Source organism: Physella acuta, unplaced genomic scaffold (genome assembly GCF_028476545.2).
Source record: "Physella acuta isolate Inbredline_101_S28 unplaced genomic scaffold, ASM2847654v3 ptg000763l, whole genome shotgun sequence".
NCBI lineage: Eukaryota > Metazoa > Mollusca > Gastropoda > Physidae > Physella > Physella acuta.
Window position 1 is genome coordinate 1 of NW_026732281.1, and position 69,914 is coordinate 69,914.

Here is a 69,914-nt window from a genome sequence, read left to right on the forward strand (position 1 = left end):
AATTTTCTAACACTTAAATTCATCCAAGACCAACGACAAACATATGCATTACATACAGAACTGAGCTTTATATATTAGACCAGGGGTCGGCAACCTTTTGAAGCGGAAGAGCCAAAAGTTACAATTTTCAAAATTTCCCTGGTTTTAAAGAGCCACTAACATTTTTTTTCTTTTCAAATATTTAATTTTTTTTATTAAGATTATTAGTATTTGTTCAAGGAGCTGGAGAGCCGCATCTTGGTATCAAAAGAGCCGCATGCGGCTCGCGAGCCGCAGGTTGCCGACCCCTGTATTAGACAGATACGATACAGGTGTCTTTCTTTCTTAAAACGTAATATCCAGGCTTTACAGTTATTGTTTCTAATGAAATACAATTGGCAAACTGTATGTTTTAGCTCAGATGTTTACTTAATAAATGCTCACAGCAAACGTTTTCTAGCCGGGGAGTGGGGGGGGGGGGGGGACGACTGATAACGGGGTTATTCATCCGGGTATGGTGAACGGGATGGGGTGGGGTGGGGGGGGTAGACTAGGGGTAATGTCCTCGACCAATAGTAGCCTAGCGGAGTGCGGTGACAAACCTGACCCTGACCCCTGCGTTACGAGCTGTATGCCTATTCCTCTAAGAATTTTTTCTCCGGATATGGGGAGTGGGGGCGGATTTGAATCCCCCCACTCCCAGAAGCACATCCTCCCTCGATCAAAAAAAAAGAATTAATATAGAAAATGTGTTTTTACCAGTGTCGATTCCCCAGGAAATTTAACTCCACCCCCACCTCCAAAAGTTTTAATCCCCCACCCCTGGAGAAAAATAAAATGTTTGATAGAAACATTGCCTTCTCCAGAAAAGACGACTTATGCTGGGGTTTGAGTTTATCGACGAGTAGGCCTTATCTGCAGTGGCGTAGCTAGGATTTTTGGGCCCCTATGCAAAAAGTGTTAGTGGGCCCCTCAGAGGCGTAGCAACCCTTCACGACCACCGGGGACAAACTTTCGATTTGCACACCCCCTCAGACTTTCGATGTGCACCCCCCTCCTTCAGACTTTCGATTTGCACCCCCCCCCTCAAATTTTCGAAAAAGGGCCCCTATTTGCTTTGCTTACGCTAGCTTTACGGTAGCTACGCCACTGCTTATCTGGTTATAGCAAAATTTCCATCAACAACCACTATAATTGGCAGCGTTCGGTCAATGTTAACAGCTGTATGATTCCGTCCGTGTCTTGTCTATGATTGTCTTTGTTTTACAATTTCATTCCCATCTGCTTCCCCAGGTATGGGTGGGGAAGAATTAAATGACTACAGATAATCAAAGCCATAACCTATGGCTTTAGTTCGTACATCTCAAAGCATCGCCTACTATAAATATATTAAAATTCATAATCGATTAGATTCATTTACGCTTGCTAATGAATCAGTGTAATCAGAGTTTCTTCCAGGCATCTCTTCGGGGGGGGGGGGGGGGCAAAGCCCCTCCCCCCCCCCAAAAAAAATTGTTACCCCCCCCCGAACGAAATGAAATTTATATAATTTATATAGAAAATATATACTTTTAACAGTGTCCGCCCCCCCCCCCCCCCCCCGAAGAAAGTCTACCGCCCCCCCCCCCCCCCCCCCGAAAATTTCAAGTGCTCCCCAGGAGAAAAATTCTGGAAGAAACACTGAGTGTAATGCTTGAAACAGTGAAATAAACATACGTAGAGCAGGCTTTTTAAATGACTATGTAATGTATGTTCAGGTGATGCATTTAGGTTATTACTTTTTAAATTATTTTTTTATTTGCTGGAGCTAACGATGTTCAAAATGTATTCATGCTAGTTAATACCTAAACCATTTTATTTGCGCATTCTAATGCCTTTAAAAAAAAAAAAAACTCCAACAGTTGAGCTAAATAAAATATTTTTCTCTCAAGACGAGTTGTGGTGGGATGGGGGGTGTGGGTGAATGGGGTGTGGGTGAAAATCATGATTGGCTACAAAATTCTGAACAATTCTACATTAGTGGCTTATGTCATTTTGGCCTATACAGTTTTGAATTATACATTGATAAAATAGCCCCCAGAGAAAAAAGTTTTTTTTTATCGAGAGTAGCCTATGCATGCGAGGAATCGTTTTACACGGGCGTGGTTAGCGTTCGTTATCAAATGTGTCTCTCTAACTGATGTGACATGACTTTGTTCTGTATCCATCAGCTGTGTGGAGAGAGGGGTTTGATGCGATGGGCAACATCTGGCGCCCTTCTCGTTTTACAGCCCACGTTTTGTGCTTTGATTCCCAAAGCGCTAATACCCAATGGTCCTATTAAAATATGTATAAATATAAAATATGTAGCCTGTGTTATGACTAAAAGCACGAAGCACTTCGCGAACTGGCCGGCTAATACAATTTGACATCGGACCCAAATTTTTCTTGATTTTGGTTATTGGTCAGAGACCGGCCGGTCACCGGCCAATGTCCGATGAAAGTCAGTCATCAAAAGAGTGCAAGATGTTCGTAAGCTTAAACCGGTGTGATAATGAAATGAAATAATGATAATGAAATTAAGCCGTTATCTATTATTAATTAAAGTAAATTACAAAATCAGTCAAACTATTTTATTGTAATGAATTATTAATCTCTACTTTCACACGTTACACCAAAATGAAATTTGTATTTGAATTACACAGTAGTTTTATTTTTTTATTTTTTACCCTTTGCTGCCTATTCTGTGTCATTTATCCTATAGAAAGCCTAGATCCAGTACGATTTATTTTTTACTGTCAGCACACGTCAATCATTCTATTGAACGCCTTCAAGAGAGGGGGGGGGTAATTACATGGGACAATGGGACTAAGTGGAAATGTCACACCAGTGTTTCTTCCAGACTTTTTACTCCGGGGGAGGGGCGGTCTACATTTTCTGGGGGGGGGGGGGGGGGGGGCGGACACTAGTAAAAGTATTCCATCCCGTTCGGGGGGGGGGGGGTTGACTTTTTTCGGGGGGCTCTGCCCCCCCCCCCCCCCCCCCCCCCCCCCCGAAGAGATGCCTGGAAGAAATTCTTTTGTCAAAAACCAGTTTGAAATTTTCGGGGGTGGGGCGGACAAAAATATATATATTTTCTAAAATTCCATTTCGTTCGGGGGGCGGTAGACTTTTTTGGGGGGAGGGCTCAGCTCCACCCACCCCCCCTCTCTGGAAGAGATGCCTGGAAGAAACTCTGTCACACACTTCTTAAAATCAGGGTTTCTGGGGAGGCAGATTTATAAAATGTTAAATAATGTTTATGGGGTAGGGAAAGAGGGGGGGGGGTGTCTTTTTGTAATATCTTAGTCATTTACAGTATCTTAAATTTCTAAAAACGTAAGGCATCCGTTAATCATAACAGGAGATTTGGATGCTAAAACTAATTTTATTTCAGACAGTATGATAGTGGCAGGGGGGCGTAGCGAGGGGGGAGGGGGCGGGGGGTGCGGACCGCACCGGGTGACACCATTTAGGAGGGTGACACCAAGGCAAAAAATAGCAAAATATATAGAGAAAAAATTGAGGGGAGGGGTGCAAATCGAAAGTTTGAGGGGGGGGGGTGCAATCGAAAGTTTGAGGGGGGGGGGGGTGCAAATCGAAAATTTGAAAGTTTGTCCCCGGGAAGGGTCGCTACGCCTCTGGGGGGGGGGGGGGTGACACCATTTAAGTGCCGCACCGGGTGATACCGGACCTCCGCTACGCCACTGGCTAGTGGACACACACACGCACACACATATATGTCCTACATGTATAGTAAAGTACACATCACTTGATTTGTTTTCTGTTTTTCAGCCAGATAGATTGTTTCTATTTTGCCTTGGTACAAGGGTTGCGGTGCTATATATAGCAAAGGGTATATCCAAATTGGGAATAACCTATTTACTACATAGGCTACATCTAACACATGTCAGTCTGTTGTTCAAAGTTGTGCAATTGCATTGACGATGAAGCATATAGCCGACGAAGAAGAGGTAATAAAATGTGTTTATGTTTATATATATATATATATATATATATATATATATATATATATATATATATATATATATATATATATATATATATATATATATATATATATATATATATATATATATATATATATATATATATATGTATATATATGTGTGTGTGTGTGTGTGTGTATGTGTGTGTTTGTATGTAATAATATTGTTCTTGTGCTTGCAGTGCAATATTATATTAGTATGTCATGAAAGCTGTAGGTCTACAGCGGGGTAAGAGTGTGCCGCGAGAGCCCATATTAATACTTTAGTACCGACTGTACCGATAGACAATGCTAGACAAGAGCCTAATGTTCTGAAGCATACAAGAAATTGAATGTAAGCATGGAGCCGTTTTGGCTAACACATGTACCTACATGCTCATATACGCTACATAGACTAGCGGGCCTTTAGCATCGGACTGGGTAATCGTGACCTGTGTAGGATGACCACGAATCATTGAATGGGTTGGGCTATCCCCCACCTGAACGGGACAGGCCGTGTTTATCGTAATTCGATACGACGACCATTAGTGTCACACCCGGGGGAGGGGGGGGGGGGGAGAGGGGGGGGGGGGGGGGGGAAGCGAGGACGTAGACCGAGGTTATGTAGTCAGGGTGAAACAGGGGACAGTGTAAGGCTAAGACAGCGGGGCCTATTTTTAGTTTCGGGCGTCGCTCGCGTGATGCTTTAATAGTATAAGGGTCTAATTCGTAGAACTCGTTATTATGTACAGAATACATAGATAGTTATTTCATTCAGTGGTGTGCCGTCCATTTACACGGGGGGGGGGGGTGGCTACGCTAAGGACAAGTCTCAAGTAATAAGTTTTTGACGATATTTTAACTAAAAGTATTAACAGAAAGAATTAGGGGTCGTCTATAAATGACGTCACACTCGTAGGGGGTAGGGGGGGGGGTCCGTAATTTTGTGACGGCGTGTGATGAGGGGGTTCAGATAGTGGGACGTCATATTTTTGCATGAACAAAAAGTAATGTTGGAAAATGAATTTTAGCCGTTATTTCGCGTTTTAGAAAACTGTTTTAATAAATTGTAATAGGAATTGATTAAAATACTCTTTGTTGAGAGAGTTCAGACAAGATTTTGGAAAAATATCGTTGTTTTAAGAAAAATTCAATTGCAATTTTGAGGGGGGGGGGGTCTGGCTTTTTGTGACGATGTGTGACGGAATGGAGGGGGGAGGTAAAAATCGTCCAAAAAAGCGTGACGTCATTTATGGACGACCCCCTTATCGAAAAGTGCCGGTGAAAAATATGTCCTGTCTCTCTTCACTAAGGAACTAGGTGAGAGTCACCATCTCCAACTTAAGTAGGCCTACCTAGTGCATTTTTGGGTCCACTGTGCGCACTAAACTGAGGACTGACATAAAAATATAGACATTTTTGGTCTTGATTGAGAAATCTGTTCCATTCAGGAGTCCACGATATCGACTTTAAAAAATAATCGATATTGATTGTATATCGTGTGTATAACTAATTGGTTACTGTATGTTAGGTGGTATAACTTTGTGGTAAAATTAACATTAGAGAAATAGTGATGAATCGTGTGTGCTAATTCTCCTATATTATATGCCTATTTGTTTACGGCCTCCTAGTTCTAAAGCACCATGGTATGAGATGGGTGCCTAACAATATAGGCATACATATGTATATTATATATATATATATATATATATATATATATATATATATATATATATATATATATATAGTTTAATAACTTTGCCCCACTCCCAACACAAAAAGTAAGGTCTTGATCCACCCATCACGATACACAACTAGACTTTTATTAGGGTGCAATGACACGACGACAATCAATGGCTATGGTTGAAAGGGCGACGTCTAAGCTTGAAGTGAAGTAAAATGCATTTAAAAAATTAAATAAAACCGAGCTCAGATCAATATGCATGTATAAAGAGTTTCACGAATTTGCATGAACTTTTCTCGTGAAGCACTGCCTTCCCGAAGAAACTTTATGAAGCTGAAAAAAAAAATCAACGAATAGAAATAGTGTGTTAGTAGCAGCATGATTTTAAAATGTAGATATATTCATATCTTCATCTATATAAAGTGGGGTTCTCTTTTCCAACTTGATGGTCCGTGGGGCAAGTGAAGTATGTTCCTTGAAAGGATGGTGTAGTCAGCGCTATGTCCAGCCGAACGGGGTGAACTCTGACTTGAAACCTGGTTGGAGCACGAGACCATTGGGATAGCAGTCGAATGCTCTAACTCTAGGCCAGGCCCTCCGCCATCTCTATGGCTTGTAAATAATAGCGCATGCGATGGGTCCTGGATGCCAAAACTCTAAAAAGAAATTCGATTCTCCAGGTTGGAAGTAGATTTATTACATTGTCAGACCCGACAGTGGTCACACAAAAGCCAAGGTCGTGGCTATAGTTAGGGCGTCAACCCCCTTAACTACCAGTTCTACCTTATTTATACGTCTTGCAGCGTCTCAATCGCCCACGGTTTCTCTCAGAAATTTGTTTCTCTAAAGTCTAAAAAGGGAGGGGACACATGAAACTTCATGGGATGGGGTGTATAATGGTTAAAGTATATAATACTCCCCCGAGAGATACATGAAAGAAACCATGTTCCTAAATGTCAGACTGTAAGGCGTTTGTTGAAGTGCAGTGAAATAGGGATATCTGGCATTTAAATTTTATAGGCCTATCGCTCAACGACTGGGTTTAAAGTAAAACAGCTTTAGAGAAGCTTATTCTCTCTTCTAAAAAAAAAACCCACCAGGAAAACTGTGTTAATAAAAATAAACATTTAAATATCACCTGCACCCATTCCTACACCGTTGCCCCTAAAATGTAAAGAAATCAATATAGACACACTAATAATTACTCTTTTAATTGATACCTCTACAATTTAGTAAATTCCGAACATGGCATACTACCAACTACCCTATCTCCAGGCTATGCGGGACGGGTGGGTGGGGGGGTGTAGATGGGGGGGGGAATGACGAGGTAGGCCCACACCCGATCATAAACAAATTAAAATATAAATTAACCTCAATTTTAATTTTCGTGCATCTTTTCCCTTGATAGTAGAGTAATACAGCTGTGATTTGATTATCTTTATTCAACCGTCACTAAACCACAGCTGTTGCGGAAATATATGCAAAACTACCACACGAACTAGAGTGTAAAGGATTGGCAAACATTCAAATGATTTCCGTGACTTATTGCTCTCCCTTTAATAGCCGAATCGGGGCCCCATATTACGTCCATACATTGGCATAACAACACTGGGGCCGGATTGCAAAAGTGCGAAAGGGAGAGAGGGGCCGAATATATTAAGAAGGGGGGGGGGGGTCCGCAATTACTTGACAGTTACATTTGTCGTAAATATTGTGCTTGATTGTTATTGCTTATACTTACAAAGTTGCTTGAATCTTCCTCCATAGTCCCTTATAATACATAAACTGTTGTCCGTTAAATATTTTAGAAAAACATACAAAGACTAGCTGGGCCTAGACTGGATACAGTGGGGCCCCTGAGCCCAACTAGCTCTGCTGGCCTTAGGCTGGATACGGTGGGGGCCTCTGGGCCTAACTAGCTCTGCTGGGTCTAGGCTGGATAAGGTGGGGACCCTGAGCCCAACTAGCTCTGCTGGGCCCAGGTTGGATACGGGGTGGGGGTCTCTGAGCCCAATTAGCTCTGATGTGCCTAGGCTTAAGTAGCCAATTATTTGAGGGGGTCATTTTGATGAAAGGATTTATTTTATCAGCATTCCAACTGACCGGAGATACGTCACAGAGCCATATGACAAATAGCTTTTTTATGGATATCATAAGACCTTCCGATTAGGTCGATTTGTTTTGGTTTGATTAGAAGCGACATTTCTTTTTTTGCCTTCAACTTCAATATCTGACATTTTTACAGCCATGTCCTTGGGTAATATAATACGTTGTCTAAGTGGCCATCCAGAAAAAAATTGCACAATCGATATTAAATTACAATTAAGGCTAAGTAGATTCAATTCTTTTTAGCCGAAAATTAAACAATTTGGGATATTGTAAAAAGTTGCTTTTTTTTTTGTTCCACTGCAAAATGAAAACAAACAATAGGGCTATAATAAATTAGCGCTTTCTTTTTATTTGCACAAAACCATATATTAAAAAACTATTTTCCTCACTTTTCTAAACAGTAAATAAATTAACAATTCAAGCCGTCTCCGATTCTATTCTTTGGATTTTTAATAACGTTTTAACGCTAGATCTATATTGTTTACTTCATACGTTATGGGCCTTTTGAAAATCTGCAAATTTAATTTTTTAAACCTATTTTTAAAATCGGAGACGGTCTATTATAATTGTTATTAGCGATACGATACTGTTAAACGGAATCGAATATAGATCTAACAGCCAACTCCTCCGCTTGGTTACTTCGCTTCAAGAGTGTAGTGGCCCTAGCTTGCCCAATAATTTATTAAGTAATCGTTGCCTTATTTGGTACCCTCCTCCCAATTCGACGGCAGTGTGACATGTGTCCGTCCACACAGCGTCGTTACAGACTCATCAACGGGCACGTGTAGTTTAACACGCCACTTAGCAAATAAAGCCTACTAGATTCAACAAATAGATCTATTCTAGAACTAGATCTAGATTATAAATTAAACTAGATCTAGACTCTTTGATGAAATATGCATTAAAATAGACATAGCCTAGTCTAAATGCTTTTTAAAGGCTTCGTCAGCCAACCTCAGGTGTAAATTATCGTCACGTGTGAGCCAAGGGATAGCACTTTTCGCGCCTTTCCAACCGGAGATCCCATAGGCCTACTTCTGCGGGGAACAGCAGGCCTTACAGATTATCTAGTCAGTGTAGATCTAGAGTCTAGTATAGATCTAGCATCAATATCTAGATCTCTAGATTTAGTTAAGTTGCAATTTTACTTTATATTTAGCCTTGCACCAGTAGATCGGGCCTTATCATTATACTACCTTGGGACTCCCGCTTTTAGATCTACAGTACAGAGTACAGACCATCATGGATGATGACTGGGATGATGAGTCTGAAAATGTAAGTTTCTAGATCTAGATTCTCTAGATCTAGAATCTATCTTGAAAATTTAAAATATGGCGTAAAACAGATTTCAGTCACATCAGTGATGTAGTCTAGCTTTAAGAATCTCTAGTCTAGGTTTTAGATCTAGAGAGATCTAGATCTAGAATCTAGCAGTCAATTCATTAGGGTGTTGCCTAAGATTTTAAACTTTGTTATTTTAAGACTAAGTCAAGATGACTTAAACAGTTAAAAACTACATTTAGGGCCTATTTACCTTTAATTAGATACCAATTTGCAATTTTATTTATCAAATTTAATCTGTAGCCTAGAAAATGAATTGTGGAAAAACGCTATGGTTTTTAAATGGCTACAATGATATGACTGATTTTCAGTGATACTAGAGATCTATCATTCTATGGGTTAGTTTTTTAATGAGTGTTGTCTTGACGCTATTGACTGCTCACTGCCGTTCAGCAATGTGTTGTCAGCTAGATTATCAGCGATTAGACCAAAAAAATGTACGAATGACCATGAAACATTGTTAAAAAATGGTATCACGGTATTGTCGTTTTCCGCAGCCATCATTACCATGATGTCGGTAAAAAAAGAGATCAATCGACAGGCTAAATTCATTCTGACTTTTAAAATTGCTACTGGTGTCTGGTCAATTTTTGGCTTAAATTGAATATCTAGGAATAAAAATAAATACCAAGCTACCACTCAGTTGCTTTTAATATTCATGCAGAGTAACTGCCTGTATAGAAGTGTACAGGCTACGTTCTTTGTTATCATCATCATTTAATAGTTGTGCTATTATCTCGATTTTTTTAATACATAAACTTAGCATTTGCGGTAGAATTTAGATCTAGATTTGAATATGTCCATCCACAAGTCCATTAATGACAAAATAAAGTAAGTTCCATTTAATAATTTTGATTGCATTGGGGGAGCAATTTAATTAGTTTAATTTCAACAGCAATGCAACACGTAGGTGGCCATTTTTATGTCGTGGGGATGAGCACAACCTAATCCAGATTAAGCGTCTTTTTTAAAAATGTTTTATTATATTGCGGCCGAATAGCCATGGCTGCATTAGATTTAGTATTTGCTAACCCAATAATTATATAATACTTATAAAGTGTATTCAGTTTGCTGTGACTTATTCTTATAATACCTGATATCAATAGAACAGTAGTCAGATCTATGGTACAAACTTTCTCTGCTGCATGTACATTTTCTTGATTAATTAGAATCTAGATCTAAATATTTTTTTGTCCCAGTCATAAAAATAAATGCACATAGGCCTATAGTTAGGATATTAATGCAATGTAGATCTAGTTTTTTTTCTTGTACAATACGCCTAATTTAAACATAATTTAATTTTCAATCAGAAATTTATAAAATATAAATATATTAAAGAAATGTAGGCTACAATTCCTGAGTCTGGTTTCTTGAATACTAAGTGTGGTGGTAGGCTATAATAAATGCTTTTGTGAACTCACACCTTTTTCATTTTGCTTGGGGAAAAACAAAAGGGACATCAGCAATCTCAAATAGCAATTGTTCATGCTATGACAGATAGACCTGCTACTGTGAACTCAGTTGCCCCTTGATTGTGTCAGAATTTTTCTCCCTCTGACAAGAAAATGTGGTTGGGCAATAATAGAAGTGACGCTTAAAATTGACAAAGATTTTGATCTTGTTTCTTTAATATAAAAAAAAAGATTTGTTGAAAAAGTATACTAGGTTAAACTGACCAAATGTCTTTATACAAGCTCCTCAGTTTAAAATTTTTAATTGTTCTCATGCACATACTACACTATTAAGCCCCAAGAATTTTTTAATCAATTAAAAACAATGTACATCCAAGACAGTTAAATAAATTTTGGATCCACCTAATTTTCTACATCTGTCAATGGCTCTTCTTTGTTCTTGTTTATTACCATCTAATACACTATTACTATAAATAATAAATTAAAATGTCAAATTTTAAAATTTCAGGTTGTTATATCAAGCAGTTCAGGGCTGGGGTAAGTTTTCCTGCATTTTAAAATAATGGATTTTCTTTGTAGCAAATATTTTAAATTAGCTTAGAATTTTAAAATGTGTACCTTGTAAGGTTTTTATTTTCAGAAGAGGAACTGTTGCTCAGGTTTTTGGTGACAAGATGAGAGGAATGGGGCGGGGAAATGCTGCTGGTTTTGGAAATTCTGAACAATCCAATGGTTTCGGGGATAGAAGTGGATTTGGATCAAGAGGGGGGAGCACTGGCTTTGGAAATAGAAAAGGCTCTGATGACGATGATGACGCTCCTAGAAGTAGAAATAGTGGTTTTGGGAGTAGACGTTTTGAGAATGAAGAGAACAAAATGTCCTCAGGTAAGCGCATAGCAATGCTAAATATATATTTATGAATGTTGAAATCTCAGTTTATGTATACAGTGTTGCTAATAACCCTATTCATTTAGGTGGTGGCCGTGGTAAAAGAGAAGGAGACTGGAAGTGCCCCAATTCGTATGTTTGTTTGAATAGATTTCGTGCAATTAATAAAAATTGATTTAGAATTAGATTCAAGTATTTCTCTTTTAATTAATGTTTTGTGTTTTCTTTCTATTATTATAAATCCATGTTTACAAATTAATAGTTTCTTAAATGTACATATTACAGTGATTGTGGTAACAACAATTTTGCCTTTAGAAAACAATGTCAGAAATGTGACACAGATAAGCCTGAAGATGGGTAAGTTTTAAAATATTAATTTTTAATTTTCAAACTTCAAATAAATTGGAATGACAGGGTTACACATTTCCAACGCTAGTCCTGAACAATTGACATCTTGAGATGCAGACCTTGTACGTGCAATGATATTTGTTGTGCTCAATTTATGCATTAGCACTTTTCACTGCTTGGGTTGTTCCATTTTATAATCTTTTTTGTGTAAATAATATATTTAAATGATTTTTCCAACAAATATAAAAAAAAAACCCCAAATTTATTAGATATGTAGTGTCTGCGTGGTCGAGTCAGTAAATCTCATGGTTGCTAAACCGAAAAGTCTCACCCTCGGGCAGATGAGGCTCGTTAGCTGGGGACAGCCACTCTTCTAGGAGAGACAACTCCAAAATCAAACAACTGCTGCCTTGTAGTTTGTTCTTGGTTGGACAAAGGCTATGGAAGCAAATCCAAAAAGAAAAGCAAATCCAAAAAGAAAAGCAGGCTGAAATCGGAGTCAATGGCCTCAATGGCGCATAACCAGTTGACACGTAATTGTGATGGAAGCATGGTAGAGTCTGCAAAGCTCATGGTTGATAAATTCGAAAAAAGTCTCGAGTTTAACCCCCTGGCAGATAAGGCTCGATTCCTTCCAACACTAAAAATTAAGAACGAAAAAGAAGAGATATGTGGTACTGAGCTAATAGAGCAAAAAGTAGGTGAGGACTGTAAGGTTTAAAAAGCAGCATACTTACTGTACCTGGAAAGATAAAATGAAGTATGTGCAGATGTGTTTCAGATGTTGCTATTTTGTTACCAAATTAACATAAATCTGTAAATATGACCTTGCCAACCACAATTTAAGCTATTGAGTAAATTACTAGCCACATCTAGAAACCGCTTTCCTAAAATATTTTAAATTATTGGAGTTATGTTGAGAAGATCAGAATTGGTTAAATAATCTTACCAATTTGTGTTAGTTATTGCTGATCAATTAGGTTAACTAATAATTCTACTTTTCAGAAGTGGTGGTGGTGGAGGAGGAGGATTTGGTAGAAGTGGTGGAGGTGGTGGTGGATTTGGTGGAGGCGGTGGTGGATTTGGTGGAGGCGGTAGAGCAGGGAACAGAACAGGTAAAAAAATTAACATTAATAATTATAAAATATAATTAAGTTTCTTTTCTCACATCAAAAGCTCCTTTGTAAGAACTAGAATAGCAAACATGTTAAAAATTAAATTGTACTAAGTTCTTCACCCCTTTTTTAATGTTCAAAATGTGAAAACTACACTTAAACCACTATATAAAGATCCATCATTAATTTTGAGTTTCATCATTTCTAACTTGTATTGCAGATGATGATCAAGGTATTATTTAAATTCAGTTTTTTTTTTTACTGTTGGAATACATTTTTTTTCTGAACTTATTTTAAATAACATGAGCTGATTCTAAAACAATTTATATTATATAAAATTATATCACATTTACTTACACCTTGAAAATAGCTTGTTTTATCGATGTTTCCATAAAACAAATGAGCATTGTTAACTTTATTTGAATACATTATTTTAACTCGATAATGTGCTAACTTTATTCAGCAATTACAAATTTTAAAGAAAATTTTTTTCAATTTGTATTTGGCACATTAAGTTAACTAATTCTTTTTGTTAAGCTAAATTTACCATTAGATATCTTTCACATAAATTTTAATGTATATATGATAACAAAAGCCCTATTTTAAATGCAACTTTAGATTGCAGTGTTCAGCAAAATATACATTTTCATTGTTGTCTGAAATGTAAATTTTTTTTTAATGATTTTAATTTATATAAACTTATAAATTATAGGTCAATCATTTGGAGGTGATGGAATGAGAAATGGTGGGTTTCGGGGTGGTGGTGGTAGTGGTCCAGCAGGTGATGCTGACAAGGATAAAAAAGGGGAGTGGATTTGCCCTGATTCGTAAGTTTATTCAAGCTTAATATTAGGAGAGTTTTAAGAGCTTTATAAATCAATACTCTTTTTCAGTCCTTAATAAATCAGTATAGCAAACATTTGAGAAATCTATTCTCAGTTGCCAGCACAATTTTAGGATTTTAATTCAAACTTTGAAATGTTTTGTTTTAAAAATTTCCTGTTTTGTTTGAATTGTGGCCATGATACATTACCAAGTTGATTTTTTAATAGGAGCTGTGGTAACAATAACTTTGCCTTCAGAAAGACATGTAAGAAATGTGACACACCCAAGCCAGGACTAGACAGGTAACAATAGACTAGATTGATTTAAAATTTTTATTTTTTTTATTTTTGTATCTTTTGAATGCCCTTGTATAATAAAAGGAAAAGTGTACAATTACATAAAAATCATTAACTCCTTGCATCTGCGTTTATCTTTACTCAAGTAAATTTTGTTTATTTTTTCAGTGAAGCAAGTGGTGGTAAGTTCCATACATTTTTTTGTTAAACCTATTGTACAATTTTGTTTGTTGCTAAATCAAAATGCATTTTTTGGACACCTTATTTGAATATGTTACTAAAAATACCCAACTATGTATTAATGATTACTTTCATCTATTTAGCAGAAAAACCAAGAGAAGCTCCATATATCCCCCCAACACCCTCAGAGAAAGAGGAGGATATTTTTGGTGGAACTGTGCAAAAAGGAATCAACTTTGACAAATATGATGACATACCAGTAGAAGTCAGTGGGCGTGATCAGTGTGGTTTTATAAGTTCTTTTGATGAAGGTGGATTACACCCAACATTTTTAAGGAATGTGCAAAAAGCAAATTACGAACGCCCCACTCCAATTCAAAAATACTCTATACCAATAATTACAGCAGGACGAGATCTGATGGCATGTGCACAGACAGGCTCAGGAAAAACTGTGAGTTAACTCTTTTTGCCAAGTATTTGTATATTAATATGATTGCATTGTTGTATGCTTAATAATTTTAGAATGTATCATTGTTAATGTACCTGCTAGTGTTACCGAACTTACGCTAAAACAAAAATTCCCCACTCATTATGTCTACAGGCAGCATTTTTATTACCTGTCTTGACAAGCATGATCAACAAAGGTTTAACTACTGATAGATATCAAGAAGTTCAGCTGCCTCAAGCCATTTGTGTTGCACCTACAAGAGAATTGGCTCTTCAGATTTATAATGACTGTCGTAAATTTGCATATCAGACTGATATTCGAGCTGTTGTTATATATGGTGGTACATCTGTTGGATACCAACTAAAGCAAGTAGAGCAGGGTGCTAATTTTGTAATAGGAACTCCAGGACGGCTACTTGACTTTATAGCACGTGGAAAGGTATATATTCATTATTTTATTTTTTATACTAAATGTTTCTAAAATATTACCTCTATAATTAATAAATTTATCATTCTTTTTCCCAGATCAGTTTATCTCAAGTTTCATTTTTAATATTGGATGAAGCAGATAGAATGCTTGATATGGGTTTTGAACCTGAAATTAGAAAATTGGTGGAGACAATGGGAATGCCCCCGAAGACAGAGAGACAAACTCTAATGTTTTCTGCCACATTCCCTGAGGAAATACAGAAGCTGGCTGCTGACTTTCTAAATGACTACTTATTTGTAACAGTGGGCAGAGTAGGTGGAGCTAACACAGATGTTTCTCAAAATTTCTTTGAGGTTGATAGATTGCAGAAAAGAGAGTCCTTGTGTGATATCTTAAATGCTGGAGGTACGGTCAATTTTCCATATTAATGATTTATTAAATTTATTTCTTAGACATGTTTCCTTTATATATTTTTAAATGATTTTTTATTTAAACCAACATGACCATTTTTCAGGTAATGAAAGAACATTGGTGTTTGTTGAGATGAAAAGGAATGCAGACTTCTTAGCATCATATTTGTGTCAGTCAGGCTTTCCAACAACAAGTATCCACGGGTAAGTGCTTATTCTATTCATAAAAATATAATTGATTTGTTAATTTGGTTTATGCTTATTTGTAGCAAATCCTAATCACAATTTTCTTTTTCAGTGATCGTCTTCAGAGAGAGCGGGAAGAAGCATTGCACGATTTTAAAAATGGGAAATCTTATGTGTTGGTCGCAACATCAGTTGCTGCTCGTGGCCTTGATATACCTGGAGTTATGCATGTGGTTAACTATGATCTGCCAAGCTCTATAGATGAATATGTTCACAGAATTGGTCGAACAGGTCGCTGTGGAAATCTTGGTAAAGCAACAAGCTTTTTCAATGCTGACACTGATCAACCAATGGCTGGACATCTTGTCAGAATTCTAAAAGAGGTACATTTATATTAAATACAGTGTTCTTAAAACAGAAAATAGGAGTAAAAGTTTGAACTAAAATTTCCCCCTGGTCAGGATTAGATTTGAAAAATAATAAATTTGGAGCAAAAGTTACTTTTTTAACTTTTCATTTTGCTGTTTTCACCCACATGATTGTATAATAAATTGTGGCATCTTTGGATAATGTTAATAAAACTTTACTGTTGTATATCTGGCAAATATTTACCCAACCTCCCTTTTGTTAGGATAAAGATGAAAATAAACAAGGTTCCCACCTCCAAAAATTTTAAGGTGTCCTGAAATCACTGAAAATATTTTTTAAATTTTTTTAATGTTACTGAGGCAGACTTGGATCAGCTACTTAGTTTAGTATCTGGGGAAGGCTTTTGGAATAGTCTTTTTACAAACAAATGAGATGAGCTCCATTATCCAAAAAGATTTATTGACTGGTCACTTTAGTCACAACTCAACAGTGTTATTTATGAGATTTACTAACAATAATTTTAAATAACTTCGCAGCGCTTTTAAAATAAAAAATTGGCATGATTATTAATCATTGATGATGTAAGACTAGTGCAACATTATTTGGCATGGATCTTTTATAAGTCATTGGTGTGAAGGGGGAAAGCAGGAACTGGGAGGGAATTCTTTAAAAAAAAATAAAGGCTTATGATTTTAAAAAATATAAAAAAAAAACATTTCTTCAAATCTCTATAATACAGATTAAATATTGTATTTCTTGATTTCTTCTAGGCTAAGCAACCTGTCCCTGATTGGCTTGCTGCACATGCAAGTGGTATGGGATCTGGGGATGCCGGCTGCTTTGGAGGAAAGTTTGGTGGAAAGGACATCAGACATGGAAAGGTACAAATATAGATCTTAATTTCCTTAGTTTCCTTAATACCTATGCTAAAAATATTTTCACATGATTTCTTATACATAAAATTCTCTTTATTGAAAAAAGTTTCTGTTTTTAAATGTTTTTCAGTTTGAAGGAGGTGGAGGATCAAATACTGAAAATAATTGGGCTTCTGGAAAAGGTGCTGATGTTGATGATGATGATGAAGAATGGGGCTAATGTTTTTTAAAATGTTAAAAATTCTTGAAACTAGTTTTATAAATTTTAATAATTACTGTTCAAAAAGTTCAGTTGTATTTCAAAACAAATTTTGACAATTAGTTGTTTGGTTTTTTTTTTAATTAAAAAAAATGCATTCCATTTTTAATCTCTAATTCAAAAGCCAAGTTTTTGAAATAGATTTCTCAACTGTCATTTTCAGTTTGTTAGACTTCAAGATTCTGAGATTAGAGCCTTGCATTTTTCATATGTAAATATTTTTGCAAAAGTTAAATTTTAAATGCTATGATTGTTGGGCCTGTGATAGTTCTAAGGACGACTGTTTTTGTTTAACATTTTGCTTGTATATAAATGTTCATTAAAGTTATGATACACTTTTCCCTGGTGTTTTTTGTATTTTGCAATATTGACATGCTGTTTTTGACAAAGAATGTAGACAAGTAGAGAATATTATTCGTATTTTTCCAAAACTATTTTAGCAATCTCCACTTTTAATAAGTATACCAGCACCTGAGACTGCTCACCAACATCACTTCATTCTTAATTTTAGTCCGTAAAATATTTGTGTATGCATACATTATAAGCATTGAAATGACATCAAAGCACCGCCAAAACAAATGTTACAGGTCTGGGTTGTTAGTGCTGAGCCCAACCATCTGGCGTTCACTTTCACAGCCTTTGGGATCACTCTACTATCTGCAGAGTAGCAAATTCTAATTTTGGTCCACCTCAGTACCTACAATATCTGCCACTATCTGCTGTATGTTAGAGTACAACAAAGATAATTAAATACAGACCTTTATAAACAGCTGTGGACTGGTCAAATCCAGTTTCAGGTCTGTAGTACAATTTGTCCCCCCCCCCCCCAGACCACAGCTCTGATGGGTACCTACGTCAGGGAAAGTAAGGCGGTTGAGCAAAGTGCTGACCACAATATCGTTCCATAAGCTGAGGTCACAAAAACGGGTGACTATTATTTCACCTGCCCCATGCACTGTCAGGTTCAAAAGGGTATTTAACTTACTACTACTAAATAAACACTTGCTTTAGAAGTTTGAAGAATAATGGCCTCCCAACAGCATCAAAGCTTAGGGAGACAAACTGCTGCTGATGAGGAAATCCATAAAAGGATAGCTTTGAATAGGTTACATCCTACTCTTACAACCAGTTTTAAAGAAAAACGGAAAAGAAACACCTGCTGACATGTCCTTGAGCCAAATTGAAAAAAACACTACACAGGATCAATTTAAGATTGACTTGACCCATACTTGGCAGAAGTGACAAGCCATGATAAAGACTTCCAATGATAGAGATGTTACTAGCTACCAAGCCTTTGGAAGTACCAAAGGTAATGATCCTGAAATTTTTTGAATTATGAACTTTTATCGCAAACATGTATTTATCATTAATTAATCAGGTTACAAATACTTAACATGCTTATCCATAAAAATTAACATACAAGGCTTGGTATTTTCAGTTATTGGCATATATGCCTGGGGTTGGGAGGTTCTGAGTTGTGAATTTTACTGAGTTGTCAGCCCACCACCTGTGGCCTCTGGTTAAACATTGGGATTCAATACACCATTCATTTTATCACATAAGACATTTTAGTTAGCTGATAACATTTAGATCTAGTAACATTTATTTTATGCTAACCCTCAATCAAATATGTTGAGATATTCGAGGCAATTTTTTTTAGATGATTAGAACATTTAAAAAAAACAAATCAAGTACAGAAAAGGAAAGTACCAATGTAACATTTTAATATTTTATTTCATAGTTTCAAAGAACAACACAAAAGATGGCCCATACATTATAAAGTACAGTAGCAAACTGTAAAACAGGATATCTTGATGATAAAGGTAAAATGAATGTTAAAAATTATTGAACCGAAAAAAAAAATGCATTAGCAAACAACAATTCTGTAGTTTTTAAATATAAAAGAATGTCATTTCTGTAAATCCTAAGTGAATAAAGTTACCACAGAAAATGGTGACAAATGGAATTTTTAAACCCAACAGAAGCTGCTCAGAACTTTGTAAAAATACACAGTTTGCTACCACCTTTCTGTACCAAATGGATGAACATGTTACATTGCAGTAACAATTATCAAACACTAGCTGTCATAAAAATAGGTTACTATGGACAACATGGCAGATGATAAATTAACTCTTTGCAAGTTAGAATAAACAAATTTAAAAAAAAAAAAAAACTTTCTTAGATCTATTCAGGGAAACTATACTAATTTAGTGTAATAAAATATTTGTTCTAATCACATTGAATATGCTAGTGTATTTAAGTGTCAGTTTTTTTTGCATCTGTTTGTGAAATAAAAAGTATTAGAACAAAAAAATAATTAACTGCATAATGTAACAACACAATTAAACACTGAATCTTGCTGCAAGATTAGAAGTTAGGTAAACTGCAGCTGGTAGAAAACAAATAACTGAGTTTTAACTATAAAGATCTTCATCACCGTCATCCCCTCCAGTATTTCCACCTTGACCTGCCCCACCAGACCCACTCTGACCTTGACCTGAAGCTCCAGGGAATCTGCATTAGGAAAATAAATGAAACGTAAATGCTCTTCTTTCAAATGATGAATATTAGAATTCAAGCTTCAACAAAAAAGAACAAACTAACCTGAATCCACCAAAACCTCTACTTTGCTGTAAGGTCTGGGCAAACATCTCATATTTGCGGATATCATTCTCACTAACAGAACGTCTTGCAAATTTCATGGCTTCTTCAAAATGAGCTCTTGTTAATTCTGGTACTGGGTCATATTCTTCCACCTCCTTTAAAACAGTGTATTAAAAATTCAGACTGTTGACTGATATAGGTTTTATTTTGCTTATATATATATATATATATATATATATATATATATATATATATATATATAGAATACAATATTTATTAAAAATAAATGTATGTATTTTTAAAATGTCATCCGTGAGAAAAGGCATATCTTACCATGTCACCATCAGGATTTTGTGCACGCTCTCTTTCTGTACGGATTTCTGCTTCAATTGACTGTCTTATGGCAAGTTTACAGGCCCTTTGACAAATTTCAGTCAGATCAGCACCACTGAATCCCTTGGTTACTTTAGCAAGATACTCCAAGTCCACATCCTAAATTAGGGAAATTCATTTTTGATAAGCTAATAATGTAAATTAAATTGATAATTTATTTGGTTCCCAGAAAAATGCACAGACAGAAAACAACACAAACAGAAAATTGTGCTATTACAAACATATTATACTATTACACTTTGATTTTATCATACTTTGTGGAAGTGTTTTATTATGATATAATGCACATGTGGCCATTCTTTGTTAATGTTTATAAATGCTTGATTTTAGCGCATTTTTCTGGTCACCAAGTTATTTCATATCAAAATGGGGTGGATAAATCTTTCATAAATCTTTTTTTTACCTTGGACATTGGTGACTTCCGCAAGTTAGCTTTTAAAATTTGAATACGTGATTTGTCATCAGGAAGGGGAATGTAAATGAGTTGATCAAGACGGCCAGGGCGAAGGATTGCTGAATCAATAATGTCTGGTCTGTTTGTTGCTCCAATGATAAACACATTTTTCTTGGCAGACATGCCATCCATCTCAGTCAGTAGCTGATTAATTACTCTGTCTGCAGCACCACCTGTAATATAATTTTGTATTTATGAAACTATTCCCAAAAGTAGTACAAGATGAGTGCATGCTATTCTAAAAAGGGTTTTTATGTTCTTAAGTGTTCCTGCAGTCAAACTAAAATTCAACTAACACAGCTGTTGCTTTAAGCTTGAATAAGAAATAAGAGAAATAGCATAAAATATCTTACCTCCATCACCAACATTGCCTCCTCTGGATTTAGCTATAGAATCTAACTCATCAAAGAACAGCACACATGGAGCAGCTGACCTAGCCTATTAAGAAAACAAAATGCTAAATAAATCCATTTAAACTAAGATAATGATATACAACCAAGCTATTGAAGATGTGATAAAGAATTATTATTACCTATAAACATTTTTGGGAATTTCTTAGAATAAACAAGCTCTATAGATAAACAATAAGTTGTAAACAAAATAATTTATATTAACCTTGTCAAATATGTCTCTGACGTTAGCTTCAGACTCTCCAAACCACATTGTGAGAAGTTCAGGGCCCTTGATGGAGATAAAATTGGCTTGACATTCATTGGCAATAGCCTTGGCAAGCAATGTCTTACCACAACCAGGTGGACCATAGAATAGAACACCTTTTGATGGCGTCATGCCAAACTTCAGGAACTTCTCAGGGTGCTCAACTGGATACTGTGTAAAATAAATATTACAATATTATAAAAGAAATTAAAAATGCAGTGTTAAGCATGTGATAATGCAGTTTCCAGAGCTGATAAAATTTTATTTTAGCCAACCTGAACCAACTCCTGGAGTTCTTTTTTGACATTTTCCAAACCTCCAACATCTTCCCAAGAAACATTGGGCACTTCCACTGATGTCTCTCGCAAGGCACTAGGATTGCTCTTGCTCAAAGCCCACTGTAATAAATTAAAAAAAATATAAACCTAGCTATTTACAAATGTATGTAATGTTTTCTTTTAATATTTTTAAAGCCAAAACAAAACATAAAACACTATATTAAAAACAAAATTTACTTACTCTGAAATTTTCCATGGTAACTGCCAACGAGTCCAGTACTTCAGCATCAATAGTTTCATCTTCCAGGTCAATAAGATCCATTTTCTCTCTTATCTGTTGCAGGGCAGCCTCCGAACACAAAGCAGCTAAATCTGCACCAACATGACCGTGTGTCTCTGAGGCAACCTTGAAGATTTATAAAATAGACTTCATATATACATAGAACTATAGATATACATACATATATATATATTAGTTTGATATAACAAGCATAACAAACTAGTAAGAAGCCATTGTTCCATTCTGTCAGAGTTCAGGGATAAGAACTTTCCGAGCAACATACCTGTTCCAAATCCACATCATCTCCAAGTTTCATATTTTTGGTATGAATTCTTAAAATTTCAAGCCTGCCAGTGGCATCTGGAATTCCTATGTCAACTTCTCTGTCAAAACGTCCTAGCAACATAAAGTAGTATTTAAAACAGCTTTAAAAAAAATGATCTTTGAATATCAATTTTTACAAATTTGATTTTTTAAGTGTTTAGAAACAAATTTTATGCAATCATTAACAAAACAACAGTGAGTACTGACCAAATCTCCTGAGCGCTGCATCAATACTATTTGGTCTGTTGGTTGCAGCCATAACAATGACATGAGACCTCTGCTTAAGCCCATCCATTAAAGTTAAAAGTTGTGAAACTATACGTCTCTCTACCTCTCCATGTGTCTGATAAGATTATACATTTTTTTTAAAAACAAGTACTACATATATAAAGGTTACAAATTTAAAAGAGAAAATGTCTGTACATATTTTAAGAATTCAAAGCTTCGAGTCAAGTGTTTTTTCATTTTTGAAAATATTTCTTGAATCATTCTTTTTATATTAGTAAATCAGCTTATCATTAATTAAAACTAGTTTTTTTTTTAGAAAGATAATTTTACCTTTTCACGCTTTGGAGCAATAGCATCAAGTTCATCAATAAAAATAATAGCTGGTGAATTTTTTTCAGCTTCTTCAAAAGCTTTGCGAAGATTGCTCTCTGATTCTCCAGCCAACTTACTCATAATTTCAGGCCCTGAAAAAATTCAACAGTCAAGTTTCATTTTTGCAAAACCATAGTAAAAGCAAATTGTACATTTAACATGATGGTCACACTTACCGTTAATAAGGAAAAAAAATGCCCCTGTTTCATTAGCAACTGCCCTAGCAATCAATGTTTTTCCTGTGCCAGGAGGTCCATATAAAAGTATACCTCTTGGTGGCTAAAATAAAACAAATTTATATATTCAGTGTTTATTTTTGTGAGACTGCCTTAAAAATGTTTTTGTTTGAAAAAAAAAAGCCTCTCTTCCTTTACCTTCACTCCAATAGCTTTAAAGAGTTGCGGATGTCTAAGTGGGAGCTCCACCATTTCTTTAATCTGTGCAAGTTGTTTACGACATCCTCCAATGTCATCATAACCAACTTCATTAAGCTGCTCCTCCTCTTCCTGAAGAATTGTTACATTTTAATTAGAAGACAATGTTACAAATTTGAGACTTGAAATTTTTACTTAAAAACTTCACAAAGCAAGAGGTCTTAGATTCTTAAGGAGACATCACTAACCCTCAATATAAAGCTCACTAAAAATTTAACCTAAAATTCTGCAGTTAATTTTTAAAAGATTATTAAAATAGTCAAATCATTTGTAGCTATTTTGTTTTATCTATAAGCAGATTTATAAAAATACTTACATATCTAGCTAGTCTAGTAAAATTCTTAATATTACTAGTTGATATTTTAAATATTTTGAATGGTCAAAATGTAAACCAAACCTCTCTTTTTACTGGCTCGCCTTCACAATGAATAACAGTATCTGGTGCTACAATACAATAAGGTTGAGGATCAGTTTCAATAACTTTGAATTCAACAGCCCTCATTCCACCACGAACGAGAAATATGTCACCCTTTTTAATTGGCCTGTATGCTTCTAGGAAATACGGCTTGAGGAAAACTTCAAACAGGTTCCTTCAAAAATAAATAATTACAAATCATCATTTAAAAAGATTAAAACAATTAAAATTAGTACAAGTTGAGTTTAATAATTAGTATATTAAAAGAGCCATCTAGAACAGCAACATTTAATATAGATCTAGGCAAGGCAAACTTAGTTTATTTAATGTTTGAAAAAAGCACTACCACATTTAAGGTTAATTTAAAGATAGTTCAAAATCATGAACTATCTGCAAAGAGGAGCAACTCATAATATTTCAGTGTTTATAAATAAGAAATGTGTATTTAATCATAAATAAATGGCAAAATGATAAAAACTGAGATTTCTAACCTTATCTTGGAATAAAAAACAAAATAACTCACCCTGCAAGACCTTCCACTGTGTCATCTATGGGTAGGACATGAATTCTTTTGCCATATTTTACATCAGGACAAGGCTGAATGCTGATAACATTTAAAAATATTTTAAAAACTAATTTATTAAATGATCATTCAGAAACAGGAGAAGCTTACAAAGCATTTGATTTTCTTATTTTAAAATAAGGTTATTGTCACCTAATTATTTAACTTTCATTACCTAACAACATCTCCAAGCCTGACCCGCAAGTTGTTTCGCACACATCTATTGATACGTATTTTGTCATCTGGTACTGTTTCGTCAGATAATACAATGCATACAGTTTCTTTCCGTCTTTTTCCTTTTAATAATACAGTGTCTCCACGAAATAATTGGAGTTCATCCATTTTTTTCTATTAGAAATGAAAAAGCAATCATGAGTAATCCATAGAAATTTTTAAAATATGCTTAGTAGTTGTGTTAGGCTACTAAAATTATTTATGTGTGTTTAAAAAGTACCTGTGATAATGAAACAACTGAATTATCTTCATTGATTGCCTCTTCCACAAGGAGTCTGTTGGGACGCTCCTTGCGTCTGAGTATAGCTGTTGCCAAATCTTCCTCACTGAGGGATTAAAATAGTCTTCATTAATTTATATATGTTTTTCCACTTAGAACAGAAGAAGGAAAGTGTGAATTAATATTTCTAACTAACATGAACAGTACTCACCTGGACATAATGAACAACAGAATGGGCAAACACTTGTGACAAATTATCCAGATAGTGAATTTAAAATTGTTAATGTTACTTATGAGTAATCCAACAGGTTAAAGCGAATTGTTTATTTGTTCTAGAAACAATGATAATCAAAAGGTAATTTTCGTTTTTGAGGCCCTATCCTCCAAAATGAGTAAAGAGGACGAGATCTAAGTCAAGTCAATTTATGTTTAAACAAAGTATTGACGATGAGAAATTTCAAACTAAATAATCTCAACAGCTGACAATGATTTCTACATTAACATAACCTTACTATTGATACAAATGGCAACATATCTAATATTTGAACTCACTTAAAAATATATAGATCTATCTCAAACTGACAAAGATTCATGAGCTGTAGATTTAGCATCAGACATAGAATTAAGAAGTATGTAGATATAGGGCATAGGTCTAGATTTTGAATAGGGCCTAATTGTTAGTAATTAATATTAGGCTAGGTGTTTTATTTTCAACTTTCAATGCTAACTTTACTAAGTATTGTAATTAAGAATTTAGAATAATGCTTCTTTTCAAATTCAAGTGGGTCACTGATTTAGCCACTGATTACAGGTGGTTACTACCATAGTCCATACATCTAGCTTGATTTATTCTCATTTAATCTAGATTAGTAATTCTAGATTTACTGAGAACTCAATACACTGAAGTAAGTGAAGTTTATCTAGTCACTCAGTCTAGGACTCTAGACTTTGACAAGAGTCCAGATCTAGATTTATGAGATCTTTATAAAAGTTTAAAAGGTTATGCTATTTTGTTGGACTTTCTAGACTGAATTAGATATCTCTATACATGTAGACTAAATATAAACTTAGATCTGGATTCTAGAATTTACTTTAGGATGACGATGAGAAATCACAAAGAAACTGAAGAGTCACTGTAAAAACGACACGTTATTTCTGTTTCACTATGACGTCACTTACAAAAATAGTTATCTTCTTAGCCTACTTAGTTTTTTATTACATTCATCCTACTTCAATTTTAAAAATAAACCAGTTAATTGAATAAAACATTTATTCTAGATTTCCGATCCCAAAAAACTTTTAGCCCTTGTACAGCACTGACTTTCAGAATTGAAATTGGAAAAAAATCTATTTTTAGCATTGGCGTACGTAGTTATAATATGACAATACAAAATTGAAGTTTTCACGCAGTTCTTGCTATAACTTGCCGGTTTCTAGATTAGAAATATTACATTAATTTCTCAACATTAGTATCAGAAGAAACGCATTTATGACTAAGACATAAATTAGAATCAAAATAACTTACGCTTTAGCCTCTGCGGTAGCCATGTTTGATGTAACTTAAATAAATAGCAAAATTACTGGTTCGAGGTTGATGGCTGTTACTTTACAAATTGTTCCGTTCAAAATGGTTGCTGTTCGGAGCTGTCCGTGAAAAGTCGTAATAAGTCACAAAAAACACGGATTGAAAAGCGTCTACGAAATAACTTTTAAGATTAAAAAAAAACCCAATTTTAAAAGTGTTTTTGTTTTGTTTTTCTTTGAATAGGAAGTATAGAGGAAGTATTGTAATCATGCAAAAAAAAATCGAAATTCGAGATCTTGACATTTTACACATGATTTTGAAATTATTTTTTAAAAATACTTAGATCTACATTCTAAAATTAGAATAGAACCGAGTAAAAAAAAAAAGAATTGCGCACCTATTGAACGCAATCACCGTGTGTAAATATAGTCGAAAATTAGTACTTTATAAAGGACACATTGCTTATCTTTTTTGAGAAATAGGAAATAGCGTAAATTATTACTTCCGGTCACCGGAAATCATTTAAAATATGACATAATCAAGATAATAAGCTCTTAGACCTATGTATAAAAATTGGTCTCTATAACTAAAACGGCAATTCAATTATAGGTATTATAGAAACCAGAAATATAGTAAAATACTACTTCCGTTTATCGGAGGTCACTCAAAAATAAAAAAAAAGTGATCCAGTTATAAAGTCTTATTTATATATGAAATTAGCACTAAAGGTAGCGCGCTCCCACAAAAATAGTGTAAAAACCACACTGATCACCCTCCGCAAGGGTGAGATAGAACACCCCTCATTAATCGCCCCAGTGTCATTCGTGTCCCGGGGTGCTACTGAGAGCCTCAAGCTCAGGGGCTTCGGGCGCCGCCCTGCTTCGGTTTAATCATCAATTCTACTTAGCCCACAAACGTAGGCGCAGTGTTTCTTCCAGACTTTTTTCTCTGGGGGGGGGGGGGGGCACTTGAAATTTTCGGGGGGGGGGGGGGGTGGGGCGGTAGACTTTCTTCGGGGGGGGGGGGGAACACTGTTAAAAGTATATATTTTCTATATAAATTATATAAATTTCATTTCGTTCGGGGGGGGGGGGGGGTGGGGGGGGGGGGAGCGGTAAAAAGTTTTCGAGATGCCTGGAAGAAACCCTGCGTAGGCGTCATAGTGCCAGGGCGCTTCGGTTCATAAAAACGACCCAGTTGCAGTTTGACCGCAAATTCATGTACTACCCCTGACTTCCTGTGAAGGACGCTCAATCTGCCCATCCCACGTTCTTTGGAAGTGACTTCGAAAATAAGTGCGCCCACTTTACACTACCGCCGGAGCGCCGCCAGTACATGGAAACAAAATCTTTACTTAACAGTCAAAGGACAATAACTCAATTAATACTTTCGCTAAGTCACCTAAGCTTGGTTACATCCCTTAAATGCCTTTCAATATCGAAAGATATTGGGCTTTATAAAAATATAAGGGCCAGCGAGTTTCTTCCAGGCCCAGGCATCTCTCTACCCCGCCCATCACGAAGAAAGTCTACCACCCAACCCCCCCCGAACGAAATGGAATTTAGTCCACCCCCCACAAATTGTTACCAGTGTGAGGAAGGGGGTGGGGGGGATTTTGGGGCTGATATTAAATTTATTTTAAAGCAGAAGCTAGAGTGTACTCAACAACCTTACAGAGTTTAATGGGACTCGGAAGTATGGTGTACTAATGCACAACAGATAGAAACAGACATACATACTTTCATTTTTTAAATATAGGCTATAATATTATTACATTGATCAGTTTTAAGCCTCTGACTCTGATATAATAAAACAAGTATAAAAATATTTATAATAATGATCTTTGAAATGCTATGAAAATAAGAAAATAAAACAAACTTGCTTTCTTTAATAAAAGCTTTGGTCGCTCATGATATCTTCATATTTTAGCAGCCAGTACCTTTATTAAAGAAAGCAAGTTTGTTTTATTTTCTTGTTTACTTAGATCATAATTAATAATATATTTAACTTAGACTAAGGCATAAATTGCAGCAAGGGTTCCTTCAGATATTTTTTCTAAACTGTAAAAAGGAATTTAAAAAATACATATAAATAACTTTCATTATTGCCGAAAGCAAATATAATGGCGTTTGCAAAATGAACCACCAATTGTATATCTTCATTACAATTTTTAAAGAAATAGATATTTTAATTATTTTAAAGTCCAAAATAACAGTTAGCGAAAAATTTCCATTAAGTTCGATAACTTTCTAGGATTGTGTCTACAATAAAAAAGAGTTGTTATCCTTTGTTGACAAAATGGCTGGCATCAGAGGTATGTAAAATTGGGTATATACTAGATCTATAATAACAATTAAGTTTAATCCTATAGCTTTATCTGATTTTATTAGCCACTCTAAAATGTTAAACTAGTCCATTCAAAGTATTCTAGGACCAATGAAATAGAGATTAATCTGGATAGATCTAGTCTCAAGTCGCACTAAAATGCGACTAATCAGGGTGACTGCGGTGACTGTGCACTACCGGGTGCAGTAGTAGTAGTACTCACTCAACTCACTGACTGACTAGTGAACTAGATCTAGATCTGGAATCTAGATCTAGATCAGTAGTACGCTAGATACGTCTAGATTATTGATCTAGATCTAGATCTACTACTGTTAGTCTACTGACTGTAACTGAGGGTAGTTTCTGGATTCTGGATGAGCGCCATTGGTTGGTCATTGGTCATTGACTCATTGAGTAATGAGTATTGACTACTCAATTTTACTCATTGACCATTCTAATTTGCTGGATTCTAATCTAGATCTAGATCTAATCTAGAGATCTAGATTCCTGATCTTGAATCTAGATAAGTGGTTCTAATCTTAACCTTTTTTGAGCGGACTGAACAAATGACATTTTAAGTTAAATTTTAAGTAGGGCCTAGAGCCAGCCTAGAGGCCTAGATGATTCTTAATTGAAATTATGATTTGTCTAAACTTGATAACCTTTTTACTATTTTTTAGTTTTATATAAAATGTTTACCTCCTTTTTTTCATGCTCTTTTTGATGTGATGCTGCAAACTTTGTCACAAAGCGTAAGTGCTATTCCTAAAAATATTATTTTTTAGTTTGGTTCCTATAACGCATATAAGCATTTACTATTTTTCATTATTTTCTAATGGGGATGATATTTAGAATCGACCCTTTGAAAATGATTTTTTTCCCCACACCCTAAATACAGTTACTTTTTTAAACAGGTTTTTAACTGAGCCCTGACAACATAATATTGGTCAATTTTTATTAAATTTTTAGTAAGAAAACCTTTAAAAAAGCAAAATAGTTGCAGAAATTCAACTTTGAAAATTGCTTTTTAAATCCAACCCCCATCTTCACAAATCATCACAAAAATCTGAGTGTGACTTCATTCATAAATGATGCTCAAGACATATTAACAAATATTTTTTCAGCATAAATCATTTTGTTATAGATATCCCATTAAAAACACACCTCTTGAAAAACTATTTCTTCCCATATATTAATATATTTTATTGTATTTTTTCCTTAGGTTAATTGGCCTTGCTTTCGCTTGTGCACTTGGCGTTACATTTCTAGTCTTAGGATGTGCTTTGTATGAGTAAGTGTTCTTTAAAAAAATTCTTCATATTATATCTTCTGAAAAATATGATAAACGTAAGTTAATTGTTATTTCATTTAATCATGATTCACATTTTTTTTCCAGATCATGGTGGCCCATGTTTGTGTTGGTTTTCTACTTCTTGTCTCCATTACCAACATTAGTAGCTCGCAGGTTGTCCAGCGGCTATGATTCATCAAGCAGTGCATGCATTGAGTTGTCAATATTTTTTACCACAGGCATTGTTGTGTCAGCCATTGGTCTTCCTGTCATCTTGGCTCGTGCTGAAGTGGTAAGTTCACATTTCATATATCCTTTTAAAACTTTGATTACTTGGGATGCCTGCATTACTTGTATTTAAAGTAAAAAGATATTCTTTTGGACTTGGTGAACCATAGGGCAGATGAAGTAGAGTTTGTCGGTTTCTGTGACCTTGGCATATGAAGTGATAATGTGGTAAGCACTATGCCTAACTGCCTTCATGTTCCCTGTACCCATCAGAACTGGGTGGACTCAAGGACAGCTGATATTATTGAGCCTGGGATCCAAACTTTTGGGTTAACAGTGGAGCACTCTACCCTCTGACTCTGCCTTCCCATACTATATTTGTATAGTTTATATATTCCCAGACCTTAATCAAAATTTAAATTAGTTATAATTTTAATCAATTGAATATGATCTACATATTTTCAATACAAGAAATATGCCTAAAACACAACTAAACACAAGCTATCAACATTTTCTGTACATATTTGATTTGCTTTATTATTATTTTTATATGTTATTTATTTTCTTATCCATTATATTTTCTTCCAGATTAAACTGGGAGCCTGTGCTTTAGTGGTGTCTGGAAATGTTGTTGTATTCCTAACAATCTTTGCATACTTCAAAATTTTTGGCAATGAAGATATTGAGTACAGCATGTGGTGATAAAAACTAGAGTAATCTGAGTGCTGTATATCTTTTGATGGACAATTTTGTTGTAAAAAATGTTATTGAATTATAATAGAAAAAAACTCGTGCATTGAGGTTCAGGTTGTCTTGATTATGTTGAAGCATTGAACAAAAGTTTAAGAAATTTAACACAACAAATAGTTTCATGTAAGACCTAATGACAAAAAATTATTTGTTTTGTTAAAAAAAATTTTAAGCTATTTGAAATAAATAAACTAATCTGGTTTTTAATTGTATTGGATGTTTCATAAATGTTTGTAAAGATGTCTGTATTTTTCTTAACAGAGGTCTACTTTTAATTTGAATCTTGGTTTATAAAAAAAAAATGGCTTTAGGCAGGATTAGCTTGTGCAGCAGTGTTTACTAAAATAAAATTGCAGCAATTTCATTATACTCTAAATTGAACAATCTCTTTATGTAAATTAAGAAAGCATAAACCATAATTACAAAATTTTTTAAAGATATTTGTATATAGTTTAATTACAAATGTAAACATTTAAAGAAGCACTGGCTTTGTTCATTTACTATATATGCGTGCTAACATTGTTGATATTTAAGTGTATAAAAGTTGTAATTATTTATTGAAAAAGATACCCTAGGACATTTTGTATCTAGAAATTGTATCATATATTATAAGTGTATTGTGTTCTTAACTTTTATTAATTTGTTTTTCAACTGTTTGTAATTATACTAACTTTTATCCTATTGTTGTATAGTGCTAGATCATAGTTTTCATTTATTTGTTAATAAAAAAAACTACTAGAGTAACAATAACAGTATATGTTATGTGTTCCTAAACATTATTATTTTGGTAATAGTAATATATAGAAAATACCAACTATTATACAACAAAAAGTTAGTTTAAAAACAATTCTTGAATTTTTTTTTATCATTACATAACTTAGGCTTCAAAACTGACATTTTTAAAAACATGCTTGTTTTGACAATTTTGTGTTTATCTTTCAGAGATCACGAGTTTTAAATTTTAGGAAACATTGTTCTTTAATTATTTTTTATTTCTGTACTCTATAAAAGAAAAAAATAAACAGCTTAGTAAAATGTTATATTTTAATGATAAAAAAACAGTTTTATAATTGTTTATTTTATTTTAATGCACCAAATATGCACCCTTATCTAGCTTTATTCTGGAATTATGATTGTTAAATATTGAGGATTAAAATTCTGCCTTTTATCTTAAAAGCTAATGTGCATTATATGACATATACACATACATTTTTTGTTCAGTTAATGATTTAAAATACTTCACAACTGATATATATATATATATATATATATATATATATATATATATATATATATATATATATATATATATATATATATATAAAATACATATATATGTGTGTGCACGTATATTTTAAATGATTAACAACAAAATTGATATATTACTCCAATAACAATTTGAAAATTGATTATGCTCATCTTAGTAATTTAAAAACTTTTCCTCATTATGATTAGGCATTGATTTTTGCCATACACAACCATTTAAATTTGTATCTGTAATTAGTGTATTTTAGTTCCTAATGTCAAACAACAATCAAGTAATTAAACTAAATTTTAACTGTAGAAATTTACACAATAAATTTAAACATTTAAATTATGTGTTCATGAAATGATATATGTTAGATCTGACTTTTTAAAACATACTGCAAATATTCTCAAATATAAGTTTTATTCCTTCAATTATTATTTGACAGTTGACTTACATTATGTTAAAGCTATTTCCTCTTATGTGTCATATTTTTTTTTACCTGTTTTTAAACTGAATAAAATGTTAAATGGAGATCAATATTATTAATTATTAGTAGTAAATATAACAATTATTATTTAAAAATAATTTTTTTTCTTTTGTGTCAGATATTAGCAATTGTTCTGAAATATTTTTACAGCATGCTTTAATATACTATATTTTTTTATGGTGTGTCTGGTAATAACATTATTAAAAATAAAATTGAAGATGCTTTTATTTTCACTTATCAACAAATCCTAAGATAGAAAGAACTGGTCACAAATATACAATCATTTTATATTGTTTTGTCTCTGTGGGTGTATTTTTTATTGTTCAATCAATAAATGTTTATAGTTTATTCCTTAAATTGTTTAGTGTCAATATCTGTTTTGTGATAACATAACAAAAAAATTATTCAAAATTAAAATAAATATATCTGCTAAAATCCAATTATAAGTTTTACTTGGCATATTTTTCAAAGTGCAACCAATAAGATTTAAATTTAAAAAAAAAAGATAAACTTATTAATTAAATAATATAACAAAACACAAAATTAGTAGCAATTATTTATAATAGTTTATTATTATTTTACATTATCACTTAAGTAGGAAATATGAATACGGTTCAATTTGATCCTCCAAAATATGAATAAAATGAAACAAAACTGGTTAATCACAACTTAAACAAGGCATTTTAAATGGTCACTATTTCATAAAAATAACCTTTTGAACAGAAATAAGGAAATACATTTTTATTTAATTATAAATAGCCAGTAAAATAGTGAAAGACGAGCAGTAGGCCTACATGATCAGTGGTCACTGCATTCTTTCAGCGTCTAAACAAAATGCAGATACACCATTTGTCCACAAACTTCTAAACTACAGGCGATTAATAAAATAAAATCTCTTTACACCTTATTCAAACTTTTATTTTAGTCACATATGAATAGTTGAAATAGCATTAACTTTGCTGATAGATAGAATACTCAAAATATATTGCACAACTACCTTTTCAAGCACCTTGCTGTAACAATAACATGTTAGAAATGACTTAAGCTTAGAATAGAAAAAGAAACCTTAAAATGATATTGATCAATGAAGTTTTTAACTTATGAAGTTTAAGATAGAACCTAATGATTGTAATAAAAAAAAAACTGTTTCAATAAAACCACTGGCCTTTATCTTCTATACCATGAGTATGATGCTAATATTTTTTCCCCTTCATATGTAGATTAAAATATAAAATAATACTTTTATATCTTATCCTCTACTAAAGCATGTGGTGTTGGTATTTGAATAGCAGAAACAGGTAATCCAATCTTGTACATGGCATCAAGCTGTCGTGGCCTTTGTAATGGGTGAGCCAATAGTTTGGCGCCGCTGTTTAAAATAGGTGTATACTTGGATTGCTCAAAGATGTATGATAGGCCACGGTGGTCAAGTTCACATAATTTGTGGAAGATTTCCTGCAATCAAAAGATTAAAATGTTAAAAAATTCACAATAAAAAATTAGACTAGATCAGATAAACAAAAAAAAAACTTCAAATAAAATCATTCTCTTGTTACAAATTATAAAAAAGCTTTAAATCTGATTTTTTTTCTTTGTGTTTTTTTTAAAAAAGAATACTTGTTCCCCCACCTCCATGAATTGATAGCAGCTTATGAATTCTATGAATTTTAAGCCAAACTCTAAAAAGGTAATGATTTAAAACATCTTTAGCACAAAGAAGTTGGGACAGGTTTATGAGATAATCCTCAAAAAAAAAAAGATAATGAAAATAAAACAAACATAAGTTAACCTACTTCACATTTGTTTTCTTCTGTAGGAGGCTCATGTATATACAGCACATCAGTAAAGAAATATGGTGAAGATTCTAATTCTTTTTGAGCCTGGATAAAAAAAACAACATAAAATGGGGATAAAAAGTTTCTTTTAGACATTTTTCTCCTGAGGAAGAAGGGTTGGATATGCTTAGGTAGGGGAGAATTCCCTCTCCCTGTGAAAGATTCCTGAAATAGACTGGATAAAAGGCTCCTGCTTGTCTTGAGTTTTGAGCATACATGGCATCTAAGTAAGGAACCTGAGTTGATGTAAAACATTCTTATGCCCTACCAAAGATGTTATTTGTGACTTTCAAAATTAGTTTTGGTGGCTAAGACAGTGTCTATCCACATACATTTCAGACTTAAAGGCAACTCAGCTGAACACAATACATTCCTGAAAAACAATGAATTAAATGCATATTTTATTCTAGTGTTAAACATGCCTGCTTTCAAAATTTTGTTAACATTTAATAAAAAAAACAAAACAAGAAATAATAATATTGTTTGGAATATTGGTAATATTCAGCTGAAATGCTCATCACTGAAACAAATGAAAAGAGAAATAATATTACCTCAGTGGAAGAGACTACAGGAACAGTGTGAGATCTTCCAAAAACAAGTAAGACCCGGACAGTGAATGGTGGGGTTATTGCTTGAGGATCTCCTTCAACCACTGGTAGTGTTACATTTTCCTTACTGAAAATTTAAAATCAAGATTCTAATTTATTATGCTCGCAATATTTTCTCCATAAGGCTTTATCTAAAATCAATTTTAATTACCAATTTATTACATTAAAAAGAATGTTTGGTATTAATAATAATAATTATAAAATATTTACATTGTCGAAAATAACTGTGACAGATCCAAGGGTCCAGATTTCTGTGTTTCTATGACGCTCTCATCCAAAGTATTGAGGATATCTTCCGCTCTGGGTGTAAATGACTGTATCTAAACATTATAATTGAATAAAAAAAAAACTACAAAATTTTAAAATGATTTGAAAATTCTATTAATACAAATTTTAAGATATTAATAATTAAAATTTTAGATTATTGGAAATCTAAATAATGTAGGCTAATATGTTTTATATTGGTTAAGATTATGCATATTTGAAACATTTATTAACATGCATTCTAAAGTTACAAATGATTTTAAATGTACCATAGTTGAGTCTTGATGAAATATTAGAAACGCAAACTCATGCTTTGGATTCATCTGTGTCTTGTGCATAACAAACATCTTGATGGCACGTTTAGCAAGCTCAAGCCCTGTGTATTTATCCCTAAGGATAATGTCAATTCTAAGTTATGTCACTTCTGAATATATTTTAAATAAAGATAATATCATTACATGTAATGTTTTTGATAAAATTTATGATACAGCAAATTAATTTATTTAAAAATAGAGTCTATAGACCTATATTCTGACTTTTAAAAAGCAAATTAAAACAAAATATTTCTTAAAATATGAATTAAAAAATGAAAAATTACCCTGCTCTTGACCTAAATGTTGTTGTGTTCATTTCTTCATTCAAGTCAAGACAAATTACCTAAAAATGAAGATTGTTTTTAAAAAAAATAAAAAAAGCCTAACTTGCTTTGGGAAAAACTACCACATTAATAAATTATTAACCCTTAAAAAACCAAAACAAATTGGCCATTTTGATTGGTTCATGTCTTAAGTATCTTCCAGACATTTTTCAGATGTGTTACTAATTGGCCTTTTGTGAAGAAGTATGATGTTGGATGGCACTGAACTCATACAGATATAAAAGTCGAGCCTTAATGTTAATACCTTTTAATATCAGCATTAAGAAGATGTATTAACAACTTGACTTACAATGTATGCAGGTTATGGATACACTTATGTATGAAGGACTTGACCTACTTATATACATTTTGGGTTTATGGGGCATCTGAGTCGCTTGGCACAAAACCACACCTCTCTTAGTGCTCTGGACTGAATGTTTTTTTTCGCTCCAGTGTGAAAACATTTGTCATGATCTAAATTTTCAGATGAGTGCAGATGCGTGGTAACAGTAAGCACGGCATATCATGCCGCTGATTGTTGGTTAGTGTTCTATAGTTTCTGTGTGTGTGTGTGTGTGGGGGGGGGGGGGCCTAGTGACAGGAGAGTAAGTCCTAAAGCAGTGCTATTGTATATAGCATAATTTGAAACTCAATTGCTGACTCTAAAAAATCCTGAAACTTTGCATGTGTTAAAGGTATACAGGATTTGAGTTCTTCTAGCTAGTTAAGTATTTCAAACAACTTCTAAGTGAAAATGTGTCATTATTAATTAGTGGTTACGCATTCAGAACCAGGGTGTCCATGGGGTAGATGTAGAGTTCACCTGTTTCTGTGAAGGTGTGCACTATGCCCTGTTGCCTTTATATTCTCTAATATGAACAAAGTACCCAATACTAATAAACTAATAATTAATTGGCCTAATAGATAAATAATACAAAATATAACTCAGTTCATACAATTTTTTCTGGGCAGTTGACTCTTGGTGGATTTATGCAATTTTCTGAACTAATTTCACTTGAGCTTGAATAAGTGTTTGTTTGAAGCAGGATTTTCGGGTCTTGAAAGAGCCTATGCTTTTGTTCAGAATCAGACGGGAAATTTCCTTTGCCCTTGTTACTATTAGTATTAGTATTAAGGCTACTATGCGTATTGTTCTGGATTGCACCATCCATTTCTAAATTCACAAGAAGAGAAATATCATTACTTTCTAAAAGTTGAGCACAATCTGCAGTTCTAGATCTAGATGTGGAACAAGATCTATTCAAATTTGTAGTTGAGGTGAGACCAGTACTCACAGTACTGCCATTATTATTAATGCTGATTACATTGGGTATTGTGACTGCGGGCATCGCTGCTAGAGGTGTTTGCACTAATGTCATAGTAGAAGTTTGTGGTAAATCTAGATCTAGTAAGTTTACTCTCTCCCGAACATCCTTTTGGCACAATTCTAACAATTCAAATTCGTTTGGTGAAGAAATGCTGACATGTTTTGGATTTGAGGCAGCATGTGAATGCACTGAGTTCTTTTCATTTTCCAAATTAGAATGTTTATGTGAATTATCCATTGCGAAAATTCAGTACTAATTAACTAGATCTAATCAAGACCTAGAATCTAGAAGTTTATATCATTTATTAAATTATTAAGATCTAACGAGCCAAAGTATCACAAGCTTAAATAATTTTGTTCTAAATCGGAAATAAACAATTTATCTTTCTTTCATAGTAGCCGCCCCTGATAATCCATAGTTGACCATCTTTCCCCTCCCCTACATCGCTGTGTTAATATTGACTTCCATTTAGAAATTAACCGATGATATTATCACAAATGCTTTAGTCATTGCGAAATTAAGAGATTTCAAAAAAGAAACATGCAATGCGAACGTTAATTTCGTATCGCGAATTTAATTATTTCAATAAGATTTTGGGTTTGAGTATATTTCCAAGGATTCCAAGATGTCGGCAGATTGAAATTGTTACGTAGAGACCACTTTGTAAATTTCGTTTGTCCCAAACAAAACCTTTGTTGCGAGTGTTTATAACATCTGTACTGCGCGTCGAGGTAAGTTTTGAAACCATCAAAATCGGATAACTCTTTCACGTAACATAGCAATCTAGATCTAGATCTATCTAGATCTAATTCTAGATCTAACTATCATATCTCTTTTACTTTTAGATTAGAAGTAGAAAGTAGTGAAAGTGTTAGTTAGTAATACTGATGTATTGTAATATATCTATTGTTTTAACTACTAGTGAACCTAACACCCCTTTTTAAAAGATTTTATTATTCTGCCATGATCTGACACAGGTATATAACAAACACCAGCAGTTTTTTTTAATTTTCTTACTACTACTACTACTTACTACTTACTACTGTCATACTACTAATTACTAAATACTTATTAAGATACATTAAGGCCTACTCAACTAGAATTAGACATTGAAACTTTTGTCACCAAACTTTTTTTTATGACTAAGCTTCCTTTCATGTATAAACTTGACATGTATTTATGTTTATCTCACACAGGCTGATGCCATAAGTAAACTGACCATGAACAATAATCCAGGTAACAACAATGGAGGTTTAGGTGGCGCCAGAACTCGCAACAACAATCCTGGAGGTAGAGGTGGGGAGAATAATCCATTTTTCCACTTCCAGAACCGCCTATTTCATGCTTTATTTTATCGCATCTCTATCACATATGCCCGTGCTTTTCCAAGGCCTATTCGCAGAGTGTTGGAATTTGCATTGCTTCTGAAGGTGAGATTTAAAGTTTTTAAAATTTTATTAAACAACTTATAGATCTAGTAACTTAAGTAACATTAACTTTGTATTTATTTATTTGAGAATTAGGAGTTTACTTAATTCCATTTAAACATTTAAAAAATTATTAAATGAAGAAAATAAGCTCCTTTTCTAGTCCATCATTTTTATATTTTGTAATTATTATCATTATCATAAATTGCTAACAATTCTAATTATTCCTTAAAATGTGATTACTACTCCACATTGAAATTGAATAAAATGCTAACAGATATTATTTTTTTCAGGCATTATTTGTCTTGGGCATTTTAGTATACATCCATGCAGTATTTGCAAAAGCCCCCATGAACTGTTTGGAGCATGTCCAGGACATTTGGCCCAGGGATGGAATTCTTAGAGTTGAGATTGTTCGTAATGCTCCTGAAAACTATACTATTATTCACTCATACAAAAAAGAATATTCTGATATCCAGTTATTTTTACAGTCTTCTTTTGCTGAAGAGCTAGGCTTGGAAGACTCAAATTCGGAGGGAGAATATGATGATGATGTTGATGATAATAGTAAGAATACTTCAGATGCAAGAAGTTTTGAGCCAGCAGAGTTGTTGAATAATTCAGGAATTCACAATACCACAGAAATCCATGAAAGTACAGCCATAACTGATAAGGACAGTAATTATGAAACACTTTACAAAGTGATAGATGAATCTGTTGATAATCCTGAAATCAAAACTGATGTCAAAGAATCAAATGAAGTTATGAAACAGGATGTTTTAGAAGCAGAAAATGGAGAAAAACCCTTATCTGTTGTTGTTGATATAAGTAACAGTGATGAAACAGAGAGCCATTCTAGTGAAACTAATGACCCAACAGAAGAAGTTGTAGTTGAAGAAATAAAGCCAATTTCTTGGAGTAGTTTATTTAGGTAGGTTATTTAACTCTTTTTTAAACCATAAACCTTCCATCTTGTTTTTTTTTAAAGCTTGTCTATACAGCCCTGTTGAGTACTGTAAAATTGACCTCCCATGTGAAAAAAATAACGACACCAATTTTTCTACAGCCTAAAATTTTGGTCTCTTGATGATGATGAAATTCCAGGGGATAGCGAGAACCCAGACCAGCTGAATAAAACACAAAAAAACCTGAGCATGGTTAACATTCTTCCCATAGAATTAGAAGCACAGATAGCTGAGGGCTTGACTGAATTTGAAATGCTGGCAAGAGCTGGTAATGTTGTTCATTTGTTTTATGAATAAAAATCAGACCTGACTCTCAAAATAGAATCATCAATCTAATTCATACTAAAAACTCTAGCATCCATTTTTGAAGAGCATTTTTATTACATTTTATTGGCTAAGGCTTTTGAAATTCACAACATTAGATTAGCCAAAAATTGTTTTAAAAGTTATGTATCCTCAGATTTTTACAATGTTTTTTTCAGTCACTTGTACAAGTGCAAAAGGTGTTCTCACTTTACATTGACTTAATTAAATCTTGCATTTGCAGTGTGGCCAGAAGAGAAATATATTGTTGAATACTCCTTGGAGTATGGTTTACTGAGGCTTTTGCCAAAGACACGAAAAAAACTGAACATTACAGTAATGTTGGTCACTTTAGGTAGGTAAAATATATCTTTAAAACACTATATAATTATCTGTTGTTTATCAAATGTTATAAAAGCAATCTAAAATGACTGCAGTCTCAGTTTTAGTTATCATGTTAAAAACAAGGAAGTTGTACAATTATCTTAAATTTTCTCTTAACCCAACAAAATTAATGTTTGCAGATCCTGAAAAGGAGACATGCTTTGGTGATGGCTTCAGTCGGTTTTTGCTTGATGAATTTCTTGGATATGATGATATTCTTATGTCTAGCATAAAGAAACTGGCTGAAAAGGAAAATAACAAAGGTACTTTAAAAAGGTTTTTATTCAAATAAAGCCCCACTTTAAAAAGGTTTTTATTCAAATTACTAACAAATTTAAAAATTCATAATTTGCACCCAAAAAAAGTATTAGAACTGTATATTTTTATATATATATTTAGCTACAAGGGATTTTCCATAAATGCTGTCACACTTTAAGGGAAGGGTACAGACTTCAGTGATGATTTCTGAATAATTTGTGGGGTGGGATGGAGGAAGAGGGTGTGTTCAGAAAGTAATGTCATGTAATTGTATTTTAAAAGCTTATTTTTTAAAGTAAAGAATAAAGATATTTAGCATGTTTTGATCATTTGGAAATAAACTAAAAATAGATCAATATACCAGGTCAGTTAATATATCAATTAAAAAAAAACCAAAAATGCAATTTGGGGATAGGGATAGACCTGATTGTGATACCATTTTAAGGCAGTCTTGATTTTTGTGATGGTGTGTATAAAAATCTACAAAAATTAGATGTCATTTATTTAGGGCAACATTAATTGTAAACAATTAAGCCTTTTTAAAAAAAAATAAAAAATTAGGGTGCCATTCAGTAAAATAGGAAATAAAAACAGTGTATGCCCCTTCTTTTAAACTATTTAAATTTATATTTTGCTTTATTTACTAGGCTATCTCCGGAATGTTGTAACGGGAGAGCATTTTCGGTTCATAAGTATGTGGATGGCTCGGACATCATATCTGGCTGCTGCTTTCATCATGCTTATTTTTGTTAGTACACTTACTCTTTAGCAGACAAAAAATTAAATTTTAGTTTAATTTATAATTTAGAAAATTAATAAATCAGATGCATCTTTCCATTACTAATATTTGTTTGGTTTACAGTCCTAAAAGAGAGTATGGCCAGGACATCTCCCTTCATCCTTTAAAAAATTAAAGTACGATTTACTGCAAAATCTTTTCCTCTTGTTATTGCATGTAACCAACTTAAAAATGATAACTGCTTTTTTTTTCCTCAGACTGTATCAGTTTCAACACTCTTGAGATACTCACATCACCAAATTTTTGTTTTCATTAGTAAGTAACTGCATGTTTTCACATTTCTTTTATTTTTGCAATCCTTTAAAACAAAAAAAGGAATAAATGTAATGAGTGGTCACAAACAAGTTAAAACAAATTTTAAATTTTCTGCTGTATCATGTTGAACAAATAGTTTCCTAAAACTTAGAATTCAGAGAATGCAATAAAATGTGTACAGTTTTGTGTATTGTTTATCAATTGTTCTACTCTACTTTGCATTGATTTTCCTCAGTGGATTTGCTGCAGATGTTTGATATGAACATAGCCATAGCATTTCCTGCAGCCCCACTTTTAACTGTCATATTAGCACTTGTTGGTGAGTTGATAATAACCACACTGCATGAGCTCAATGTGTTGTGCATAGTTTTAATTTTTGTTAGTATAGTAAGCATTGTGTATTTTTGCACAATTAACCAATTTTCAATAAAATCCCTTCATTCATTGTGAATCTTTAATCCTTTTTCATTTATTAGAATTGCTTGTTGCAATACCTGCAGTATATTTATCTTGCATATTTCTAAAATATTACTTCATAATATGTCTTGTGAGTTTTATTATTATTAGATATTATAAAACTTGTTGACTCAGAGATTTTTATACTTTCATCAGGCATGGAAGCCATTATGTCTGAGTTTTTCAATGACACAACCACAGCATTTTATATCATTCTTATTGTGTGGATCGCTGATCAGTATGACGCTATTTGCTGTCACACAAACATCAGCAAAAGAATTTGGCTAAGGTATGAAACCCATGTAAAATTGATGTTAGCAAAAAATATAAAGGATGTTAATTTTTGTAACCAGTCTCTTTGTTAAATGAAATTTAAAAATCTACTTTCACTACACTATCCCTCTCAACTATGCCAAAGTCATTGAAACAAACTCTTCTTCATCTGCCTGTATGTCTTGGACTTGAACAGGAAAAGTTGCTGTAGAATTTAGCTCTTCTTATAAACTTACATATTTTCAAAAAAGTGATTGCTGTTTTTTGCTGGTACCTCAGAGAATCTTATATATAATTTACGTCTAGGTTGTAACTTTATAAATTGCATTAGCTTCAAAGTCTGTTAAAGAACATTCTTTGAAATATACAATTGAGGCTATTGTATTTATATACTTTTGAATAATAAAATGTTCTACTAAATTTATTTCAGGTTCTTCTATTTATACCATTTTGCCTTTTATGCTTATCACTATCGATTCAATGGGCAGTACAGCTCTCTGGCACTCTTTACCTCTTGGCTGTTTATACAAGTAAGTCAGTCTTATGATGTTAACTGTTTAGAAGTATTACTCATACTTGTCTTTTCACAAGACAAAGCTATGTAATTAAAAGCATATACGTAACATCAAGACATTGGATACGTTACATTTTTTCTTTAATCTTGGCAAAACTGGTTAAACCTGACTGCAACATGTCGAACCAAGTGTTTCCCTCTTGTTGTTAGGCCTGTTAGTTTACAAGAGTTTTACTGCCTTCCGTGTTGCATCACACTGCTTGCTTCAGATATTGGCAAGGGGGATGGCTTATGGTATTATGCATGAGATCATTGTCTTTTGGGTTAACATGTGTGCTCTGTCTCCTAACATGACTTATCTATACACTCTAAAAATGTTACAGTAATGAAAATATCTATCAGCTAATATTTTCAATTTTCAGCATTCGATGATTTATTTCTTCCATCATTACGAGTTACCTGCAATCCTACAGCAAGTTCGCATTCAAGAACTACTTGCTAATCCAGCACAACCAGGTACTGATGGTGAAGACCAACCTCAGCAGAACAACAACCCTGAAGATGAGGGAACACCAGTGGATCCTAGGGCAGACACTGAAGTTGGTGATGCTGCCACTGATAACTCTACCAGCCTTAACAGTGAGCCAGTGGCTGAAGGAAATAATGCTACTGATAATCACACTAATAATAATAATCCTTCGGAGAGAGGACCATTGCCTAGAGAGGTATTGCGATTAGACAACATTCACTTGAACCCCAGAGATGGTGCAGCTGGTCTGACGGATCTGTTTAATTTCCTCCGACAATCTCGCTTTCTACAGAACTACCTAAATCCTGATACCACTGCCAATGGTGAAGCCCAGCCTGTGGAAGAAGCTAATGGCAACAGGCAGCAGGATGTAAGAAACAACTTTGAGATTGAGCGAGTGACGGTGTACACACAGAGCAACATCTACAGGCTCTTTCGTCGTTTTAGAAACAACAGAATGCACCAGTCAGCTAACCAGGACATGGCCAGAGACAACCCAACAGCAGCCTCCATTGACCCAGATCATGGCGGCAATAACTACTCCAGCATGCCTGGTGGTACTTCTTCAAGTAATGCTGATGATAACATTGAAAGCGTTCCTCAAACTAACTCCAGCGTATCATCAGAAAATTCACCTGGTGAAAATAACACAAACACCCATGGTGAGTCGTTGTCATCGTTAACATGTAAACATGAAGAGAACTGCCAAGCACAGTTCTGTGAAGGTCAAGCTGACCAGCCACCTTTTGTTTTCCCATCTGCAGTGCCAGACCTTAATTCTTCAAATACTTGTTCAAATGATTTTCCAGTCTTTCAAAGTGCTGATTCTCCTCTCAGATCTTCTAATTTAGACCTAACATCACCTTTTGATGGGAGCAGCCCCCATCCTGCCAGTTCACAGACTAGCACTAAAAACTCTAAACCAGCTGGTGGAGCTGATATTGAACTCTGTGATGTCGCTGAAGGCATTACACTCCCCAGTGAGAAGGAGCTGTCAAACCTCCAGCCTCACAAGGAAATCTCAGACATGAAAACAATAGATTTTCAGTGTGATACATCTGCGAGTAGTCCCAGCTCTACTCAGGTGCCTTTGGCTGGTTCAGGCCTCAACCTTGATAGCTCTTTAACAGACAAAGCTGGGGGACTGAACAAAGTGCATTGGTCTTTAACTAAAAACTGTAATCCAGGACTGATTGTGCCAACTACTAGCAGTACTAGTGGCTGTAGTAGCAGAAATTCTTGTGAGGAAAATATGGGCACAGCTGTGTAGTGTGGAGAATACTGTGGTATACAGTGGTATGTATTCCAGTGTGGTCAACTACTCTTAAAATTATTCGGCGGAAATAAATTGTTTTAAAATAAAGAATACTTTCTTTCTGTATATATTTACATACACATATATTTACTTTTTTTGTATCATTTATTTTTAATTTGGTTTCCCAATTTAGAAAAAAATTGTACATCTAGATATTTTTTTTTTCATTTGACAACTTTGTCTAGCCGCACTAATTTTGAGCAGTTGAAGTACTTAAGTAACTCAAAACTTAAGTACATGTACTATTAAAAAAAATAATTAATTTAACATTTATAAGATTTGGTCACTAAAATATAAAATATATTGCTTTAATCACCAGATTTTCCTGTTCTTTCTCTTGCAAGGAGATCTATTATTATTTAAACAGATACATCATACAATGTTATTGGCTTTGCTAGATATATTATAGATATCTTTAATGTTGGATTTTAATCCATTTCCCATGCTGATGTAAATTTGGTGTGTAGAGTTGTGTGGAAATGGGTTGAACAGAATGTCTGTTCTATTCACTCATTATTTGTGATATATCCTTAATCATGCAGATTTTATTTTCATTGATATCTAACAAAAGGATTATTGAATCAAGTAAAAAAACAGGTTATTGTAATCTTACATAAAATGAGGAATGTAAATAGCTGTAATACCTATTGCAATAAAATGTTTAGAACTTCATTTCTAATCAATAGATAAACAATTTGTGCAATATTGATTAGTTTGGATTGAATAATTTTAATTTTGAAAATTTACTATTCACTAGTATCTAAGAAAGTAAAAGCTAAAGTTATGATTGATTTGAAAGCTACAATACACAACACTACATGTATCTAAGTAAACATCTTTTTATTTAAAAAGAATATTCTAGTTTTATAAATTATAATAGCATAAAAATGCAAACCAGAACAAAACCAATTTTCTGCTTTGAAAATTATAAGCATAACACTGTTAAGCTTTCTTCAGATGTTTTATTGAAATTTCTTCACAGATTTTGTTTCAAAGTATTTTGCTTTTTGGTTGTATAAAAGGTTATATTAAGAACAAATGGAATGGGTTGTCTCCCATTTTGTATGTTGTTTAGATTTGACTTAAAAATAAACTTAAAAAATGTAATGTATCATTTTTAACACGTTTGCCATAGGATATTTATCAAAAACACTGATCCTTGCAGCTTCTGCTGAATTTGTTGGCCAGCTTATAGATTCAGCTTATAGCTTTCAATTTGTTGGCACAGGTAGGTTATGTATATTAACAGACCTTTCTTCCCATTATACTAGTAATTAAAATGTTTGCTGTATTCTAGAACCAATAAATCAGTGTATACAAAGTATGATTGAACATAACTGATTTGTCTTACTTGAAAAAGGGAAAGCTCGTTACTAGTTTGAAAGATTATTCAACACGTAGTTATTTTGTGTTGAGTTTGAAATTGAACATTACCCATTTTTTAATTGTTGTATGAATAAAGAAAAGTGTTATTCATAGTATCTAACAATGCTTATCACTTGCAATCTTTGACACTAATTTTTAAACAAAATGTTTCATTCTGGCTTAAAATATTTATTTTTATATGGGTAGTTGTGGATACATTAACCTCATTTATGTATGAATTAACATCTAGTTTTGGAATCATCCAAAAATGACATCAGACTAATATAACAGTTTTTTTTTGCCCCTGTCCACTCAATTTTTACACAAAACAGAAACTGCACCCCACCCCTTTTCCTATTGACATATTAAAAAAAAATTAAATGTTTTGATCCTTTTAATGTTGAAGTGTTTCTTAACCAACATTTCCCCCTCCTTTCTAGATCATTGCCACAAAAGTCAGAATACTCCCACTATCCTGTGATGTCATTTTTGGGCAACCCCTTTTAAATGCACTCATTAAAGTACAATCAGGATATTGAATATGGCCAGGTTTAAATCTGCTTTGGTTGACTATATTAAAATTCTAAAAAAAGATATTCCATAATAAAAAAAAAGTAACAAATAGTGTATTTAAACAGACAAAGATCCTATACTTTCTTTATGTCGGGAAAATTTTCCAATAAGGAATGTTATTCATCTTAAAGTTTGTTGTTACCTAAGTTAATTAAGAATTTCCAATGTTGATGAAGCAGGATTTTTTCTAAAAAGAAACATAAGACTTACTAGCATGAGAAGTGAAGTGGAACTCTTCTGTAATTGAATATTGTTAACATCATGAATTTATGCTACAATAGACATCTAATAAATATTTGGTTTACTCAAAGACTTAAATTTTCTTTGTGTTAAATTTTTGCTTTCCCGTTAATATTATAATAGCTGGTAAACCAAAGTTCAAGTACAAAACTTTGTTGTTTTTTCTCTGAATAAATTGTCTGGTTCATGTAAAATGGTTATAATTGATCAAAACATGGAGACTATGCTTTGATCTTAAATCTAAGAAGCAATATGCATTTCAGTTTGTTCAATTTTTTTTTAATTTTTCTCTGTGCCTAGGTGACACATATTAGTAACAAAATTTTTGTTATCATTATGCTCATTCTTTAATTTTAAGTATATTTGATATGTATATAATTACATACATTTCCCATAGTGGGACTAGCGATGTGAATAAAACAGTTGATCCAAGTTAAGGATCATTTTACTGGAAAGGGTTAAAAGAAAGTATGCGGAATTATTGTTGAAGTTTTTAAAAACAATTTTTGTTTGTTTGTTAAAACTTTATCTTTACTTGTTTTAAGTTTATGTATTTTCTTTTGTTGATTGTGATTCATAAATGCATACTTTGTGCTAAAGGATTTACTTCCTGTGATGTGAATACTAAATAAAAACTTTCATATGTATATCAAGTAATCATAAATTAACAGATGCATTTCCATTAAAAAAAAAATTTAGACAATGTGTTCTTGTTTCTGAAGTTTGTCATTAAATTGGCCAGTTAAACCTGTTCTAAAAAATAATGCAATAGTTCTTGTTCATAACTTTAATTTGTGAGTACTTGCTAATTAAAAGCTTCCGTGGGAGTGGAAAATGAGATACCTAAGTGGAAGATCAACCACACTTGGAGCTTCCTTAGAACCAGAATCATGAATGTTTTAACTCTATTTTTTTTAATAAATATGTTCTAAATTCACCAAAGCATCATGTCAAAAGAATTTATGGCCATATCTTAGCATAATACTGTGTAGCTTAGTGGTAGACTGCTAACCCGAAAGTCTCAAGTTCAAGCCAGTAGAATGTCCACCCAGCTTTGATAGGTACCTAAATCCCGTTAGGGAAAGTAAAGGTGGCTGGGCATAGTACTGACCACAATATTCCTTATTATGTCGAGGTCTCTAAAACAGATTAACTCTATTTCATTTACCCCATGTGTCTTGGGTATGCACAGGAAAAGATATCAATATTATTACACATTTCACAAAGCGCTTAGTAAAGAATTGATTAGGAAAACAAAACCTTAAAGCCTTGTCGTGAACATTTTTGAAATTGGAGTTAAAACAGTCTGGTTCTGGGGAAGTGTTATGTATTTGTTCTTTAGATAATCCATTGATTAAAATTACTTTGTTTATTCTGCCTGATGTTAAGTTCCAATTTTTACACCACAATATGTTCCAGAAACTTAATGAAACAATTTTTAACAAATCATTCAATTGGCATAATTTATTAGTCAGTGCTTGTATATATACAAAAACAACAACCCAATTATTTATAAATAGAAAACATAAACGTACATAAATGAATTTTAATTGCAGTTTTAACTACAAGAAATATTCCTTAAAATCTGATTTATCTAAGAATTTGAACTACTTTAAAATTGTCTACAAAAAAAACAAAACAAATGTCAGAATTTAAAATGCAAGCCGTTTTAATATAAAAAAGCTTTTGAAAAAAAAAATCAAAACTGTTCATTGTGCATTTTTGTATAGCTCTAGAATTAAATTGACGTTAAGAAAAGCTACTTATTATCAAGCTCTATGTACACAGCTAACCATCAATCTGTTGATTATTTAAAAAATAATGATTCACATAACTACCTGGTTCAAAGTTAATTAAAAGAAAATATATAAAAAAATCTATTTTATCAAGTAAATTATTCAAAGAATGGGCATCACGATGTTAAATGTATAACCTAGATCAATATTGAACCAAGGTAAACAGTTCATCAAGACAATTTTACTGACAAAATCTCTTAGTTGATATTTCCAAAATTTGTTTTTTGTACTGATTTTTTTTCTGACTAGAATTTCATAAAAATTGAGACCAAGTCACTTACCTTTAATAGAATATAAAACTGCCTACACCATAACAGAACTATTAAAAAATTTTTTTTTGAACAAAGCCTTTAGATTCTGATCTAAAAATTGAAGGCTATAAATTATGAAACTGGTATAAAACTTGTTTCAGGAGACATGTGGTCATAATTTTTGTTTCAGCTCCCATTAGTTGTTATAATAACCAGATTTAAACCAATACATTATAAGTTTTGGGGCTGCATATCTGTAATTCAGTAGATTACAGCTACATATCTGACAAAATAAATTTATTTAAAAATAATGTAGCAACTTTTTTGTGAAACAAAAATTACATTAATTACATGTACAAGTAAGTGATAATCAACATTGGCCTTGAGATATGCTTAGTGTATCTACCTGACAGCACTGTTCTAAATCAGGCAAGCAAGAATAAAAGTAAAGTGAAATATTTAGCTCAAGTTTTAGTGACCACTAATGTGCTTAGTTTATAATGTTCTTATACTTAGATATCTTTGTAGTGATACAATAGTATGCTCTTTACTGTTATTTTGCTTTAAACTTTGAATATTCACTAGACAAGTAAATAAATACATATAGTATAATTGTTTTCATTTGAACTACAGCCAATAATCCTCCAGTTTTTATAATCAAACCAAGAACCCAAACTAGATTATATTTTTGTGCACATCTAAGTTTATTAATATTATAAGCTGATTCTAATGAAGAAACTAATTGGACAATTTCATTATGGCCAATGAGGTAGTTTATGTGTAATAAACCAACAAACAACTCAAAAATAATATACCACAAATGTTTTTAAACAAAATTCAGATTAACCCATTGTTAACTAGCATAATGTAATGTTAAATAAGACAAAAATAACTATAGGCTCTAACTCTAATCTAGTTTTATATCCTTCCAAATTCATGCAGTATTTTATTTAACTTCAAATACCAAAGAGTAAATATTTATTTTCCTATTTTGGTAAGTAGTCTTTATGTAGTACTGGATGTTTAATTTTAAATATAAACTCTAGAAGGATATGATTCAACCAGCAACCTTCTATTAAGTACCTCAGCAGTAATTTATATGTTACAGTTCTGTTGATCACAGGGCTATGGATAGCCGAAACATAAACATTTTATGTTGACTTGTCGGACGACTTATCCGAAGATTTGTCAGAGAACTTTTCAACCACCATTTTATCTCTGCTATCAGTTTTCTTAAAAATTGATTTAGAAAAAAACGATTTTCTTTCAGAACTTTTCTCAATGCCTTTTGATTCTTCAGGATCAGGAGAGTATTGTATTAACAGGTTGTAGACGTTGGGGGAGGACTTGTCCTCGCTGTCTTCTTTTCTTGCGTACAAACACAGCATGTAGTTGCCCTTTTTGGGTAAATTGACAGAAAATTTCGTGCTACCGCCTTCTTGAGTTTGTGTGATGTTGTCTCTGTTGTCCTCATCTGGCTCACGCAGGAACTGATAAGAGATAACAGTTTTTTGAGGGACTTTGATTTCCATTACCGTGCCACTGGGTTTAGTCAGGCGAATCTTTGAATCCTTGGGGGAAATTAATTTCAGGCCCAGTTTTTCAAAAGTTGAAGTGGCTCCGAATTTGCTTTGTTTGGTTGTCAGAGGGGGAACAATTTTTGGTATCTGAACAAGCGATGCCACTTTGGTGCAGTTAATTAAGTACTTGCACGCGTGAGACAGTGTATGCGAATCTGCTGCATTTTTCGGTCTTGCAAAAAGGTCAAGGCCGTATTGTCCAGGTTGTGGTAAGGAGACGTACACACTGAGGACTGACCCTTCGGTGTTCAAATTCACGTAGGGATCCAGAGTTTTGCTCTCCACCTGGTTCATCCGTAGCTTGGCAACAAACTGGTAGGGATGAGGAATTCTAAACTTCAGCTCAAAATTATCTTCAACCGTTAAAATACCAACCTTTTCCATCTCAAACTCTGAAGATGGTGCAATCATCGGAGTGATCCCAAAATGTCTTTGCGCCTTCTTGGGTCCCCATTCCCCGGCAGCACAGTTGGGGAGTGGATGCATTTTGCCAGACAGTGTGTCGCACACGATCTTAAACTTGCACGCACATTTGAGTTTAAACGGGGCCACGTTAGCGTTGTTCTCCTCCACCCTACCGCTGTCGTCAATTTTATTGGTAAATATTTCAATGAAGTACTGTCCTGGGCAAGGCACATGAACACTAAATGTAACAGTATTGTCCACCATGGTCTGGAACACAAAGCGTTCCAAAGGCGACCCTCTGAAAGTTGTTTCCTTCAGCTTATCTTTATCAGCAAAGCGCAGCTGGTAGAAGAACACAAGATCATTTTCATGCTCTTCAGGAACCTTGATGGTGATCTTGGCACCACCTTTGTCATCTGTGTTTATAACCGATAACTTATGTCCTTCAAATCGCATTTTGTATTGAAAAAATATGGACCTGCAAAATAAAGAAAGTTTTCATCAGGATACAAAAAACAAATCTCTTCAGCAGTTGAAAAGAGTTTCAACATCGGTGAAGTGAAACAGTGATAGGTATAGAAAAAAATCCTGATTATGACACAATTAGAAACTTTAATTTGTGATTATGAAGTAAAATCATTATCTTATAATGTGAAATATTATAATGTGTCTAATACATAGCCAACCCAATAATAAAATATTTAATAATAGTTTCATTTAATATTTTAAGAATCTATTTCAACTGTTTTCTTAACAGCAGTAAAAAATTTCATCAAGTCAATTATAAACTAAATTTTAATGACAATGTAGGCTAAATGCAAAGCACCTTACCTTACAAAAGGAAGAGCTTCAAACTCCTCAAGTGTAATAGGAGACTCTAGCAATTGCCACTTTGGATCATTAGGCCAAAATTCTTGTATGAATTCATCTGGATCAGTCATGAAGTAATGTTCATCATACTGGTATCTAATGTGGTCTTTAGGCTTTTTTGTGTCCTCTTTATCTTTACTCAGCACAAGATGTCTAAAAGATGTATTTAAGAAAAAAATTACTTTTTAAAATAACAAGTAACCCCATATACAACGCATATTGAAAATCTTTCAAATCTTAATATGTTGTTTCTGGATACATGAGGCTGGTACAATGCCCAACTAATGGCTGATACTTATTTAAGCTAATTGATCTCAGTTACATCCTAATGATACCTTGGTGAAAACCTGGGCATGACCTTATGTCTAGAAATCAGATTGCTTAATGCAAGACAACCTCACATCCAGTGGAATAGCGAGGTTGGGTGTCAGCCGGTGCGGCAAATAATGGTGTCACCCCCCCCTCCCCCCCAGAGGCTTAATGACCATTCCCGGGGACAAACTTTCAATTTTCGATTTGCACCCCCCCTCTCAAACTTTTGATTTGCACCTCTAAAAAGACTATTTAACACTCAAATTAATTAAGTGGAATTATAATTTTTCTCTATATATTTTGCTATTTTTTGCCTTGGTGTCATTCCCCTAAATGGCGTCAGCCGGTGCTGTCTGCACCCCCCGCCCCCCCTCCCTATGCCTCTGCTCACATCTCAATGACAATAACTACTTATAAAAAACAATGTTATGTTATCCAATGCTAGATAAACTCAGTGTGGTTATACCTTGCACCCCAGTTGCACTGGATTAGCCTCCATTCCCCACCAATCAGAACAGCGTTCCAAGTATTTTGAAAAGAGTTTGGAGTTATCTTCATGCCTGGTTCATACCCAACACTTTTTGAATGGCCCTTAACCTCAACACAATGAAGACCAGCATAGCTGAATGGTAAAAATAAAACAAAATTGTGGATTGGCCATTATGTTTTGACAAGTAGACAAGCTCTTTAAAAATCTGACAAGCATTTTAAAACAACATATCATTCGTACGAATTGATGCTGATTCATCAATGATGCATTTATTAATACACTACACATGAAAATTATAGCTTACACCTATGCATATCATTATAAGTTTAAATTAAATAAACAATTGGTCACAAATGGCTTTAGTATACCTTTTGAAGTTAGATGTTAGAAAGGAGTGGGAAGAGATAGGTTTGGAGTGACACCTCATTTTTTGTTTGTTTTTAAAAGAAACTCATTCTCAATAAGTGTGGAAACTACTGTAAAAGATTTGAAAATATAAAAGAACAGCACAATACCAACCTGCACAATCTCATAAACAACACATGGTACGTTTCAGTTCCTAATTTGATGCCTCGGAGTAGTCCCATGGGTGTGTCTACATTTAGGCTATCTGCAAACTCCATCACATTGAGGTCTTTGACACAGATCCAGCGATATATGGCTCTATTAAAAAAAAGATTATTAAATCTAAACCTGATAAAAGATCTATTCAACAAGCATGTTCATCATCTTTTCCCGTTCATGCCCAAAACACATGTGACAGATGAAGTAGAGTTAATCTGTTTTAATGACCTGTGCATTTGAGGGATAGTGTTGTCAGCACTATACCCAGCTTCCTTTGTTTACCTAAATTGTCAGGTACCCATTAGAGTTGGGTGGACTCAGGGATGTACTACAGACTCAAGCCCGGGATCCGAACTCGAGACTTTTCGGTTATCAGTCATAAGCTCTATCCTACCATGCCATTGCCAAGTACGTATATACATAAGTATTAGTACAAGGGTTTTACCTTGCTTTTTCCAAGTCTGACACCAGGTCTTCTGTTAATTGTCTGACCAGATCTGTATATGTTAGCTGCTCACTTTCTGCAACCTAAATGAAAGTAAACATCAAATATAAATTCACTTACCCAACAATTGAAAAAAAACAGTAAAACATTTTGTATAAACCCATTTAGTGTAAAATTAAAGCAATAAAAAAAAACAACTTTATTACTAAAATTTAGATTTACACAATAATTTTAACAGCCATTTAAAAAAATGTACTTTTTAAAAATTCATTACCTTTTAAGATAAAAAAAAATCTACTTAAATTTAAAAGCTATTGCTGCTAAGATTCTTCAAAACTAAACCAAACTTTAACTAGTTTTGGATATTATTTCTAAACATTTCTAAACTCTACTAAATGTATTTTAGTACAAAAAAAGATTGCAGTGAATACTTAACCTGTAGACAGGTAATTTGAGCTTTTTTTAAAATGATCAATCATCAAAATAAGACCAAAACAACAGTCCTGTTGACAAGTAAATTTCAATTCAACTAACCTTGATAACTTGTTCATCAATAGATTCAAATACAGATTCATCAGTGAAGAGATCTTCTTTGCGACATGATGGAGCTTCTGGAGATGGAGGTGCCACAACAGCAGGCAATGGAAGTATATCCAATACTTCATCTATGTTTTCATCTCCATTTTCATGTGGGGATTTTCCATTTTCTTCTATGGTAGATACCTTTGTTCAAGAGAAATTTAGCAGGAATTTTCACTGGTTTGATAATTTAAAAAATTATTTTTGAAAGAACTATTGATAAAATAGTTTAAAAAAAGAAATCAATGCTTACTATTTCAAATGATTAAACATTAGAAATATTTTGAGTAAATAAAAGACAAGAAATTTTTACAAAGTTACTTTTTATTTCAGGATAATAAAATTGAAATCTTTGTTATTTGAAGTATAGAAAATTAACTTTTTAAAACATTGATTCAAGTATTGTTCCTTTTTCAATAAAATAAATAAGAAAAGCAAACATGTACAGTAATATGTACTCTAACCTAAAAAGAACATTTACAAATTATGATACGTTTTTTATACATTAAACTTGTAAACACGAACTAGAGCTTTACTTTTCTAAAATTGATAATTTGAAAAATTAGGGCTAAAACCCACAAAGAGCCTTTGTGAAAAGATCATGCTTTGAAGTATACAAGTAAAAGTAAGGTGATGGATTAAGATCACTCTAGAAAAACTGGAAAAAAAAACCCAACTAAAAACCTTCGCTTTTTCTTTTGCCAGTTCAGCTTTTAACTCTCGCTGTTCTTTGGCCAACATTTCAAGCATCATTTGGCTCTGTTTTTTAACCAGCTCTGATGTCTGCTGTTGTTCTTTCTGTCGTAGGCGGACAGTCATTGTATTTCTTTTGTTCTCCTTCTTCATTCTTAAAGTTTCTGCCAAAGATTTCTTTTCATTCTCAAACTGTATTGTCATCAGCTGTTGAAAAGGAATGAGTTTTGTAAGTAAGGGCAGATAATTTGAAAGAAAAAAAAAGGTGAATAGCTTTATTAATCCAATAGTTATCCCCCCAGAAAGGTAGGATCAATTACAAAGAGATTATGGTTAGAAGAATCAACTCTAGGGGCACAATATACTTTTCAAGTTTCATCCATGGATACTGGATATACCGGCATAATTTAGTTTTAAGAAGTGAAAGTTCCCTGTGAAACTTGTTTCCTTTTTACTTTGACATATGAAGGAATTGTGTCGCCAACAGCCCATTTACTTAATCCCCCCCCTCCCCCTAAATCAGGTAGACCTATCCATCAGGAATTAGTAGCTGAAGTAGACTACACCCAAACAGCAGTGAAACAATGACTAAACATTTTCAGGTAAGCAATCAAAATGTGTACTCCCTGACCATCCCATAATAAATTATGCAACATTAATTTATAATTATATTGAACAGTATTCAGATGGGATTTACTGACTTCAAATTTTTTACATCTCTTAAACTAATTAGCATTTCCTTACTAAGGTTGAAATCAAATTTATTCTCTTTTAAAAAAAATTCATCAGCTTAAAAAACTTGAGTTTAGGACTGGAGGATGTCAAAAAATGGACCAAAGTTTGACCTTGTCAAAAATAGAACAAACGGTGAAGAATCACGTTTTGCATTATTAAAATTTCCTCCTTCCAACCCCCCCCCCCCCCCATCATGCTAAATGTTGTTACATTTTTAAAAGGTGTATTAAGTCTTATAAATAAGTTCAACACAGCCTACTTTAACAAAATATAAGTCTGTTATAGGTATGTAAATATTATTTGTAATCATGTCTAATAAAATCTTTAGAAGCTGCACCCAATTTCCACACATTAAAGCTTACAGCCATATAGGAAATGTTTGTAAATGGATGTGGCCTCACTTTTTTGTCAGAATCTTTCAGTTTCTTTTTCTTTTTATCCAAATCTTTTTCATAGCGGTCTGTTAGCTCCTTCAGTTTAGATTCCCATTCTGAATCAAACTCTTTATTAATTGCTTTCCCTTCTTTCTCTCTCTCTTGTTGGAATTCTCTGCAAGAAAAGAAACAGCACCAAACAATGTAAAGTAAGTATATTATTAGCATCAAATGATTTTTTAAATTTTTGACTTTGCTGTAATTATAATTATACAAAAATGCAACAAATTAAAACAACAGTTTACTAACCTAAACATTTCATCTTCTTCCTTCCTAAGCTGTTCCTCCAGTCGCTTCTGAGCATCAAACAACTGTTCTCTCTTCTTAGCCTGATTAGACATTAAAAAGAGAAATTGAATAAATTATAATAAGACTAAAATTTTTTTTTGAAAATTGAAATGATTTAAACAACTTTAAATAGTTTTTCCAAATTAAAATAAATGTTTTTTAGGTAATTTAATTAAACTTCTAGTCGTTCTAGATCTAGATTTATTTGTGGCTTGTTATAATTCATCTAGATATCTACTATCTATATCTAGATTAGATCTAATCTAGATTCAGATTGCGGATTAACTAGCCCACAGAAAATTTATATAGAAAACATTTACTTTACTTTTATCAGTGCCCCCCCCCCCTTATCTCACTCACTTAGATCTAACTATGATCCTAATTAATACTAGATCTAGATCTATCATGTCTTGTGTTAGTGTGTTACTGACTGTCTAGATCTTCTAGAATCTAGGTCTAGATCTATTCTAGATCTAGAAATCTAGATCTAGATCTAGATCTAGCTAGATCTAACTAACCTCCTTAGGCGTGGCATTTTATTTTCAAATAGAGACCTTAAACGTTATATCGTCCCTTAAAGGATTAAATTCTCATGTAATTTGATAAACAGGGTTTTATAAGTCTCTAACTAATGCCAAATTCCCGCCTAATGCCCTATGCAGTCATCTTTTTTGCTAAAATTATGTAGATCTAGCCATGTTTTCCTGGGCATGCAAATTCAGTAGTTTCCCTTGACTTAGCACGAAGTAAAACACGCAGCAAAGGCGTGGTTTAAACATGTAAAAATCAAAATCATTTAAATCTTCTAGATCTAGAAGAAATCTACTGTTCATTTGAAATATTCATGAATCAAACTTGGATTCCACAAAGACGCGATAACACTCGAAGGAGACTCGATACAACAAAAACATTTGAATCCGCAAGTTATGATTTGAAAATGTACATATCACTTTCTATATCAGAGTTTCTGCCCCCCTCCCCCCCCCCCCAAAAAAAAACACAAAAAAACCCGCATACCCACCCACCAACGAATTTAAATAGAAAATATACCCTTTTACCAGTGTCCCCCCCCCCCCTCCCTCCGGAGAAAAAAGTCTGGGAGAAACCCTGTATATTTTTCTATAGTACTTTTGCGTTAAACAATCATTTCGCTAGCACTAGATCAGTGTTTCTTCCAGACTTTTTTCTCCGGGGGGGCACTTGAAATCTTCGGGGGGGGGGGGGGCGGTAAACTTTCTTCGGGGGGGGGGGGCGGACACTGTTAAAAGTATATATTTTCTATATAAATTATATAAATTTCCTTTCGTTCGGGGGGGGGGGGGGGGGGGCGGTAAAAAATTTTCGGGGGGGCTTCGCCCCCCCGAAGAGATGCCTGGAAGAAACTCTGCACTAGATCTACCCCGTCTTGCTATTGAAACATGCAAGCATCATAGTTTACAAATCCTGGTCTAGGATAAACGTTAGCACGGTTTGACAGTTACGCTACTGTTTGCAGAAGTTGAGCAATGATGTGACGATACACAGCAGACATAATTTAAAAACCCAAACACAAGCCCCTGCTCTACGCTAGCCATTTTATTAACGGACGTTTTGCTAACAATACAACACCAAGAAGAAGAAAAAACTGCAAAAAAGTAGGCCTACTAGTAGATCTATACGTGTCTTGTTCATTTGAGTTGGGCTGTGTTATTCTTGTACCACTACCAGTGCTTGATCAACCATCCATAACGATGTTATTGATTGGTCAAACAAGCGCACCACTCTATAAGTAAACCGAGATGGATGTTTAGCACTGTGTTATGCAGCCACCTACACTGATGAATACCAATCTATTTCCCTTTTATTAAATATCAACACAGCGAGCATGCCAAGTGTTCATCTTGTATCATTAAAAATCTATCTATAATAGTAACCGCGGAATACTTCCGCCCCATGCAAATACAAGCACCGCCTAAAGCATCTTCCCATCCCCTTCTTTACGATAAATAAAGGCGAGGCACTGCTATGATGGTTGATGGTACTGTTGATTTAAGGGCGTAGAGTGCCACGTGGTTATCGTTTAGTAATTTTGCAGAGGTTGAAACCAAGCCTTAACTCATATAACAACCCTTCGCTCAGCCCTAGATGAAAACCTACCCAAAAGGCCATAGTAAGGTAAACAAAGCTAATTATTCAAATGGGATATTTTTTAACTGCATGAAAATGATAATTTACTTGGAGAGACAATTATTTAAAAATTATTTAATGAAAAATAGCGGTTTAACAGTAGGCTACTAAAAGAAATGTGTGATTTTCACTACTACTGTATAGACTTATTTATGGAATAAAACAAAAGAGTACGTAGCGTTTGGGGCTACAACTTTAAAAAACTAAAAAGATGGGAAGTTAAACATTTCGAATTTCAGAATCACTAAGATGATGAAAAACAAAAATGGCGTATCAATTTATCCAACTAAATCAACAAACACAACTTTTCTTTCAAATTCTATAGTCCTCAATAAATATCAGTGTTGGTTGAATAAAGAATGTTAGAGTAGGCCACATTTAAAAAAAAAAAGACAAAAGAACATAGAACGTGCCGATAGTCAGCGAAGCACAATCAGTTTTCTATCGCAACGTCTTGTGTTAAAATTCATTCATGCGTTTACCCAGCACGTAGTCTAAGATGTGCTTTTGCCAGCGACAGCACGATACCACCATACCTATTTGACGTGCTCCGGTTACTGTAGGCCTAGCGATTGTTTAATGTTGTTCTGTGGCTTAAAATAAGCCTCAAGTAAAGGAATGGTTGAAGAATTTTTCGCGAAACAGCATGGGGGAATGCTATTAGTTCAATAAGGTGACCATTTTTATAATCTTACGCCTTTTATGATTTTTGTTGTTAAATTAACGTAGGAAAAAAAAAACCGCTGAGATTTTTAAAGCTGCACGTTTGTATAGTTAAAGTAGACACATGTGGGGGGTGTGTGTGGGTGTAGGGTAGTGGGTGGATCTGCTACATTTGTTAAGTTAAATTAGATAAAGGCGGTGGTGTGGGTGGGTGTAGGGGAGGGGGTGGATCTGCTATAGGGCGGTGGAATAGTATCGTAGGGTCAATATAGTGGAGAGGTAGAGTGGTGGTGTGGTCAGTGTGGTGGAGTGGTCAATGACGTCACAGGGTTGAGGCGGGACCATACCAGTTGACACTACCCAAAACGGTGACACCAAAACGAAAATTGCTTAAAATTTATTTTAATGAGAAAATGTACCTGGTCAATTAATTTAACAATGCATCAAATTTATATATTACACATATGTTACACATCTATCAACACTGGATGACACTATAATAAGGTACCTCCCACACTAATGACGACACTGTGGGAAAACAGGAGCAGTGTTGTGGACAGGACCTTCATTAATGGAGTATTTTTAGCAGGGTCTTCAGCCCACTGACCCAAAAACTCTACCGGATGGCTGGTTAGTTCAGCAGTCAATCAAACCTCCCTCCCTGGAAAAACCAAGGCTACAGAAGTCCCCTGAAACTATTTTTAATCTTTAAAAAAAAAAAAAAAAAAAAAGCACAAAACATCAACTACAATGATTCCGTGGCAATAATTTTCTTAAGCTTGGAATTTGTTTTGAAAATCCCCACATAAAAAAAATCACTGTGCGTCATCTGGCCTATTTCGGTTGGTATTTTAAACACAGTTTATTTATTCAGTCAGGATATCACGTCCAAATACGCTTATCAAACACGAGCTTATCTTTTAAGATATTTGTCACAGACACGATCGTGTCTAAGGGAAGAAATTTAAATGGAAGCAGGCCTAGATAATCAGATACGACAGTAACGTGGAAATAAATTTTCATTGGAAGGAAATCAAGATAACAAATTTCAAGGTTCCGGTATGTCGAAAATCCCACTTGACTACGAAAAAACCCTCTCACGATGTAACTTTTAACGTAGAATTAATATTGTCCTGATACCAGGGACGATGGTTTACAAATCTCCTTTAGAAATTTAAATATTTAAATTTTATTTTATTTTAAACGCAACCAGTGGCGTAGCGAGGTCGGGTGACATCCGGTGCGGCACTTAATGGTGTCACCCCCCAGAGGCATAGAGACCCTTCCCAGGGACAAACTTTAAAATTTTCGATTTGCCCCCCCTCAAGTTTTCGATTTGCACCCCCCCCTCGAGTTTTTCTCTATATATTTTGCTATTTTTTGCCTTGGTGTCACCCCCCCCAAATGGTGTCACCCGGTGCGATCCGCACCCCCCGACCCCCCCCCCCCCCCCTCGCTACGCCCCTGAACGCAACTCATATTGTATGGGGTTACTATCTAGCCCCCATCCCGTAAGCTTATAATAATTGTATTGATATAGATTCTACGTATGCCTAAAAAATGGCACCAACCGCATACGATGCTTGAGTTAATTTTTTATGCTGTGGTATTTAAAATAAATTACATGTTGTTTAGATCAAATTAGAATTCAACATTAATTCTTAAAATAAACTCGATAAAGCAACAACTTAATTAAATAAGATAATAGGACGGATCCCTTCAACATAGGGTATTCCACATGGGTGTTACATAAAAACTTCAAACATCTAAGGGATTGTGATTTTCAGACTTGAGTGAAGTTGCTCTATGTAATGGAATGAGGAAATAATGTGGAGTGGTAGGTCAATACATTTGGTCCTTCGTAAACACATAAGAAATGAAAAATGTGAAATTTCGATAATAGGTTTTTGAGAGGGTTAAGTGAGTGATGTTATTTTAAAGAAGAGGGTTGTGTGTGTGTGTATGTGTGTGTGTGTGTATATATATGTTGTGACGACGTGTGACAATGGACATGAGAAACTGTAGAGTAAAAAGCCTTGAAAGTTTGACATGATTTAAGGACGACCCCCTTGTTCCCCTTCCCACCCTTAAACCCCCTCCCCACAGCTTTGTATTATTTTTCAATGTTTTCAGCCATCCCCCAAGTAAAAAAAAAAAAATCTCCACGTTAAAAAAATTCTCAACTACACCAGTAAACTGGAACAGGTTTCCCCTGCCCTATACAAACATGTCCAGTCCGTGTCTTTACGTGCGTGTCGTCGTGTTCGCTCTAACGACAACATCACACGAGACAGACACGAACAATGATGGAATGTGCAGCGGTGGCCATGCTACTAGCATTTTTGGGAGCATACATGGAGCATTCTTGAATGTATGTGCATGGGGTAGCTATGCTACTAGCATACTTGGAGCATTCTTGAATATATGTGCATGGGGTTACGATGCTACTAGCATACTTGGAGCATTGTTGAATGTATGTGCATAGGGTAGCGATGTTACTAGCAAACTTGGGGCATTCTTAAATATATGTGCATGGGGTAGCTATGCTACGAGCATACTTGGCGCATTCTTGAATATATGTGCATGGGGTAACGATGCTACGAGCATCCTTGGAACATTCTTTAATGTATGTGCAGCGCTAGCTATGCTACTAGCATTCTTGAGAGCATACATGGGGGATTCTTGAATGTAAGTGCATGGGGTTGCTATGCTACTAGTATACATGGAGCATTCTCGAATGCATGCTCATAGGGTAGCTATGCTGCTAGCATACATGGATAATTCTTGAATGTATGTGCATGGCGTAGCTATGCTACTAGCATACATAGAGCATTCTCGAATGTATGTGCATGGGGTAGCTATGCTACTAGTACTAGCATACATGGAGCATTCTTGAATATATGTCCATGGGGTAGCTATACTACTAGCAAACTTGGGGCATTCTTGAATATATGTCCATGGGGTAGCTATGTTACTACTAACATACTTAGAGCATTCTTGAATAAAATTTAAATGTGCAGTTGTTGCGATGCTACTAGCATACTTGGAGCATAGTTTGATATTATAAGTACACGGGGTAGAAAGTGAATTCAAACGTAAAATCTAGTTAAAATATACTCGAATAAAAAAAAATGGCAAAATTTCGCGAGTAAATGTAATACTCGAATTATGTATTTATATAAGATCTCGCTTACATTCAAGAACCGTGGTACGACTATACACCCGCCCCTCCCCCGCTCGTACATAAACAACCTATCTATGAATATCCCTAGTGACACACTGACGACAGATTTATACTATGTTTACTGACAGGGATTGAATCAGTGTCATTAAATATTATTTTCACGTTGATTATAATACAAATCACATTAAAAAAAGCAGTCTATTTAAAGATATATACACACGACTAGATATTTATAAATTGAAAAAAAAAACAAAAACTCGCTAGATTCTATCGAAAATCCCATCCAATCTGTGTTAGTTTGTACAGTTTAATACTGAACCTAAAAAACTATAATTATAATTGAAGTTTTTCTGCTTTAACATCGTCTTTTTAAAAAGAATATCTTCCACCAGTTCACTTCATTTACTATTTGACTTAAAAACTGAGCTTAAACATAAAGGCGTGGACTTAAATTTGGTTGTAAATTTGCGTGTACACATTCACAATCTTTGGGCTACTTATGTCAAGTTCATTCAAATAAACATAGAGAACGTATCTACTTTAAAAAAAAATATTGTAGCCTAACAAATTACACTAAATTTGGTCCATAAAAATGATAATATGATCCACTATTGCAATAAACAACGATGGTACTTTTTTTTTGTACGAATGCTTAATTAAAATAATAAAATAATAGTAAATTAATGTATTTCTTAAAAATATAAGTTAATTTTGTTTTAAATTATCTAATAGTTCAACAAACAGAGAACAGAAATCGAAGTTAAAATTTAACTGTGTGTGTGAATGTATGTATGTGCGCGCGCACATGAATTACGCTCCTTATTAACTGATGGAATTAGGTTTTAGTACCGACTTAAGGGCATTAAAGTAGATGAAAATGGATGCCACCTATTTTTGTGAGCTTGGCATACGCATATGTGGTCAGCAGAGTTTCTTCCAGGCATCTCTTCGGGGGTGCTTCCCCCCCCCCCCCCCCCCGAAATTGTTTTACCGCCCCCCCCCCCCCCCCGAACGAAATGAAATTTATATAATTTATATAGAAAATATATACTTTTAACAGTGTCCACCCCCCCCCCCCCGAAGAAAGTCTACCGCCCCCCCCCCGAAAATTTCAAGTGCCCCCCCCCCCCCCCCCGGAGAAAAAAAGTCTGGAAGAAACACTGGTGGTCAGTTCTACGAACAGCTGTCTTCTCTGACCCTGGTGCAACGTGAGATTTTCTGACTGACAGCCATGCGCTTTACCACTCGACCACGACGTCGTGCCACTCATATTTAGAAAATATTCTATACTAAATGGCCATCTACTTGTGGAGATAAAGGATTGTTTATAAATCTCTGTGTTCAGCAGTTGTAAATCTGAAGTGTATCAGTAACCCTTAGCCTTCCACACTTGATTAAATATGTATTCTGTTAGTGTTTATTAAATGTGTATTATTTTAATGGTCTAAAAAACACCAAGAATGTATTTTTGTGCCAATAATTTATGCGTGTTACGCTCACACGTTTCTATGCAAACAAACGTAAAAAAAAACTTCACGTAGAGTTACCGAACATGACGCAAGGGAGGTAAGAGTAAAGGAAGATTGAGTCAACAGTCATTTCTATTCGTATTGGTAGATCCCTTGTTGGTACAACATCAAATAGAAAAAAAAAATCTCGGCTTATGCAGACGAGTTTCTCTCCCTCTCTGTACAATCAAAGTCAATGCCATCTTCAGTTTTCTCAGTGCATCTCATTAAAGCCTCGACCTCAAACAGTTCCGTGGGCCTAGCCTGGCCCGACTCTTTACTTAAGAGACTGGAGAAATCGGACCTTGTATTTTACCACGTCTTTCAAGTGTGTCTTGGTACCGGGCTCAGTCACGTGGTGTTTCTGTAGCAATTATTTCTCTGATTGATAAGAGACAACTGTCAATATTTTTTCTATAAGCCTGCGTAATGGGACGCCATTTTGACAACATTGGCATTCAGACGTATGCATATATTATGTAATACAGTTGTGAGAATGTACTTTAAAAACATTTCCGTGAAGGCTAAGTTTTCAAGCGTGAAGATAGTGAAGATATAAAGTATACAAACTACCTTCTCAAACTACGTACGATGTAGCTTAATAAATCATAGTCAACAATCAAAACTATATATATATATATATATATATATATATATATATATATATATATTATATATATATATATATATATATATATATATTATTTTCCTACATATATAAAATATATATAAAATATATTAATATAATGTGTTTGTGTGCACATGTCATTCACCCCTACAGCGAATAGCCTGCAGCAAAATACACCTAAGCAAAAAACATACAAAAACACAACAAACGAAACAACAAATAAAACACTGTGTCATTTTGTTTCCTCAAAAAAGTAGCAGCTATCAAGACATTTACAAAAACCAGTAACAGGTTTTTATAAAAATCTGCATTCTTGTAATACTTGAAGTAGAGGCTATCTACATAAATACAATGCAATCCCTGCCCACAATTATGTCGAAATTAGCATGTCATTATAACATGGCGGCCCATTCATTATCCACGTATCAGCTCCGTGAACAGAAATTTAAAAAAAATTTGCATTCTTGAATTGTAAAAATTTTCATGAATGTACAAGTGTATCAACAATAAATTCATAAGGACAGTGGGGGAGGGGGAGGAAGTGGAGGCCTTGGATAATGTAAACAACAGAGTACGGCATGGTTGAGATGAAGAGCGTATGATTGCCAACTCATAACGTTCTGAGTTCGGGCCCCCGCGCAACCCATCTAGGAGAGAAAACTAAAAAAACAAAAAACAACCGCTGCTTGCTAATTGTTCTTGGATGGACAAAGGCTATGGAAGCAAACTAAAAAAAAAAAGCTGACCGTAGTCCGAGTCAACAGGCAATATGGCGCATAACGTGTTGACAAGTAATACTTAATTGTATTTAAAAAAAAATTCCAATAATATTATAATAAAGAACTAAGTCAAAGAAAGAGAAGACAATTTTATGACTTTCTAGCTTGGATGTTAGATTTAAATTTCATGAATTGGTTTTGGATTCTTTCCTTTGTAATAGTAGTTTCTCAATTACTATCATTTTGAAAGTTTTCATAACATCATTTTTTCCTCGTTTGTTTTGAGTTTGATATTTGCTTCTTGACAATTTATAATACATACTTAAATCTCAAAATATAGATGTATATACAGCCCAATAAGGCATATGTTGAATTTCAATACGATCTAACACTCCACATTAGCGTGTAGTGTAAACAGATTGTGCTTCAACTTGATCTCACAGGCTGGGGAACAAGCATGAGTGCTCTCCCATCTTGTTAGCTTGGCTGAATCCAACGACACTAAGTATGGCTAGGTTAGAACATTGGCTGAATCCAACGACACTAAGTATGGCTAGGTTAGAACATTGGCTGAATCCAACGACACTAAGTATGGCTAGGTTAGAACATTGGCTGAATCCAACGACACTAAGTATGGCTAGGTTAGAACATTGGCTGAATCCAACGACACTAAGTATGGCTAGGTTAGAACATTGGCTGAATCCAACGACACTAAGTATGGCTAGGTTAGAACATTGGCTGAATCCAACGACACTAAGTATGGCTAGGTTAGAACATTGGCTGAATCCAACGACACTAAGTATGGCTAGGTTAGAACATTGGCTGAACCCAACGACACTAAGTATGGCTAGGTTAGAACATTGGTGGTCGTGTTTAGCATATTGGTGACATAATGGTGATTATGGTTAACATATAGGTACCTTGCTGGTGGTAATATTTAACATATAGGTACCTTGCTGATGGTAATATTTAACATATAAGTGCCTTGCTGGTGGTAATATTTAACATATAGGTACCTTGCTAGTAGTAATATTTAACATATAGGTGCCTTGCTGGTGGTATTATTTAACATATAGGTGCCTTGCTGTGGTATTATTTAACATACTGGTACCTTGCTGAAGATAAAATTTATTTAGCATTTAGCTTTGTTTGGGATAATATTCAACATATAGGTGCATAACGGACAATCCTGTTTAATATATAGGTACCTTGCTGATGGTAGTATTTAACATACAGGTGCCTTACTTAGTGACACTATTTAGCATATAATTGACCTACTAGCGATATTGAACATATTGGTGACCTACTGGTGACCACGTTTAACATGTATTTGACACACAGGTGATCACGTCTAACATATCGGTGACCTAGAGGTGACTTCATCTTACACTAGTGACCTACATGGTTTAACAGGTGAGGACATGTTGGCTAAACTTGTTGACCAGGTTAAACGACTCGGCCTCCCTGGCTAAACAGGTTCTACCTTTAACCCCCACGGGACTGCTGGAGATTCCAAAGCAAGACGTCACGACTTCAAACAACCCAAAACGCGTGTTGGCCGTTAATTAATCTCTAACCAAACCACTTGTTTCGTTATAAAAATAGTTAAGGACCCTTTAGTCTAGCTGGCAACTTTATGCACTAGAACAGCGGTTCCAAAATTAGGGCAGAGGTTTCATACTAGAACAGCTGTTCCCAAATTAGGGCAGAGGTTCCATACAAGAACAGCGGTTCCCAAATTAGGACAGAGGTTCCATACAAGAACATCAGTTCCAAAATCAGAGCAGTATTTCCCCAATAGAAATATAGTTCCCCACCAGAGGAATGGTTCCCACCAAAGTAATGGTTCCCCAGCAGAGCAGCCATTCAACACCAGAGAATAGGTTCCCCCAGGGAATGGTTCCACAGAAAAAGAATAGTTCTCCAGCAGAGTATTGGTTCCCTAGCCTATCAGCAGTTCCCTGACAGTACAAAGGTTCCTCACCCCAGTAGAAGTTCCTTAACGTAGCAGCAGTTCCCAAATCAGAGCAGAATAGAGGAACAGCAAAGGAACGGTTCACCGGCAGAGCAGTGGTTCCCAAAAGCGTGTGTATTGTTGTTCAGGATTAACTCGAGAAGCGATGAAAACCATTTATCCAAGTCTTCAATGTAAACAATAATTTAGTTCACTTTAGAACTGTTCGGAACCATTTAGACCTCGACTACACTCTCAGTTGGGTTAGCCGATACAGTGTTTCTTCCAGACTTTTACTCGGGGGGGGGGGGGGGTACTTGAAATTTTCGGGGAGGAGGGGGGGTTGACTTTCTTCGGTGGGGGGGGGGGACACTGTTAAATGTATATATTTTCTATATACATTCCATTTCGTTCAGGGGGGGGGGGGGGAAGGGGGGCGGGGGGCGGTAGACTTTCTTCCTGGAAGAAAACTTTGGCCGTATACTGGCGCTTATTCTTGTAGTCTTCTAAAAACTGATCCAACGATTTTCTTAGTACAAGATAAGGCCAAACAACAGAAGCAATTCAAAAAATGTAATTCGGTTTTGCTTTTTTTTTGTAGCCAATCACATTTAAAAAAGGAATTCGTTGCTGTACCTGATACTAAAATACGAATTTTAAAAACAAAATGCTGAAGTTAAAATGCCGATTTTCTAAAAACTAGTGATCAATTTATTTTTCTTAAACATTTTAATAATGGCAATACATAGACAGGTTGGTGCAGATCCTACTTGCTCCAACTATCGCCAGACTAATTAAAACATGGCATTATAGAAAATAAAGGTAATATCCTTCTCTATTTTTAAGCTAAAAACACAAACAAATACTGTTTTTCCCATTTCAGCCAGCTGAAATAAGAATAGACAGATTGACAAATTTTAAAGTACTCTTGGAGTGACACGTTCTCATTTAACATTCAAAAGCATTATTTCCAATGCGCCGAATGAACCTTTAACTCGTTATCCACAGATCATTAAAAACTAATTTGTTTAACGAAGAAAAACAAAAGTCGACCTGTAGTCTCTTTATAACCGTGCCTTTGACCGGACCATTTCCGCGATGTTATGTTACCGCGCACACAGAAAGCGGAAAACTAGTTTCAGTTATACGCGAAGTGTCGTTTTGGACGAGACAACAAAGGGGGGCAATCACGAGGTGATACATGTCACACATTTGTGACTGTTGATCTACCACCGGGAGTGACGTTTCCCTGTGTGTGTGTGTGTCAGACGGGAGATAAACCCGGGACTTATTTTTTTTTACAGACGACTTTCTGAAAGGACAAATCATTTTGCTAACTTCAGAACACCCGGTCGGTACTAGAGTAATGGAAATATCTAACGATGAAGAATCAATATAGGGAAGAAGCACGTATAGAAGAGATTTATCATACTAACAGAGTTTCTTCCATGCAATCTCTTCGGGCCCCCCACCCCCTCCGCGAAGAAAGTCTACCGCCTCCCCAAACGAAATGGAATTTATATAGAAAATATATACTTTTAACAGTGTTCCCCCCCCCCCCCCCCCGAAAATTTCAAGTGCCCCCCCCCCCCCACGTAGAATAAAGTCTGGAAGAAACACTGCATACTAATCAAGATTGGGGGTCGTCCATAAATAAACGTCACTCTCCTGGCAGGGGGGGGGGGGGTCGGTCTTTTAGGACGACGTGTTACCATGGAGGAGAAGGGGGGGGGGGGAAATGTTGATGCCGTACTGTCTCATTTAAAGAAAGTTTTATAATGACTTGTTTTGTTAGTTGTAATAAATAAAACGATCAGAATACTGAATGCTTCAACATCAGAAAATAAAAAAAAAGCACTGTTTAAAAAAAAAAAAACAACTTGCATTTTAAGGTGTGGTTGTCCTGGGGTTTGACTTATTTTAGAGGAGGGGTCTGCTTTGTGACGATGTGTGATAGGAAGGTACAAATCGTTAAATCACGTGACATCAGTTGTTGGATTAACTCATACATATCCGTCGTCTGAACAGTGCACTAGAAACAGATTAAGCTCTACTTCATCCGGCATCAGCATCTTCGAAATTTGGTTTTGGAAAGCAGATAAGTTTCATTCAAATAGGAATTGGAGGGATAAAGAACGAAAAGAATAATTGTACATTAAAAAGCGACATTGGTCTAGTAGGCTTAAACAGTTTTCATGTTACAACCCAAACTGAAATAACCAACACTGTTTCATTCTTTAAATTGTCATTACCAAACACGATACCTCAGTGGCGTAGCGAGGTCGGGTGTCACCCGGGGCGGCACTTAATGGTGTCACCCCCCCCCCCAGAGGCGTAGCGACCCTTCCCGGGGACAAACTTTCAAATTTTCGATTTGCATCCCCCCCCCTCAAACTTTCGATTTGCACCCCCCCCCCCCCTCAAGTTTTCGATTTGCACCCCCCCTCAAACTTTCAATTTGCACCCCCCCCTCAAGTTTTTCTCTATATATTTTGCTATTTTTTGCCTTGGTGTCACCCCCCTAAATGGTGTCACCCGGTGCGGTCCGCACCCCCCGCCCCCCCCCCCCCCTCGCTACGCCCCCTGCGATACCTTAACCGCAGTCTTAACTTAAAAGTAACATCACCGGGCTCAAACTCAACAAGGCAGGCAAAGAAAAAAACCAAACACTCAAATTTAACAAACATTTTCTAAACATGAATGAACACGAAAATAATTAGTATGCTGACAATCTTCACGTGACACAGTGACGCAAATTAATAAGTCTGGCAATCTTGAGTCGGTTGTTGGACAAATAGGCACATGATGTTAGTTTTTATTTTTTTAGCGGACACATGATGTTGGTTTATGGTT

The 69,914-nt window shown here is 34.5% G+C and overlaps 6 protein-coding genes across 7 annotated transcripts; 3 read left to right on the forward strand and 3 right to left on the reverse strand.

Annotated features, from left to right (window-relative positions):
• Positions 1-9,007: 9,007 nt before the first annotated feature.
• LOC131950441 (ATP-dependent RNA helicase DDX4) lies at positions 9,008-17,499 on the forward strand (the record flags this gene model as incomplete). Its single annotated transcript, XM_059312586.1, is given in 17 exon segments — positions 9,008-9,053; positions 11,040-11,068; positions 11,172-11,416; positions 11,506-11,551; positions 11,705-11,776; positions 12,773-12,882; positions 13,103-13,114; positions 13,595-13,709; positions 13,935-14,009; positions 14,172-14,185; positions 14,327-14,634; positions 14,785-15,069; positions 15,156-15,465; positions 15,575-15,674; positions 15,769-16,039; positions 16,796-16,906; positions 17,031-17,499. Coding segments are annotated over 17 exon segments (2,226 nt in total). The 3' UTR covers positions 17,121-17,499.
• Positions 17,500-18,861: 1,362 nt separating this feature from the next.
• LOC131950442 (transitional endoplasmic reticulum ATPase) lies at positions 18,862-26,269 on the reverse strand. Of its 2 annotated transcripts, XM_059312588.1 has the most exons (19): positions 25,706-25,805; positions 24,826-24,946; positions 24,615-24,720; positions 24,336-24,508; positions 24,122-24,202; positions 23,581-23,773; positions 23,124-23,255; positions 22,926-23,028; positions 22,708-22,841; positions 22,357-22,492; positions 22,109-22,221; positions 21,787-21,951; positions 21,543-21,665; positions 21,226-21,438; positions 20,964-21,048; positions 20,560-20,783; positions 20,097-20,255; positions 19,764-19,918; positions 18,862-19,673 (listed from the first exon to the last, which is right to left on the reverse strand). In XM_059312588.1, the coding sequence occupies exons 2-19, from the start codon at positions 24,831-24,833 to the stop codon at positions 19,574-19,576; spliced, it is 2,403 nt and encodes an 800-aa protein (XP_059168571.1). In that variant the 5' UTR covers positions 24,834-24,946; positions 25,706-25,805; the 3' UTR covers positions 18,862-19,573. The 2 variants fall into 2 exon arrangements, with proteins under 2 accessions (XP_059168571.1, XP_059168570.1); XM_059312587.1 differs by lacking the exons at positions 24,826-24,946; positions 25,706-25,805 and adding an exon at positions 26,140-26,269.
• A 1,992-nt stretch (positions 26,270-28,261) lies between these two features.
• Positions 28,262-32,038, forward strand: LOC131950440 (leptin receptor gene-related protein). The gene is made up of 4 exons (XM_059312585.1): positions 28,262-28,266; positions 29,687-29,755; positions 29,861-30,047; positions 30,572-32,038. Exons 1-4 carry the CDS (start codon positions 28,262-28,264, stop codon positions 30,683-30,685), a joined length of 375 nt encoding a protein of 124 aa, XP_059168568.1. The 3' UTR covers positions 30,686-32,038.
• A 989-nt stretch (positions 32,039-33,027) lies between these two features.
• Positions 33,028-37,511, reverse strand: LOC131950445 (BRISC and BRCA1-A complex member 1). Its single transcript, XM_059312590.1, has 7 exons — positions 36,770-37,511; positions 35,775-35,833; positions 35,446-35,566; positions 35,123-35,232; positions 34,856-34,979; positions 34,263-34,349; positions 33,028-33,924 (listed from the first exon to the last, which is right to left on the reverse strand). The coding sequence occupies exons 1-7, from the start codon at positions 37,376-37,378 to the stop codon at positions 33,712-33,714; spliced, it is 1,323 nt and encodes a 440-aa protein (XP_059168573.1). The 5' UTR covers positions 37,379-37,511; the 3' UTR covers positions 33,028-33,711.
• A 37-nt stretch (positions 37,512-37,548) lies between these two features.
• On the forward strand, positions 37,549-47,502 carry LOC131950443 (uncharacterized). The gene is made up of 12 exons (XM_059312589.1): positions 37,549-37,872; positions 38,338-38,571; positions 38,862-39,499; positions 39,635-39,801; positions 40,081-40,191; positions 40,361-40,483; positions 41,126-41,226; positions 41,475-41,532; positions 41,768-41,851; positions 42,145-42,277; positions 42,692-42,791; positions 43,198-47,502. Exons 2-12 carry the CDS (start codon positions 38,362-38,364, stop codon positions 44,572-44,574), a joined length of 3,102 nt encoding a protein of 1,033 aa, XP_059168572.1. The 5' UTR covers positions 37,549-37,872; positions 38,338-38,361; the 3' UTR covers positions 44,575-47,502.
• Positions 47,503-48,246: 744 nt separating this feature from the next.
• Positions 48,247-56,889, reverse strand: LOC131950446 (lim and transglutaminase domain protein ltd-1). The gene is made up of 10 exons (XM_059312591.1): positions 56,758-56,889; positions 56,201-56,280; positions 55,919-56,066; positions 54,774-54,989; positions 54,045-54,233; positions 53,511-53,593; positions 53,021-53,164; positions 52,478-52,633; positions 51,661-51,852; positions 48,247-51,307 (listed from the first exon to the last, which is right to left on the reverse strand). Exons 2-10 carry the CDS (start codon positions 56,206-56,208, stop codon positions 49,996-49,998), a joined length of 2,448 nt encoding a protein of 815 aa, XP_059168574.1. The 5' UTR covers positions 56,209-56,280; positions 56,758-56,889; the 3' UTR covers positions 48,247-49,995.
• Positions 56,890-69,914: the final 13,025 nt, after the last annotated feature.

What these genes read in the sequence shown, in the direction of transcription:
- LOC131950440 (XM_059312585.1), top strand. An exon ending in TTAGGATGTGCTTTGTATGA is followed by an intron (nt 29,756 to 29,860) that starts GTAAGTGTTCTT and finishes TTTTTTTTCCAG; the next exon opens with ATCATGGTGGCCCATGTTTG. An exon ending in TCTTGGCTCGTGCTGAAGTG is followed by an intron (nt 30,048 to 30,571) that starts GTAAGTTCACAT and finishes ATTTTCTTCCAG; the next exon opens with ATTAAACTGGGAGCCTGTGC.
- LOC131950442 (XM_059312587.1), bottom strand. Translation starts at nt 26,162, where the DNA reads ATGGCTACCGCAGAGGCTAAAGC. An exon ending in ACAGTGGAAGGTCTTGCAGG is followed by an intron (nt 23,774 to 24,121) that starts GTGAGTTATTTT and finishes TTATTTTTGAAG; the next exon opens with GAACCTGTTTGAAGTTTTCC. An exon ending in ATTTTTTTTCCTTATTAACG is followed by an intron (nt 22,842 to 22,925) that starts GTAAGTGTGACC and finishes GAATTTTTTCAG; the next exon opens with GGCCTGAAATTATGAGTAAG.
- LOC131950443 (XM_059312589.1), top strand. Translation starts at nt 38,362, where the DNA reads ATGAACAATAATCCAGGTAACAACAATGGAGGTTTAGGTGGCGCCAGA. An exon ending in TGAAAAGGAAAATAACAAAG is followed by an intron (nt 40,484 to 41,125) that starts GTACTTTAAAAA and finishes TTTATTTACTAG; the next exon opens with GCTATCTCCGGAATGTTGTA. An exon ending in AGCAAAAGAATTTGGCTAAG is followed by an intron (nt 42,278 to 42,691) that starts GTATGAAACCCA and finishes AATTTATTTCAG; the next exon opens with GTTCTTCTATTTATACCATT.
- LOC131950445 (XM_059312590.1), bottom strand. Translation starts at nt 37,378, where the DNA reads ATGGATAATTCACATAAACATTCTAATTTGGAAAATGAAAAGAACTCA. An exon ending in TCAACTGCCCAGAAAAAATT is followed by an intron (nt 35,834 to 36,769) that starts GTATGAACTGAG and finishes CTTCATTTTTAG; the next exon opens with GTAATTTGTCTTGACTTGAA. An exon ending in ACATTTAGGTCAAGAGCAGG is followed by an intron (nt 35,567 to 35,774) that starts GTAATTTTTCAT and finishes CATTATCCTTAG; the next exon opens with GGATAAATACACAGGGCTTG.
- LOC131950446 (XM_059312591.1), bottom strand. An exon ending in TTGTTTATGAGATTGTGCAG is followed by an intron (nt 52,634 to 53,020) that starts GTTGGTATTGTG and finishes TTTACCATTCAG; the next exon opens with CTATGCTGGTCTTCATTGTG. An exon ending in GAAGCTCTTCCTTTTGTAAG is followed by an intron (nt 51,308 to 51,660) that starts GTAAGGTGCTTT and finishes TTTATTTTGCAG; the next exon opens with GTCCATATTTTTTCAATACA.